This window comes from Microtus pennsylvanicus, chromosome 2 (genome assembly GCF_037038515.1).
Source record: "Microtus pennsylvanicus isolate mMicPen1 chromosome 2, mMicPen1.hap1, whole genome shotgun sequence".
Classification (NCBI taxonomy): domain Eukaryota; kingdom Metazoa; phylum Chordata; class Mammalia; order Rodentia; family Cricetidae; genus Microtus; species Microtus pennsylvanicus.
In genome coordinates, this window is record NC_134580.1 from 101,029,675 (window position 1) to 101,101,763 (window position 72,089).

At 43.2% G+C, this 72,089-nt stretch overlaps 1 protein-coding gene across 1 annotated transcript; it reads left to right on the forward strand.

The window, feature by feature from the left end:
* The first annotated feature begins 207 nt into the window (after window positions 1-207).
* Window positions 208-38,575, forward strand: Sqor (sulfide quinone oxidoreductase). The gene is made up of 10 exons (XM_075961995.1): window positions 208-333; window positions 16,103-16,353; window positions 18,593-18,763; window positions 23,135-23,188; window positions 26,182-26,376; window positions 27,427-27,636; window positions 33,381-33,564; window positions 36,646-36,713; window positions 36,997-37,175; window positions 38,275-38,575. The coding sequence occupies exons 2-10, from the start codon at window positions 16,120-16,122 to the stop codon at window positions 38,330-38,332; spliced, it is 1,353 nt and encodes a 450-aa protein (XP_075818110.1). The 5' UTR covers window positions 208-333; window positions 16,103-16,119; the 3' UTR covers window positions 38,333-38,575.
* Window positions 38,576-72,089: the final 33,514 nt, after the last annotated feature.

Here is a 72,089-nt window from a genome sequence, read left to right on the forward strand (position 1 = left end):
CACCACCGGTGGGAAAAGCGTCTGGGCTGCACCGGAACAGTCGCGAGGCGCGGGGTGAAACTGTGGCCAGGGAGCAAGAGCCACCCATGCCTCAGGTGACCTTGCCTGCTCCCCGGAGCGCGCTCCGGGTTCTGGACTGGGCAACGCCCGGGGCGGCCTTTCCTGGGCGTGAGTGCTTGTTCTGGGGGTGGCGGCCGGGTTCCTGGCCTCCGCCCCCGCCCCGCCCCCCGGCCACCCCTTTGTAGCCGGGCGGGGCCCCAGCGAGGCCCGAGCTCCAGAGCCACTGAAGTTTCTGCTGCGCCAGCGCTGGGGCCCACGGTGTCGCTCAGCCCGGTAAGATGCACCCCACAGAGCTCCGGCCCTGGACCCTGGGACGCTGTCACCCCTTATGTGCCGCTTGCTGTCTCCGCTCAATCCCAGCGCTTGGGGGGCCGCCTCTCTTCCTTTCCAAGTCCTGACTTCCACCGCTTGAATCGCCCTGGTCTTGGGACTCAGTTTGTGGACTCTAGAGCTTTCTGGGCAGTGGCCGAGCCTCAGCAATCTGGAGAGGATGGCCATGGCACCCTCCCCAGCACAAAGCCCAGACCTATGGTCTCAGTGCGTGGGAATTTCAGGAGCGTTAGTCCCACTTGTTGCCTGTCACTCAACCCTCAGTACCGAGAGCAGCTTGCCTGCCCGGGTTGAGAGGGGCAGAGAGGCAGGGGACGTGCCCCAGCGCTGGGGGTCAGAGGAGGAGCACAGGTCAGGGTGATTGGCAACTCGTGTAAAGTGGGGAAAGACTCTTTGGGAGAATCTTTTCATCTTTCTTTTACTTACCCGAGTTCCATCCCAGCTTCTAGGACTCAGACTCAAGCAGAGCCGGCGACTTCGTACAGGGTTTTGTAAACCCAGGGTTCTGACTCATTATTGTGTCAGCGTACCTTGGGCAGTTTTGAGTCTGGGGAAAAACGAAGGGCTCTTTCTCATAAAATTTTCCTTTTTTCCTTTAACTTTATTATTTTATTTCATGTCTATGGTTGTTTCGCTCGCATGTATGGGTGTGTGCCTAATACCCATCAGACTCCTGGAACTGGAGCCTGGATGGTTGCGAGCAGTCATCCGGCTGCTGGGAACAGAGCCCCAATCATTTGCAAGTAAGTTCTCTCTGTAAGAGCTCATAACCACTGTCCCGCCTCTCCAGCCCCCTTCAAAAGACTTTAAAAGCACAAAATTAAAAGTAGACCATGATGAAAGAAAACAGCTGCTAAAGAATGAAAAGAATATCATGTAATGTATGTTTTTTAAAAGGCAATAGCCACTTCAAGTTTGAAATACTAGAGAATATAGAATGCAAGATAATCACACCTCCTCTAATGTAAGAAAATACTTTTTAAAAGGTCACAAATACTGCTAATATTGCTGTAGCTGGCTGTCTACACAATACTGGAAAAATGTTCAAGTTCAAGTAGATGGCAGTGAAGGTAGAGATTTTTCTTTCATTCAAATGAATGGGCCCCAATTTAGATACCCTGTTAGTAGAGAGGCAACTTGGCTTCTGGGGCTTAACGCTTCCTTAAACCTACCATTGTGCCCTCGAATCTGGGTTTCTTTGGGCCTCTGCTTCACATAAGGAGGAGAAAAAGAAAAGACCACCCGCCCCAACAAAACAAGCCAGACACCTCCCTGTACCCGAGAAGCACCCCAACTGAACTTGATGCAGAGGGATGGCGTCTCACCATTCCAGACCTCCTCTGTTTCTCTTCCCGGCATTGGCCATGGCCCCTGTGTCCCCTACTCTGGTACATCAAGGTTTGCTGGATGACTTGGAGAGGGTAGCTTGTTATGTTGGAGGCTTGGGAAATGACTGTTTAAAACGAACAGCTTCTTTTGAACCTGGCAGAGCAACTCCATAAACACACTAGGAGTTGGGAGAGCCAAATGCAAGTGAGGGCTCTTGGGTCTGTTGTGGGTCAGTGCCCTCTTGGCAGGAAAGTGGGATTCCAGGAGTTTCTTTTGCCCATGTGTAGGCTTGTTAATCAGATGTGTTGTCATATAGGAAATGTCTTGTAAAGAATGGAGACAGAACCCATGACAAAGCATTTCTAGATACACATCTCTTCCCTCTTTGGTTTTTTTTTTTTTCATCCTGCTCCTCACCCATCACACGACTCTTTGGAGATTTGGTAACTAGGAGAAAGAATGGTAATTTACTAAAATTACCAAGACTAAGCCTACTGATGCCAATTGAACCTCTGTTATAGACCCTGAGAACTTTCCATAGAAGTGTTGGCTCTGTAATTGGTCTGTGTGTCTGTGCGCATGCGTATGACGCTCGAGGTGGATGAAGGGCACTCCATTCTTCAAGCTGTCTAAGTTTGGGTGATTATCATGTGATTTCTCCCAGGCCCTCAAATCTAAGCTTGCATTAAATAATAAAGGTCTTTAAGTTCAAGAGAATTCACCTTCTCTTATATTCAAACAAACTTCTGAGCTCAAAGTTACCTACCTCTGGTCCTATAGCCTCCATTTTCATACTCATAAAATGGGGTCAATAATTCCTTCTTCAGCGATTGTTATGAGAAATACATCAATACTTTACACTATCCCACACTTATCAGACTTTCCACGAATGATCCCCCCATGCATTTCTTATGCCTTGGACCCTTCACTTAGCCATAGCTGCTTCCCAGAGAATCAGGGTGCTTATTGGTGTAGAAAACGGGATGTCTGGCTTCCACCCTGATTATATTGCAGGCCAAGTATTTAACCTAGACATTCTTTGCCACAGAAATTCAATCTGAGGATTCAGTAGACAAATATCCACACCCACCTCTTTCTCTTCCTCATTGAGACGTGAATGCAGTTTAGGAAGTAAAGGGGCCTTTAACCCGTCTATCCCAGCCCTTTGTCCCAGTGTAAGGGAAGCATGAGCTCTATCTGGTACCATCTGAAATGTGGACCTGGGTGTTCTGACTCAGGATATGCCCGCAGAGAAAGCTTCCTAGTGCATGGGTAACTGTGCCATCAGGTCCAGCTTAGGAGAGATGTGAGCTGTTGGGGAATCTGACAACCTGTGCCTGTGTGTATCTCATTGTGTCCTGACTACCAAAGGATCGATTTCAGCATCTAGGGTCAAATGACAGATATATAACTTGTAATTAAAGAGTTTTTTCTCATCAAGACTCTACAAACTCGATTCCAGGTAATGGTAAGTCAACGTCATTGGCCAGTCTGTTTACAGTGACACTCCACCCTTCTTCACTTTCTTGCGTGTACGTTTGAATTCCAGTGTACTTTGGCTTGATGAGTAATTTTATTGTGATCATTTTAATGATTCAGGAAGCCAGGTGTGGTGGCTTAAACACCTATAAAACCTCAACATTTGGGAGATGGAGGCAGAAGGATTAGGAGTCCAAGGTTATCCTTCTTTTGGAGGCTTTCCTGGACTACATGACAGCCTGACTCCTCAACCACCCATTCATTCGTTTGTTCGTTCGTCCGTTCGTCCATCCATCCATCCATCCATCCATCCATCCATCCATCCATCATCCATCCACCATCCCTCCCTCTCTCCATCCATTCATCCATCCATCCATTCACCCATACAAAGAAACAAATATCAGGTTCAGGAAGTCTGGTCCTCTGCTGACCCTTGCTGTGTGACCCAGTTAATTGACTGGAGACCTTCCTTTGCAGAGTGTCTGTGGCTCGGCCCACATGGGTTTGCACAGACCTTGGATAGGAAACCTGACTAGAGGCCTGCTGTGAACCATGCTGTAGAGGAGTAGGGAGTCATTTGTTTTTATTTAGCGTGCGTTAGACTGTGAGGACTCAAGCCCCCCTGGCAATTAGGAAATGTAAGCAAACAGAAAACAAGGCTTATTTATTTTTCGTATGCTCCAGTCAAAACCCTTAACTTTCAGTTAAAGCAATGCAGTTCATTGATGCACAGTTTCCCTTTTTGAAGGCAAAATCTTTCCTTTATGCAAGTATTATCTTTGTGTTTTTGCTTTTTCCTTTATGAAATAGTCAGCTCTATCATTATAATGCTTGTTGTGATTATAAAATTATAAAAACACACAAAAATATAACAAAGTACTTAAGCTTAGAGGGAATTTCTCAGCAGCAAAAGGAATCACTTTTTCATTATGAAATCTTCATCAAGAATTTTTTCATTTCCCTTTTTATATTAGAGATTATAGTTACATTATTCTCTCCTTCCTTTTCATCCCTCGAGCCCTTCCATATATCCCCAGGACTCTATCGTTACGTGTGTGTGTGTGTGTATATATACTCAGTATGTACAATGTATGTATGTTTTCAGGGCTGACCATTTAGTGTTGGATACAAGTTGGATAGGCAACTTGTATGATCTTCCCTGGGAAACACTGTTTCTTCCACCCATAGTGTTCCTTAGCTGCCTAAAGTCCTTTGTGTAGGGTTGAGGCTTTGTGGGCTTTCCCCCACCCACTTACGTCTATTGTTGTTGTCTTGTTCAGTTCATGTTTAGGCAGTCAGGTTGGTGAGACTTTATAGGGGCAGCTTCTGCCATTCCTAGGAGATGCAATCTCACAGCAAACTCCTTGATCCTCTGGATTTTACAGTCTTTTCACCCCCTCTTCTGATATGTTTTCTGAGCCTTATGTGCAGGAGTGTTTTGTAGATGTAGTCATTGGGACTGGGCCCCATAACTCTGCATTTTGATTGGTCTCCATCTGTTGCAAAGAAAAGATTCTTTGATGAGGGCTGCAGACTACACTTATCTGTGGGTATAAGGACACATGCTTAGATTATTAGGGAGTATGTTGGTTTAGTAAAGTAGTGGTTGTAGGTTCTCCATGGAGCTCCATGACTTCACCACCCAGGGTAGCTGACTAAGTTTCCAGTACCAGGTACAGTATCCTTCTTCTTGTGTGGATCTTCAATCCATTTAGAGAGCTGATGATTATCACACACCAAGCTATGTGTGCTGCTACTGCACCCGTATGGACATGGTTCCATGTGGCTGGTTGTTGTTCTGGTTCATAGCTGGGTAGGACTGTTGCTAGCTCTTAAAAGACAGCTCTAACAGTGCTCCTTGGAGATGGCTACAGGCCTTACGAAGTGTTGCATGCAACTGTTTCTTTTTCTTGGACAAGTTAGTTCTGGTCCATAACTGGAGCTCTTGCTTCACAGCTAAATAGTTAAGCAAATGCCCGTATTGACTGGAGCCCACATAGAGTCCTAGCATGCAGGGCTTAGTGGAGATTGCTTCATTTCCTTTATTTGTTAACAATACAGTAATCCAGTTCCTGTACATGCAGGCAGGGCCAGCCCAGCATTACTCAAGAGGAGGCGAGCCAAAAGCAGGGGCGAGGCCCATGTGATCCCTTCTGTCTCCAAGGAGCATAGTTTCCACCTCACATCATGCTTCGGACCTTTGCTTCTCTCTGAGTAATCCCATAGGGTTACTTTTGTCTTTTTTCATCACACCCAACCCAACAAGTAGGTCTAATGTCGTGGTTCAAATCCTTCCTCCTTTAACCCCCATAACTAGCTGTTTTCCTCCATCATGTCTCACGTTCACTTTAATTCTTTCCTGCTGCTGAGACTCAACCTTTGCTGGTGCCCAGAGTCCTGAAACAGGCACTCAGTGGGTCATTACATGCCTGGGCTTTGCTGTGAAAGTAGACAGACTCTCACCGCTTCTTGTCTGTGCCTAGCACAGCGCCTGGCAGCGAGTAAACCCCTGGGAATGTGACGTTAACTAAAGTTCTCTAATTCATTCTCCCAGTTCCTCCGTCTAAATTCCATTCCATTAAGAACTTCCAAGGCTCTCACTGCCATTAGCAGGGCACAGAAGCTGAAATCCAAGCTAGGCAGAGCAGGTAACTTTCATGACTCACTCAGGCTGGGTGGGGCAGTAAACTGGAACCCTTTGTAGGGTGGAGATGGCCCCACTGACCATGTAGCTCCAACTAAGTGTTTCCCTGTGTGAATGTGGGTTTCTTGTTGTCAGTAAAACCATAGGGTCATGTTTTAGGAGATATTTCTAAACATTTTCACATTGGCAAGTAATTCAGAATTTAGGAAAACATAAGCTGAATGAACAGCCTAGTCTACAGGCATGGACTTTGGTTGCTGCTTTATCAGTGCTGGCTGGTCGACAGTGGTTGGTTCTAGATTAAGCTTTTGTTTTAGTCAGGGTTCTCTAGAGTAGCAGAACTATTCTATCTATCTATCTATCTATCTATCTATCTATCTATCTATCTATCTATCTATCTATCATCATCTATCTATCTATCACCTATCTATCTATGATGTATATGGAAAGGGGATTTATTAGAATCACTTACACTCTATGGTCCAGCTAGTCTAAAAATGAATAGAAAGTCTAAGAATCCAGAAGTTGTTCAGTCTATGAGGCTGGATGTCTCGGCTGGTCTTCAGTATCTGCTAGAGTCCCAAAGATGTAAGCTCTAATGCCAGTGAAGGAATGGACTTGCCAGCAAGACATGAGAAAACAGGCAAATAGCAAAAGCTTCCTTCTTCTATGTCCAGCAGAAGGTATGACCCAGATTCAAGGATGTCTTCTGGCTTCAAGGTCAGGATCAAAGGTATGGGTCTTCCTATCTCAAAGGTCCAGAATGGAAGTGGATTCACCCATTACAAACCAAGCAAAAAAACTCCCACAGGTGTGTTCTCCATTTCTAGGCTGAAGTTCATTCCAGATGTTGATAACCAAGAACAGCCATCACGGCTTTCAATCCTAATTGTCAGGAACATAGACTCGTCCAGTTCCCCTCTCTTCCCAGCGCACATCTCCTTTTCATCCACAGCTAGGTGGTTTCCATTCCAAGTGAGTCTCCTTTGTGAGCCTCAACCTCAGCTGTGCAAAACTAGCTCAGCAGGCCCTTGACATAACCTCCCTGTTCTGCTTACATGATTCCTTTCTTCTTGGTTTCCTCATTTACTCTCAGAGGCCCTTTCCATTTCTCATCTACTCATTTTGTTTTATCTGATTATTTATTTGATTTCAGGCCCTTATCACGTACACTCATTAAATGCAGTAGACTAGCAACAGACTTACAGGACTGTAGCTAGGTTTATTGTTTCCTCTGATTAATTTATCCCCTTATTGTCGGATATAGAAATTTATTTCGTAAAAGTACTCACCAATGAACTTATTCCTTTTAGCAAATATTTCTGAGCTTGTTCATTGTAACAAGTGTGTTAGTTCCAGGGACTAAAAGCATCGGTATTCCACAGCAGGCCCAACAGAGCTGAAGTGGAACATAGTATGTGTAAGCTTTCTGCTCTCTGCCCAAGACTGTGTCCTCCTGAAAAATGCGTGGTCCCTGTCTCACCTTCCTTCCCCTGGAGTCTTATTATCTACCCTATCCTTCTTGGGTCTTGCTTGTGGGCAAGCTTCATTTCTTTTGACATTTTGATGCATCTCTTCTCTCCAGAGAGAGTGAACCTTCTTTGTGGTTCCAGACTCCAGCTTTATGGACCACTCTGTCACTCCTGAAATTATGGAGTATCTGGGCTCTTCTTGCCATTCTCTGGGGCGCTCTGGATGGTTAGGTAGACAGGCAGAAAATCTGTGCTTCCTACCAAGAGAGTAACATCAAGCTTTTCAGCTATGTCCTTAGGAATAGTTGTCAGGAAATGCTTGTATCTTTACTTTCCAGTACATCTGCTCTAGACTAGAGGAAAGAGTAATGAGATTAGCTTCCCCCCAAAAATCTAGGTTCATATACATCTTAGTCTTAACTGGAGTGCTATTTAACTTCTTTTGAAGGATAGCATCAATGTCTGTAATTGGAAATAATAGTACCCACCTCTTGTTGATTTGTTGTGGAGATGAGATGACATCTGTGTTAGTTTTCTGAAGCTGCTATAGCAAACCCCAGACTTTGCAGCTTAATGCTACATACCCGCTTGCCCCCTGCCCCCATTCTGTGGCACTGGCAGTGGAACTCCAGCATGTATATGCTGGGCAGTTGTTGTACCAATCAGCTGCAGCTCAAACTCCAACAGCAGATTTTATTATCTTACAATAGTTTACTTCAAAGTTCCAGTACAGACCTCCGTAGGCTAACACCAAGTTTCTGGCAGGGCCTTGAACTTTCTGGAAATTCTGAAGGAGATTCTGTTTTCTTCTTCTTCTTTTTTTTTTCTGGCTTCTTTAAGTTGTCCACATCCTTGGTTCATTATCTTCACCCTCTGTTTTCAAAGCCAGTGGCCTTTTATCTTTACGGCCCATGATGATAGCTCCCTCACTGCTGGGAAAGTCTCTCCGTTTTGAAAGGATTTAGAGGGTTAAAGTGTGCTCACCTGGCTAATTCAAGGTAGTCTCTTGGTGGAGATTTAGAAGCTTTTCCAAGGTGAACTGTGTTTTCCTCTGCCGCTTTCTGAGTCCTCACTAAATGGATTTTCAACACAGTGTATGACATTTCACGCTTTCAACAGTGCAATGGCTATTCTCGGTTGTCAGTTTGACTATATCTGTAATGAACTATAATCCAGAACTGGAGGACACACTTGTGATCTGGATCTTGAGGCAAAAAGAAAACATGCCTTTGATTCAGACCTTGAGGCTGGAGGGTACACCTTTAATCTGGGCCACGTGTTCCTCTGGGAGCTTATATAAGGACAAGGAAGGAGGAAGGGTTTGCTCTTCGCCTGCTTGCCCTCATCTTGCCAGCACATCCATTCCCGTTGTGGGGTCCCAGCATATACAGAAGATGAGCTGAGACACCCGGCTTCCTGGGACTAAGCAGCTGCTGCTAGATTCTGGGACGTTCCATTCACAACTAGCCATTGTTGCACTGAATCCTGTAAGTCATTTCAATAAATTCCCATTTATTTTCTTTAATATCCTTTTAAAATCTCCCTTTAGCTGGACCCAACCAGAAGTCAGAGAACAAGAGAGACTGACGGACAGGGCTTGGGATGGGAGGGTAAGAGGTGAGTGCTTGGGAGGGGGTGTGGGTCTAAAGAAAAATGAACAAAAAGGTAAAAATGTTCTAGAATCATTGATATTTGATTTGACTCATGTTTATGGCATCCTTTCAATACTTAGAAATTAAATCAAACTGTCTAACATTAACAAAAGAAAACCTTTCCCTAGGGATAGGTCCACCTTCTACCTGGCTTATATTACCAGCAGCTGCCAAGCTCTTCTGTTCCCTCCGCATCTGAGGCTGACAAACTGGGAGTGGGGCCAGGAAACATCTTTTTTTCCATCAGCCCAGATCCTTCCTAGGTGCTCAGTGAGTCCTCTGGGAACATTCTTGAACAGCAGAGTGAGCGTGACTGTGCATATTTCATGCAATTCTATTTTTCATGAAGATCATCATAGGCAATTAGCCAAGCAACACGTTACTTAACACATCTACTTTTATGCAGGGAATGGATCCTGTCAGTTAAAATATTGATTATATTTCCTGTTTCCCACTTTTGAAAATTCAGCCCCCCGCATGATTGCAATGAGCCAAGGATAGGTCAGAGGCTGAATTTGCCCATCGATCTTACACCTTGCAGAGACCTCAGTCCTTAACCACTTTAAGGAACACACCTGGCTGGCGTGCCAAGGTCAAATGGCTCAAAGAGCTGTGAAGGTTTCCCTTGGTGGAGAAGACACGCCAGATTAAGTTCCCTGGAGTAGATGGTGGAGTGTGACAGGGGAAAGCAGCACCAGGTGGCAGAGCCTTCTAGATTAATTATTGCATTACAAAGTCAAACTGTAGCTATGTTATGGAGCTGCAAAAATTTGGCCCAATCACCCATGTAATTACAACATTTTTCAGTAGCATGTAATTAAATTGCTTTTTAAATGCCACCTGACAGCTCCACGCACATCTAAGGAGGAGAAGCCTAACAAAATTCTGTTCAACATGTAAAGTCTTCCATCTGACTGAGCCGTTGGCGCGCACATCTTAATGGAGGTGTATTAAAATGCACCCAGAATTTGTTTTTATCGAGTGTGGCAAGCACCACAGATCATGAGGTGGCCGCCCTGAAGGAAGGCATTCTTGCCCGCGGTTCTCAGGAGACCAGAGGCACAGCAGCCTGTTCAGGAACCTGTGGGCAAGCAGCTTTGTCAGATGATAGACATGGGCGAGGAGGAACGTGAGCAAAAGCTGATGTCACGAGGCGAGGCAGGTAGAAAGGCTGAGCGGATCAGGACCGACAGCTGTGATCATGTCCCTGCACCCTGGCTGCAGAGGCTGCTTCTGAATGCCCGGTTTCTAGTGCCAATGTGATGATATGAGTAGTGTTGCCTCATGGGATGTAAAAGCCAGGCAGACAAGGTGGCTCGGACTCTGTGTTCTTGATTAATGTCCTACAAGTTATGCTGACAGGCCAGACCGTCTCTGTCTCCAGAAGTTAGCTGGGCCTAGGACAGACAGTCTTTCTAGGAACTAGCCTGGTCTCAAAATGTCAAATGATCACAACCACAGAAAAAAATACTGTAGCTAATACAGTAGGACTCAGAATATCGTCAGGAAGGGGAAGCAGTCAGCTGCCTTGTTCGTACCATGTCTTTCACGGTATGCGTTACCTGCAGTACTTCAGATAAGATGGGATTGGATGAGGGGAGCCATCTGTGAGGCAATTCTGGGCATTTCCTTACAGGAAATACAAATACTGCTATTCAATAGACAGGTACTATTTTTTTTTAATAAGCATTTCTCTGTGTTTCCTGTTTAATTCTGTCTTGAAGTTATTTTTGTGGAGAGATGTCAATAGGTGATGGCAGCTTTAGGACTGATGTGATTATGGTCCAGGTCCTCCACACCTGGACACGACATCGAGCCTGGTTGCGTTGTGCAGTTGAGGACTGTGTGTCTCATGCGTCTTAGAACCTGGAACTCATGGGGATCTCAGCGGCAAAGCGGTACAAGGTAGTTTAGTACAGGTCTGTGTGGGTAGTAAGAGCTGCCAGCTCTTGTTTTCATGTTCCATTTGGAAGTGTTCAGCCATGGTGGTCAGCTAAGGTTGGCCATGTACTTTTTGAAGCTCCAGGAAGTGTGGGCCAGCCTGGGAAGGCTTGAGAAATTATCCCAAGCCACACAATGAATCATGTATTTTTTTTTTTCTCAAAGGCTGAAAGAGCCAAGGGTTGACTCCAAGCTTGAAGAGTTGATGGATCTTACATCAAGAATTCTGTAGGTAATTCTTGCTGAGATGCTAGCTCTGTCTGAACTCAGTTAGGTGTTCTGGCTGCTCACAGCCCAGTGAGAGGCATGTCAAGTGACATGAGACTCAGGACCTTTGGACACAGGCAGTCGGTCCTGCTGATTTAGGAAGGGCCAACTGTGAGAAGGTTGCCAGTAAGTGATGTAAGTAGAGATGTCCAGGAAGCTGCTAACCCCTCAGCCAGCAGGGGTTTTTACTGTGTCCGTGTGTCTATTTCCATCTTTTGAAGGAGGCACTCAATTGATTTAGGACCAACTGGGGAATTTTTATCTAGCTTAAAAGCATGGTATCATTTAATTGTAAACGATATTGAATGTGCCACTTGCAAATGAAGGCACAGTTGGCCGTGTTTATTGATTTGTTAAAGTGTGCGTTTCACTTAATAAGAATGCAGAGGAAAAGTGGCTGCTTCATTCTGAAACCCTGAGAGTTGAGACACTTATTAGACTAACAAGTGCATAGGTTCCAGACTGTTTTGTGGGGAGCCTGCGAAGTTGTGTTAGGTTTATGCTCCCTTCTTGCTTTGTTATCAAGGGCTTCCCATTTCTTCTCTGTTGACTTCAGGGACGAGTTTGGCCTTCCTTTCTCTTCTCTGTCTTCTGGTTAAAACTGTGTGGCTGTCACTCCCGTGACTTGTCTGATGTTCTAGTTCTTGCTTTAGATTTGATTTAAGTCAATGTCAGACATGTGTGTTGGCTTCTTAGTGTTTCCTGACCTGGCTTCTAACACCAAATATCTTTTGTGCTCATCAATACCATTCCATTCTTTGATACCAATAGAGTATTTAAAATATTTAATTAAATATTTATATTAACAGTAAGAGTTCCGTGCTCAGCCACACGGACCATCTTCACTTTGGATTCCCGCAACAAAAGATGGCCCAGGTGACTCACATGTTTGTCCAGTTGACACAAATTCAGAACTTCCTGTGATCACCCTGAAGGTTTGATAATTACCCAAAACTTCTCATGAAACTCAGGAAACCACTCACCTGGCATTTACTAGTTTATTATAAAGGATATAACACAAGAATTCCCGATTAGAAGGTATTGGGAACACAGCACTTCTATGCCTTCTCTGGATACAGCACTGTCCCAGAGCCTCTGAGTTTGTAACCCTGAGGAAGTTCTTAGAAGCTTATTCAGGATTTTTACCAGAACACACTCGCCAGCCCCACTGCTACTTCTTCCTTTTTGTGGCTCAAAATCTCAACCCTGTAATTGTAATCATGTTTGACTTTTCTGGTAACAAGTCCCATGCTGAGTATAGAGGTTTTACCCTGAATCACCCCAATAGCACAAAGGCAGAAGTTATTAAGGTTACAGGAGCTTTGAGCTAAATGTCACACATGCATGCATGCATTCACGCACACACACATACGTGCATGCCTGCATGTGCACACATATTAGTGAACTATAGTTCTAAAGCGAGATCTTAAATATTATGCTTATGAATATTTCCGCTGGTTCAGGCTTTCTCTTCTTCACTCACAGAGCTGGGGGATGGCTCTGGATTCCCTGATCTGATGTTACATGGCTAGAATAAAAAGGATGTGAAGATTTCAAGTATGTTAGGGCATGAGCCATGCCCTTAGTAGATGTGTGGTTTTGGAACTGCGTGTTTGAAAGGAGACTATGGCTTTAACAGCTGGGGCACCCTGCTGTTCATTAATGAAGTTGAAACAGTGAGCTTGGAAGGCGTTTCCCTAGCTGTGCTGAGCCAGAAACAGACTCTGGGTAAACACTGAAATTTAAGCAGAAATGGCTCTCTTGGCTGAGTGAGGGAAATGTTTGTGCATGTTTCAAAAGAATTGAGGTCAGATAAGTCAGACTGGAGTGGCTGCGAACCAGACACTTAGCTCTGCCTTCTTTTGGGTTGCCTGAAAAAAATGAAACAAATGAAATGAAACAAAACTCTTCCCACGGAGCTAGCTGCAGGGTGAGAACAATGGGAAACCTTTCCCCTCGCTGGGAATTCACGGACAGTAATCTTTTCTTCCCATTTAACATTAGCATGCAGACACTGCTTTGTTGTTTCTGACTGTCAGTTTTCCATTCCTGTGACAAAAATCTGAGGTCATCTAATGGAGGAATGGTTCCCTTTGGCACTTGTTTCTAGGGATCTCTGTCCATTGTCACTTGGCCTCACTGCATTAGGCCCTTGCTGAGGCAGAGCACCAGTGTGTTGTGCAGGACTGTTCACCTCATAGTGGCTAGGAAGCAGAGAGACAGGGGTCTGTGTGGAGGACTTAGAGATCAGGGTTCCAAGGTCTTCTTTGGGGCCGTGCCTTCTGTTACCCAACTTCCTCCAAACTAGGTTTCACTTCCTGGGCTACCACCACTTGCCAATAGTGCCAATAAGTTGAAGACCAAACTTTAACACCTGGGACTTGGGGGATAGTAAAGACCTAACAGGAACGTGCAACATGCATCCCAGAGGCCACACGTGTCCCAGGATACCTATGAATGGGGCCCAACACATTTGTAGATGACAACCACACATCACAATGTCAAAAGGTTGGATACTCCTGAGTAGCCACGGTTGGTCAGTGTTGATATATGCTTGTCCTGAAGATCATAGATATAGAATAACGGAAGGATTTGAAGTAGAAGTCCTGGCGCTAGACCAGCCTGCCACCTTCGGGCTGTGTGACTGGAGAGATTCACAGATATGCTGTCTGCCTCAATCTGGTCACCTAGAAGTTAGGGCGATAATGGTAATCGATTCGCAAGTTCAATGCAGGCAGAAAGATGTCACCAGTGTCGCTTATTATCATCAAAATGGATATTTTATTGCCAAATATGTATTTAGTAGAACATACAGAAAACCAGAAAAAATCATAATCACCCAGTATTATAAAACCCGGAGAAAGAACTTATTCAATATAACCTTTTGGCTATTTTTTCCTTTTAAAATATATTTTCTCTTACTTTGTTGGGGTAACATATATATTTAATATGATATGATATAGTATGTTTATTTGTTTTCCAACCTTAAGCACTTGATATATTATTTGTACACATTAATATTTTAAAAGATCTCAGGACTCATTGTTGTAATTATGTAAACCCAACCTTTCCTCCATAGTTGTCATTTAGAACACTCTCTGTCTCCATATAAAACCGGGGAGTTCAGAAATTAACTCAGTAGAAACAGTTGAGGGCGAGGACTGGCTCTGGACAGAGTGGAGTCTGCTGTTGTTTGTCCCAGGGTGTCATCAGTAGCCATCCACAGACTGTTCGAAGAGGGCTGGCTACGTTATGAAAAGTATGCTAGAGATGTCTTTGTAACACTTTTTTTTCTTCCGTATTAGAAGCTACTTCCTTATGCTTGATCCCAAGAAACAGAAGGCAGGGTGGAGAGGTAGTTGCATTGCTTTTACCCTGGAGGCCATGGTGTGTGGGCCAGCTCTTCTTTCTGTGGGTCTCAAGTTTGGAAGTTTGAGGAATATTTAGCTTCACCAAAGCTCTTCAACTGAGTTAACACCAATTAAAACTGGCATCTGCTTCCACCCCATCCTTTTTTTCTCCAGGGTTTTCCTTTCTTTCCATCTCTTGATTCAGTGTTCTATAGCCCCCCAACCTCTATGCCCCATTCAACCTCCCTCGTTTTCAGTCTGTGGATGTGGTATAATAGGTCATCTCCATTCAGATGTTGGTGGCTAGGAATCTTACTCTTCAGGGAGTGTTTGGGTTTGAGTAAAGGCTTCTTGGACCCTGGGTTGAACTCACAGGGCTGAAACCAATAGGGACATTTGGGACACAATGGTGACTCAAAGCCTAGACCTTTAACTCATACAAGTCATTGATGTCCTCCATGTGAGGCCAGTGCTTTGCACGGAGGGCATAAGGCCAGCTCTCTAGAAGCTTCACTGTTCTCTCTGCTGAGGAACTGACTGCCCAGGCTGGATGCTCATTTTCCTAACGGGAGGAGCGTCTCTGAGAGAATCTTAAGGAGGAGTTGTTTGTGAAGTTGATACAACAAAAGACCATTCAGCAGCAGGCTCAGATTCTTTACATAAATTACAGCTTTATGATCTTTATGATACCCAATAGGGCTCCTTTTATGGCTTGTATTAATCATCTGCTTGAAATTGCTCCAAATATTGAAGGGCTTTGCTTGTACAGCTAATGGGTTTGATTTGACTTTGTTTCCCTGGGTAAGCAGAGCCTGGGGACTGAAGCCCTGATTTTCATGATCAGAATGAACTCTGAGTGTCAGAAAGTCAGACTTTACTGTTGCTCTTCAGGAAGGTCACACGTACCCTTGTGGCAAGGACCATGACAGGTCTCTAGTTGCAGACCACTTTCGTGGGCTTAAAAGCCAAAGAGACATTTGAGTGTGCTGAGAGAATGGAAGAGAGCTGGAGAGAAACATACGGTGGCCTAGATGGACAAGGAGGCAGAGACAAATGATTAGTGAGATTCTAAAGGGGGAGCCAGACTGGAGAGATGGCTCAGCGCTTAAGCGCACTTCGGGCTTTTGTAGAGGAGAGAGTTCATTTCCCATCGTTCGTATGAATAGCTTGTATCCACCCATAAAAGACTGACAAGATGGCTCAATAGGTAAAAGTGCTTGCTACTAAGACTGAGGACGGAGTCAATCCCCAGGACCCATGTGGCAGAAGGAGAGAACTGACCCCCACAAGTTGTTCTCTGCCTCCGCATGGGCACACATATGAGCACAAATAAAATATGAAAGGGCAGGGGTCCATCTCTCAAACAGTCCTAGATGGCCCAATCGGCAGAAAGGGAAGGGAATGCTGAGCCAATAGGTAGCCATCAACCCATAGTTTGCAAGAAGCCGGCTTCCCAGAAGGAAGGCAGACTTCAGCAAAGACAGGAGGTACCAGAACTGATCCGATGCCAGCCTCCCCTTCCTCAGGCCATAGAGTGATCTTTCCTTGGTGCTCATAGTCTCCTCTGCTTCCGTTTAGCCTGACCTAACCTGGTGATGGCCCCACTGGTTGCTGTTGTATCCAGTCCACGTGCCCGGCTCTTTGGCTGTTTCCTCAGGCTGGGCACTCAGCAGGCTGCACCCCTCCAGCTGCATACAGGAGCCTGCTGCACAGCCAAGAACCACTATGAAGTGCTGGTGCTGGGCGGGGGCAGCGGGGGAATCACCATGGCCACTCGTATGAAGAGGAAAGTGGGAGCAGAGAATGTGGCCATTGTTGAACCCAGCGAGGTAAGTGTCCCTTGGCATGCGTGACAGTGTGAATGTGTTAGTCTGTGTGGGTGCATGGTTTTTACATTTTATGGTTAATGCTTTTCCTGGGCATAAAAAACAAAAATCAAAAACAAAAACAAAAAACAAAAACAACCCAAACCAGGAGGTAGTGGGGATCTGGGAGGAGTTTGGGGAGGGGAAAGAATATGTTCACAATATAGTGTATGAAAAAATCTTTTAAAATAATAACAAAATAGCACTGGGAGAGAGTGGAGGGTACCTGAGAATGAGGCAAGATGGCTAAGCCTTCTGGGTCCTTCAGTTCCAGCCCATTAGGGCCGCCACAACAGATTACTACAGCATGCGTGGTTCAAACAGCAAACACGTGTGCTATCACGTTTTTTGAGGATAGTAGTCCCAAACTATTGACAGGGTCACACTCGCTCTGAAGGTTGGATATGAGAGAGCAAAGGTTTCGCTCCGCCTCCCCTCCTAGATTCTAACAATTAGGAGCAATCAGTGTCAACCCAGGTTTGCATCAACACTTGCATTCTTGGTACTTGTCTTGGTAGCCTCTGGGTGTTCTGTGCTGTGGGAATTTTCACCTTGGAGTAGGCCAAGGTTAAGAAAAGTATACCCTGTCCCCATAGGATAGTGGAGAGCAAGTTTAACGCTGTTCCCTGGAAATGGTTTAAGATTACAGAAGCTTCAGAAAAAGTAGTCAAGACTGTTGGTGGTTTGCCTGATGTTTCCCCAAGGAGAAGCTAGGTGTGAGCCAGCTGGGATCTGTACCTGTGGTAGAAGAAAGCCACGTGGGCCCAGTGCCTGTTTTGAGATAGGTGGGTAGGACAAGAAAGACATATTCCTGTTTTGTCAGGGAATGAGACTCCCCTAGGACATGCTACAGTCATTTCAACCCCGGAAGACCACCTCAAATGGCAGTGGTCTGAGAGCCGTATCAGGTGGCTGTCTTTTCTGGTGCTTACTGTATTGTGGCTGACACACAGTGGGTTTCCCATGGGTGCCTTTCTTTACAATGTGTATAGCTCTTCTGGGAACTGAGCGGTCATTTCTCCCACTAAAATTCTCACTGGGCTGACCCTGCTTAGCTTCGAAGATGAGAAGGATTAGGCACCTTGGGGGTGGACTGGCTGTAGGTTTGGGCAGTCATCTCTGTCCTGCCCTGTGAGAAAGCACTCGTGGGACCTTTCTTGGCAGAGCCTGACATGCTCAGGCTCCGGATGCCTGCTGGGCCTGATTGCTGGCGCTGATGTTTGTAGACTGGGAAACCCTTGAGCTGCTGTTTTTCTTCCACTTTCTGCTCAAGATGGACTTGAAATTGATGAGCTCTCACAGCTGGAGAGCTCTGCCCTCCTCTTTCGGGATCACAACCACTGTTGACCTTAGGGAGATTTCAAACTAGTCTTCTGTCTCCTTTACCACCCTTTGAGTTCCAGGCTGCTCTGGCCAGCCAGACTGGCCAAAATGCCGAAAGCTTTGTCACAATATGGAGAGTTTTTGGTTTCTTAATCCACCCAAATGAATGAACTCATTAAATTAACCTGCCCTTTTCCCCGAGACTAGGACTCTTATGATTAATGAAGTTTAAGAATAGGTGACCAGAAGCAAGAGTACTTCAGAAGACCATGAGAACTTATTTATGTTTTGCTTTATGGATAAGAGTATGGTACCTATTGGATTTGTGTGTAGAACCCTAGAGAAAGGAAAAGACAAATGGACCAGAAGCATCTATAGTCCTTTGTGGGAACATAGTTTGAAGTTAGCGAGGTTTTGATGACCCTCCAGAAATGCCAGTGAGCTTTCTAGACTTGTTATAATCTCCACATTCTTTGAAGGAATCATGCATTGCTTCTGGACCTAATTTTTCTTTCCATCTGTACACATAAGTTATGTGCATAGATAGATAAATATGATCTATATATATTTTATATATGTAACACATACATAATAAACACCAAGTCAGTTTTTAGCAGTGAGAAATTGTGACTAACCCAGTGGTCATTAAAGACAATTTATCATTTTTTTTGTTGGTCTTGGAAGTATTCTTGGTTGGTGATCTTTTAGAGTTAATATATGAGAAAACGCAACAGTAGGAATTAACCCTTTATGGACTTCTCTGTGTGATGCTCTAAGGGTCAGGAGGGACTAATTGGGAATCTAGTTGAGATAATTTAAGCTAAGACTCTTTAGATGAGGCTCAAATGGAAACAAATCTCCTCAACACTTTGTTTCTCAGAGACATTTCTATCAGCCAATATGGACATTAGTGGGTGCTGGTGCCAAACAGTTGTCCTTGTCCGGCCGTTCCACAGCAAGTGTGATTCCATCTGGTGTGGAGTGGATTCAAGACAGAGTGGCCGAGCTGAACCCAGACAAGAACTGTATCCGCACAGACAATGGCAAGGAGGTAACCGTCATGGCTGTTGGGCTTTCTTGTCACCAAGGTGGGCATGATCATTCTCAAGCTGCAGCACTCTCATGGTAGAAGATGGCATAGGTACCCATGTGTGTATTTATATCTGTGTTAAAGATGCAGAAAATGACAGTGTGCAGAAACTGGAAGATAGACAGAAAGCTGAGTGGCTTTGAATTAATAAACTGAAAGAAGTATTTGTTGAACACGTACTATGTGATATGGCGGGCCTAGAGTCTTGTGACTGAAGTTTTGTTGAATAAATGCTATTTCTACACATTAAAATAGCAGGTTCATTTCCCCCCTTTCCTTTGAAGTAAGCTAGTATTTCTGACTGACATCCGGTTTTCCACGGGAGTTGAGTATTGCAAAATACCCACACCAGCACGGTAGGGGCACAGTTAGGGGAGTCCTGTGACTAAGGTTTATCTCAGCCCTCAGGGGGAAGTGATTTCGCCAAAGATGAGGTCCAGAAGTGCTTAACACTATTTAGATATTACTTCCTACACTAGACCTACAGGTTTTTCAATAACCATTTCCTTCATATTTGATGGAGCAGTTGGGAGTACAATGGTGAGACCAGAGGTCCACTACCCAGTATCCAGCTGCAGTTTGGTGTTCTCTATCTGCTTCTGAGCCCAGAACAGCAGCTGCCAGTCACTTCTCCAGGAAACTTACTCTTGCCACAGGCCCCTGCCAGAGTTTCCTTAGCACAGAACCCATGATGCTTTATGGCAGTGGGCATGTTATACAGAAGACATGCCCTCCTCCACTTAACAGAATACCTCTAGAGGATAAAGGTTGCATCTTCTCCTTGTAGTCCTAGAACTAGTAAGGAATTCACCAATGCTTGTTGGATGAGTAGACATACAAACAAACATTGTTGGTTGCTTGAGAAAAATAGACTCTTATCCAAGTAGACAGATAATAACATCCATCCTTATCTGTATTCTGTGCCATTCAGAGAGTCAACACCTTGCCATTCTGGTTCGGTAGGAAATTCAGCCACTGAAAGACATGAGAAGTGACAGGAAGCCTCAGGTCTCAGATGATGCCCTGAAGGGAAAACACAGGAACACTGTAATGGAAAGATATATTGCTCTACGCATACCTTGGTGGTTTTATCAAAGTGTAGTATTGATTATTTGTAAGGACTGTCCACAGACAAGCTTATGGGAGGGAGGTCATTAAGGAAGAATAAAGCCTAACTAGAAAGAAAACAAAAAGCAAGCCTTGGCCTTTAGAACGAGTTTCCAAGTGAGCTGACCCAAACCCCAAGGAGCTGTAAAGCTTGTAAACATGACTTTTGAGCAATGGCAAAGAATAGCATAGACCTTGCCAGAAGGCCTAATATGGACAAGTATCCTCATTTCATACATGGGATTGGGGTGTGGACAGGGTGAGAGATCCTGACACTAAGAACCTAGTAAATCAGCAGCTAAACCCTTGCAAAACTCCAGGCCTACCTACTAAATAAATGTCACACAGTAATGTAGAAACAGAAGTGTGCCAACATGGTTCAAAGATGACAAACCTGCCTTCAGCCAGTGACTAAGCTGTCCTGGCTCGTGGGGAACATGCTGCTCATGTTTCCTTTCCCTTTTTAAAACAGCAGCAACACTTCTTGAGCGTGCACCTGGCAAAACACTGCTCTAAGTACTTTACAGTTTCCTGCTCATTGAGTGCTCAGAGCAGCTCAGCGAGGTAGGCACTGTTCTCATTTCACAAATGGAGAAACCGAGACATGGCTTCCTTACAAGTATTGACAGCATATCTTCTCTGCCCTAGATGTCATTCTGGAGCCTGAACATCCAAGGATGAGCAGGACGGAGACTTTATCTCCTCCAGGAACTCTGTCTGCTGGGAACGATAAGGGTTTCATATAACCATACAAGAAATTAGTGAGCCACAGCATGGCAAGAGGGAACCAATCAGGGTTGTCAGATCAAGAGAGGCTTGCCTAAAGTGAGCCTTTCTAAGTTAAGGGCCAGAAGGCATCAGTCAGGGTGAGAGGTGGGCACTACAGGCAAATGCCTTGGGGAAAGAAGGAAGCAGAGACACTGGAGGAAACAGAAGCCAGTATGGCTGGAGAAAGAGGGGTAAGAAGGAAAACACTTAAGTTCAGAGAAGAATTAAGGCTTGTGGTCTAGGAAACAGACTGCTGAGGCAGGAGTATCAGGGACACAGTCTAGGTCATAGCAGTGACCACAAGTCCACTTCCATCTAGTGTCTATGGCAGGAGAAGGTAAACTAAGAATAGACTGATTTGGTAAATTGAATCAAGTTTGCTAAAGAACTCTGATTAATTTATGCAATCTAAAGAAAGCTTTCTGAGGACATGTACGGAATTAAAACTTGAACTTAAATGAGGCCATCTGTGGTGAAAATTGCTAACTGGTTGGTGACAAGAATCATAAATCCAAGACTCAGACATAGTGGGAGGATAAACTGAAGCCAACAAGATATATCCTGGGAGACCTTCTGTATGCTATCAGCGTATGCTGTACTCTGCTCAATAAAGTCCTAGAAGAACACCCTACCAGATTCACCAACTTCTTCAATAGCCTCGAAACAAGACCCTATAATTTTCCCAAGTTTCTGAGCCTTAGAAGTCACAAATGGTGCATGGCCACAACACTTACTAAGACACTTGTTCTCAAGAGATGTAAGACACTGATAATCTTCAAGATAATGAACCCCACTATAGAGACTGGGGAATTCCTGGACCACCAAGGGGTCTACTGAATGAGGCTGGCTTGGTTGTACCAAGGAGACATGTGTGGTATCATGGAGAAGCCTCTTGACCTATGAGCAAAGATTTCTAAGTAAACAAGCCATGCACATATGTGCACAAATATTTACTTATATGTGCTTATATATATGCTTTTTTTGTTAGGTAAAATTAAGACCAGTGTTTCTCTCTTCCAGGGCAGGGTAGGTCATGTAGGAAGGAAGGATGGAGAGTTGTGAATTGACCTTGAACTCAACTTGCATCTGCACTGGGCTAAGTGTCACTGGAAAAGGCACACACCACACCTAGCTGCAGAAGAGAACAGTCCTGCTGGTTCTAGGCCATTCTGTAGAGCTCCTCTCCTTTCTCCTGGGCACTTTACTATAACATTAATAACATTAATAACTCAAATGATATTCCAAGTAGGCATCATCCCATACTACAGACCTCTTGTCATTTCCTGTGCCCTTCAATAGTCAGCTTCCCTATGGAACCCAGAGTGTCAAGATGTTGACTTCCTGTGTGCCCAGAGCACACAGACATGGATGTTTTTTTTATTGTCTGTTAACTTTGATAAATTTAATTTTTTAAAAATGAAGCTAAAACTGTTCCTCCATATATTTATTCATCCAATAAGCATTGTTGATTCCTCACTAGGTCCTAGGACTACAGGCTTTATCCTCTAGGAGTGATCTGTGAAGTGGAGGAGGGCGTGGCTTCTGTATAACATACCCACTGCCATAAAGCTTCATGGGCTCTGGGCTAAGGAAGCTTTGGCACCTGTGGCAAGGGTGAGAGGCACAGTGAAGCTTGGGTACTCTGGAGCCAAGTCTCCTTTGTGACAAAGTGGGTCCTCTTTGACAACCGCTAGACTCCCCAGATAGAGTGGAACACTTTCAAGTCTTGACGTCCATTCTTTTCAGCTGGGGTTTCAGCTTGCTGCTGGTGGCATCTTCATTTAATCTGAGATCATGGGGATTCCCACCCATGTCTCTTTGCTCTGCTCCTGGTTCTTATTTAAGTGTTTTCTGGTTTAAATATTTTTGATTGATGTTCTTATACTTTGCATCCCTTCTACAGTTTCTCATCCCAATGTGTCTTCCCCATGATTCTAAACATGTATGTCCATTACCATATTCATGGATATCTTTGTCTTCAGCATGTACAATCACAATACTTATTTGAATCATTAAACATAAAAAAATTATGCAACATCCTTTTCAGTAACCTTCGAAGGAAGTTTCCCAATTATGATATTGGTTCAGTTCATAGTATAGATCAGATTCATAAATTGTTCATTGATCTAAAAAGAATTGGCTGTCTTTTGAGATTATAAAGCTGTTCTTGCCCTTTACAATATGAGAAAGCACAAGCTTTGCACAAGGATTATGACCTCTTTGTCATTCTCCAGTGCATAAACTTATGGGTGCCCCAAGCTTTCAGAGGCCGGGCACAGGAGTTTTGGGGCAGTGAGATATGAGGCTATGGAAAGGAAGAAGGATGGCTAACTGCAGTGTGTACTCCCCACCTGCCCACCACCATCCACCTGGAGATACTCACTCTGACAAATGGAGGAACGGTGCTGATTTCTGAGCACTGGTCTAAAACGATATATTTTTTGATGTGTGTTGTAGATCTCCTACAAGTATCTTATCATCGCTCTTGGAATCCAGCTGGACTATGAGAAGGTACCTTCTTCAATTGTTGCTGTGTTACATTTTCTGATTTATGCTAAGACAAAACTAAAACACTGTATTCTTTCCTTGTATTCATTTGTAATAGGGGAATGAGAGGGAAACGGTTCTAAGACACTAACCCCTGCACACCAAGCCTAACTTGTTTCCTAGAGACCTTTTCATGATGCCAAAAAGTCTTCTCTAAGATTTTGTCAGTGATAGCAATGTGCTTTAGCTTTACAGTTTAATCACAGTTCAGTATGTCTGTGCCCTAATTGTGTTCCTTGAAGAAAGAAGCTTTTGCTGCACACCCAGGCAGCTGCCTTATTACACAGGGCTAGGCTGGCTTTATGGCTTTCCTTTGCAAATCGGATCGAGTTTGAATTCTTAAGCAGACTGCAATAGCAGAACACAGCAGTTAGTTCATCAGACTCTGGAGGCATATTTAGGGGTTATTGTATAGAGACTTGAGCGTTGCGTGTATGAAATGACCAGCACCATATACATGCCACCTAGAAGCTTTTGAGATGTGTTTTCAGCAAGCAGGGGCACTGCATGTTCACTGACATTGTGAGATTTGAGTAGATATTCCTAAAATACACTAGAACAATCCATTCATTGTTATGATTCCCAGGAGCTTGTCGGGGGTTTTTGAGGCAGTGAGACAAACAGTCACGGTACATAAAGCCTGGTGGTGACACGGGCTGCAGACATGTGCTCCCACCTAGGTAGAGGTGGCCCAGGAAGGGTCTTTGGGGTGTGTTCAGGTGGGAAGAATCATTTCATACCTGGGGAAAGGTAGTGGAACCCCATTGAGATATGCTATATGGAAGTTCTCTAGTGGCCTCCTTGCCTTCTGAGGAGGGTAGAAGAGGGCAGGAGTGAGCGTTTGTAAAGCCCTCTTGTAGCAAGCTAAGAAGCAGCAGTATTTAAAGGCGGCCATTGCCATGGAGTTCCTACTCCTTATCAAGAGAGATGCTGGGGACTGAGAGTGAGCCTTTACAGCCTCCTCCTTTTCATAGATGGGGAAACTGAGGCTAAGGGAATGGAACTTAACTGTGACTGGCATACTACCAGGCAATCTTTGACAGAAAATTCTAGAAGACATCTCAAGTGAATGTAAAGTGAAAAAGAAGGCAACCATTTGCAGATATGAGATCCCCGTGGAGCACTAGGCAGGAATATGATGGTCTCTGGCAGGCTGGTTCTCTACTCCATCTGTTGGATGTATGGGGCTCTCATGCCCGACATGGACCATCTGTCTCCGCTCTTTCTCATGCCAGCTTACACTTCAGCATGGTGTCCTGCAGATTTGTTGGTCCGTCATGTGACATACAGGCTCATCATCAGCTCCCTAGCTCAAGCCTATCTTTGTACTACTGAAGGGCAATTCCATTTCTTCTCTTTCCTGATGCTCATGTGTTTCTCTCTGTTCCTATCTCTCTGCCTCAGCATTTCCTGAAAGCAAATCTGATTGATGAGGGAGCATAAGACACACCTCATCACACAGAACTTCCTGGAGGGAATTTGGTTGCCAAGTTATGGCACCCTTTCTCTTAACAGTGACTTTTAAATACAAGGTAACTTATTCAGAGTTACAACACTACCTAGTAGGAAAGGGGACAGAACCTGGATCTTTAGTATTTCAAAGGCCATGTGTTTAATGCCTTGTTTTACTGCTTCGCCAAGAGTCTTAGCTGCACAACCCGGGAGGCAGTTTCAGTCTTATTGACGTCAGGATGAATGACTCTTGGTCCTGCCTATCTTCCCAGGAAGCTATGTGGTTCTCCTGAAGGCAGTTGTGGCTGGTGTCTTGTCCTCACTCTAAAGGTGGGAAAAGCTGTATCTCAACTGCAGCCTCATGCCCAGGGAGGCAGATTAGGGTTTGCCAAGGCTGAGCCCATTCTTCAGCCTGACAGGTGACTTTAGGGGCCATGGCCGTGGTCGGAACCTCTCATTTACCCATCTGTTTCTTGTGTGAGTACAGGGGGCTGATGCCACTGTAATGTCTGAAGGTTGTAGGCAAAGAACAAGGGCTCCAAAGCACTGTGACAAATTTTTCTGTTTTTAGTATGTAAATTTGCTTTTATCTCTGGTAAATGGTAAGTTTATACGTATACCAAAAAGTGCTTTAAAGTAAGCTTCTTTATTTTTTGCTCATATACTTATTTCTTAATTTTGTTAATTAGCATGCATGAAAATGGGTTTCATGAAGACATCTTCATGTGTCTTTTCACATCCTCCCACATTAGTTAGTAGGCTCCTTTCTCCCTTAAATATTCCTTCCTTAGTTTTCATGGTCTATGTATCCATCACTTCCTTCCCCTCCCCTCTCTTATGGTCTCTTCCTTTTCTCTATGGTTCCTTTTCTAATTCCTTCATGTACACACACACACATCACACCACACACACACACTACACACATACACTGCACATACACACACACCATATGCCACACACCACACACCACACACTACACACATATACCACACACACATACACACATACCACACAATGCACACATCTCTCTCACACACACATCACACACACAGACCACACACATAGACCAAATACACACACACTATATACCACACACACATACACACATACCACACAATGCACACATCTCTCTCTCACACACACATCACACACACAGACCACACACATAGACCAAATACACACACACTATATACCACACACACATACACACATGCTACTCACACAGACACATACACACACACACACACACACACACACACACACACACACACCATACACACATACATGTAAACGAAAATCTAGAACATGCATATGAAAAAATATGGTATTTGCTTTTCCGAGTTTGGTGTATTTTGCTCAATATAATGATCGTCAGTTATATGCATTTTCTATAAATGTCATGATTTAATTTGTCTTCATGGTGGAGTAAAATTTCATCTATTTATCTATCTCACACTTTTTAACCTATCTTTTTAAAAGACAAATTTCTGTGTGTTTGGTTGCAGATTAAAGGACTCCCTGAAGGTTTTGCTTATCCCAAGATAGGGTCCAATTATTCGGTCGAGACGGTGGAGAAGACGTGGAAGGCCCTGCAGGACTTCAAGGAGGGCAATGCGGTTTTTACCTTCCCTAACACTCCAGTGAAGTGTGCGGGCGCCCCTCAGAAGATCATGTACCTGTCAGAAGCCTACTTCAGGAAGGTGTGTCTCCTCTTCAGGACGGAGACAAAGGGCAGGTGCCACCACCCAGCCCCTGCCACAAGTCCGCTGTTATCCCCGTCGTCTGACCTTTGTATTTCTAGAAGTTTTGTTCCACGTGTGCACAGTGACATTGCTGGAAGTGGAAGAGACCACTCATCATGGATGTTTGCTTATAAAACTCTTCTCTTCAATTAGACGAGGTTTTTCTATAGACTTAAAAAATATTACGACAATCATACTGTACATACAGAGTATTCCATGTGACATGCTTTGAGACTGAGTCTAAAAGTTCACTGGCCAGCTATGTTAGAGATTGTCTAAATACTTTAGTATCTGTTGTTAGGAAATTTAAAAATTATGTACACACACACACACACACACACACACACACACACACACAGACTCTCACTTGCTTTTACTCAGTCTCAAGGTTATGAGTATTTTCTGACTTTTGATACATGTATTTGCAAATAGGCAACATGCCAATTTTAAAGCTCAAGAAACATTCTCATGGAATTTCTGAGCTTTTGAAAAGAGGCTTTGTTTTTTGTTTTTTTGTAATGAGGGTCAGGGAGGTTTGCCAAAACACCTTCTGTGTGAGAGCCGTGGAGTATACTGGTATCACGTAGTGTGGTCTTTCTGCCGTCTGTGGCCTTTACTGAGACATGGGCTCACTGAGGCATGGTTTGACTGGAGCCATGGTAGGACCCAAAGTGACTTGTGCTTCTGTAAAAGGGCAGACAGGGACAAAGGGAAGGGGTGACTTGAGGATCTCTGTTCTTGGAGCCTGGCAGTGACTCTGTAAACTACAGTCATCTTGTAAGTGGGGAGTTCAGAGACAGCTCCAGCAATGACTCCCAATGCTGAGGAAGTTCATTCTAGATAATAAGGGTTGGTACAAGCATTTGAAGTTCTACCAACTTAACTTCTGGTCAAAACTGGCAAGGTCTCTACTGAGGGCTTGAATTCTGGTCTGGATGAAAAGAAGAAATGAAAAACAAAATGGTGGCTGGCCTAATCGTCTGACTTTTCTCTTCCCGTTTTTCTTAGACTGGAAAGCGACCCAAGGCTAATATCATCTTCAACACTGCTCTTGGAGCAATCTTTGGGGTGAAGAAGTATGCAGCTGCCTTGCAGGAGATCATCCAGGAGAGGGACCTCACCGTAAATTATAAACACAATCTTATTGAAGTCCGAGCTGATAAACAGGAGGCTGTTTTTGAGAACCTGGACAAGCCTGGGGAGACACAAGTAATTCAGGTGAGTGGCAGGCCGGTTAAGCTGACTGCCTGGGCTGTATCTGCTGCTCTGAGCAGCTGCTGCAGGGGACACAGTGGCACCTCCTCTCTGACTGCCTTCACAGCTTTCTGGGGAAGGCTGGTGAGCTAGGGCGAGAAGGGGAACTGAAACGGCAAGAGAGGAGAGACTGTGTCAGTAGGGAGTGGGGAGGGCTTATCTGCAGGGCCAAGTGTTTTTTTGTCTTCCTTCCTTCCTTCCTTCCTTCCTTCCTTCCTTCCTTCCTTCCTTCCTTCCTTCCTTCCTTCCTTCCTTCCTTTCTTTCTTTCTTATTTATTTATTTGGTTTTGTTTCCTGAGACAGCTTTTGAACATGCGCTAAAATGCACTCTGTAGAGCAGGCTGGCCTCAAATTCAGAGATCTGCCGGCCTCTGCCTCCCGAGTGCTACCACCACCACCCGGCTACCTTTTCTGACACTCGAACTATGTTGCTTGAGTTTTTATTGCAGTTTAGGGAGGGCTTCCTCAAATGCAAGGCCCTGTGATGGTCTCAACCGTTGGTGTGTGAGAAACAGCCTTGTTTATGAATGGGAAGGAAGTTGTGGGTCTTTCAAGAAAGACAGAGGTGTTTTTCATCTGTGGAAAAAGGTGTCTTTACACATCTTTCATCCGTGCAAACACTTGGCCCTTAAATTTTCTCAAGGGACTTGGCAGAGCCACCAGCCTCCTTTGGACGATTCTAGCCTGTGTTGTGTGCTCTTGGCCTTGGGCATCTGTTTCCTCTCCCACAGAGTGGGAATACTACTTCTATAGAGGAATTATGAAGATTAGGACAAGATGCGCTGGTGCTGGAGAATGTTTGGTCACAGCATCCTGGCGGGAGCCACCAGCAGTGAGAAAGCGTGACACACGAACACTGTTCTCTGTGACACATGAACACTGTTCTCTGTACTTAATGACGAAGGAATCCATCAAAAAGAATTTTGAATGAACCAGCGATTAGTCTTCTAAACATCAAAAAGCTAAATTTGAGTCTTTTTTTTTTTTAGCTTAATCTCTTTTAAAAATACATGGCACCCACTTTTCTTTCTTAAACAGAATACATTAAATATCATTCAAAATGTTACTGATGGCTCAGGGGCACACTTAAAAAAACCCTTTATTTGGAAATATCCTCAAACCTCGGAGGAGATGTAAAAACAAAAAACGACAGAAATGAAATTGTATTTGGCTTTTTAGCTAGAGTCACACGCAGGATCTTGCAGCAGTTGCTTTAGCTCGATTATTTAGTTTCCCCTCAATCTCTGTTTCTGTCAATTTTCCTAAATATTGGTTGTGTTCATCAAGCATTGTTTTCCTTATTTATAGATTTTTTCTGATAAACTTCCTAAGATAAGGGTACTTTTTAAAAACTGTGGTCACAGTAATTAATCAGCTTAGTCAATTTGGCACATCTATGACGTTTTATCTTCTACCTGTATCCAGTTTTGTTGATTGACCCAATGGCTTCTACAGCCTTCATCCATCTCCAGTCCAGTTAGTTTGATGTCTCTTTAGTCTCCTTTCATCTGGGACATTTCCACAGCTTTCCTTTATTTCCTGTGTTGTAGAACAATATAACCTCTGAACTTTCTCAGAAGCCTTTCTCATGTCCACGATAAGTTTTGCTTTGTGAGCATTGCACAGGTAACCGTGTGGTCCAGGGAATTGCACTTGCAAGCATACAGGCTCCTCATTGGAGGTGTGCTCTGGTCTCCTGTTCAGATACGGTCTAGTTTCTCCACTGAGTTATTGTTCTTTTCCTCCTACGCTAACAAGAAAGCCTTTAGAGAGACGTTTTCAGGTCATGCGTACACTCTGCTCTCTGAAGTCTCACCTGACTTAGTAATCACTGTTGATGCTCATCTACTTCACTTTCACTCTGGTGACTACAATATGCGTTGTTTTTTGTTTTGTTTTGCTTTTTTGGAGCGTTCTTCCCTTTTTTAAACACATTTTTATTGATATTTATTGAGCTCTACATTTTTCTCTGCTCACCCCGCCCCCTTCAATCCTCTCCCAAGGTCCCCATGCTCCCAATTTACTCAGGAGATCTTGTCTTTTTCTATTTTCTATTTCCCATTTAGATTATAACTAGGTAAGTCTCTCTTAATGTCTACATTGTTGTCTAAGTTCTCTGGGATTGTGGTTTGTAGGAAAGCTTTCTTTGCTTTATGTTTAAAAACCACCTATGAGTGAGTACATGTGATAATTGTCTTTCTGGGTCTGGGTTACCTCATTCAAAATAATGTTTTCTAGCTCCATCCATTTTCCTGCAAAATTCAAGATGTCGTTATTTTTTTCTGCTGTGTAGTACTCCATTATGTAAATGTACCACATTTTCCTTATCCATTCTTTGGTCGAGGGGCATTTAGGTTGTTTCCAGGTACTGTCTATGCTGTGAACATAGTTGAACACATGTCCTTGTGACACGATTGAGTATCCTTTGGATATATACCCAAGAGTGGTATTACTGGGTATTGAGGAAGGTTGTTTTCTAATTTTCTGAGATATCGCTACACTGACATCCAAAGGGGTTGTACCACCCTTCATTCCCACCAACAATGCAGAAGTGTTCCCTTTTCCCCACAACCTCTCCAGCATAAGTTGTCATCAGTGTTTTTGATCTTGTCTATTCTTACAGGTGTAAGACGGAATCTCAGAGTTGTTTTGATTTACATTTCTCTGATGACTAAGGATGTTGAACATTTCCTTAAGTGTCTTTCAGCCATTTTAGATTCTTCTGTTGAGAGTTCTCTGTTTAGGTCTGTACTCCATTTTTTTTATTGGATTATGTGATCTTTTGGTTCCAATTTCTTGAGTTCTTTGCATATTTTGGAGATCAAACCTCTGTCTGTTGTGAAATTAGTGAAGATCTTTTTCCATTCTGTAGGCTGTCGTTTTGTCTTGTTGACCATGTCCTTTGCTTTACAGAAGCTTTTCAGTTTTAGGTGGTCCCATTTATTAGTTGTTTCTCTCAGTGTCTGTGCTGCTGGGGTTATATTTAGGAAGTGGTTCTCTGTGCCAATGTGTTCAAGTGTACTTCCCACTTCTATGAGGTTCAGTGTGACTGGCTTTATGTTGAGGTCTTTGATCCATTTGGGCTTGAGTTTTGTGCATGGTGATAGATATGGGTCTATTTTCATTCTTTACATGTTGATATCCAGTTATGCCAGGACCACTTGTTAAATATGCTTTCTTTTTTTCATTTGGTATATTTTTGTTTCTTTATCAAAGATTAGGTGTTCGAAGATGTGTGGATTGATATCCGGGTCTTCTAATTGGTTCCATTGGTCCTCCTGTCTGCTCTTATGCCAATACCAGGCTGTTTTCAGTACTGTAGCTCTGTAGTAGAGTTTGAAGTCAGGGATTGTGATGCTTCCAAAAGTTCTTTTATTGTACAGGATTGTTTTGGCTATACTGGGTTGTTTGCTTTTCCATATGAAGTTGAGTACCATTCTTTTGAGGTCTTTGAAGAATTTTGCTGGGATTTTGATGAGCATTGCATTGAATCTGTACAACATGAATTTTTAGACCCCAGAATTTTATTCACATTTACTTGTAAGTGCTTGCCATTTTATCAGCAAGTTTTCAATTACTTTCTGGCATGAATTCACAGATGCTCATTTTCTCCAATGCTTTAGTACTAATTAACACTTTTATAATTATTTTCATGGTCAAGTTGTCCCAGATTTGGTCCGAAGCCTCTTCAAACTGGCTTCTGTGTCCTGGTGACACGTTTCTTTCTTTTCCCAGCACTTCCGTGCTGTCTGCTGTGATACTTCATCCCTGCTCATCTGGTTCGGTCTCCTCCAGATCGGGATCCCTCGCTGAACATCTCTCACGCAGCCCTGTGCCCAGAGCCCACTGGTGGCCGTATGGCTGCTAGCTGTCGTTTTACACCAGGATCTCCACTCTTCTTTGTGGTTGTTGTTGTTGGTTTTGCTTTCCAGTTTTCCAGGCTGTCAGGAAGTTGTGAGTGGTAGAAGGTCCTCCCACCTTTAGACTTTTTAAACTTGCTGCTCCCGGTTATTTTTTTTCCTTCTGGAAAGCAAGTGAGCCACAACTGCGACTTTTATGCAAGTGGAAGTGAATGAGCCATGAGTGTCTGTCCAGAGCGCGCACACGCGCGCACACACACACACACACACACACACACACACACACACACACACATATTTATGTGGTTTCCAGCTGTGGTCTGGGAGTTGAGGCTGCAGGTAGAGACCTGGATGAATGAGCAGATGTTACCTTTTACCAAGTTTGTAAAGTAGGGAGATATTTGTGTCACCTTTGAGTGATAAGATTTCAGCCCAGTTATTTCAGTTATGCTCTTAGCCTTAGGAATATCAAAAAGGCCACCGGAAGTTTCAAGTAACTGCTCTCAGCACAGGAATCATCTAGGAAGCGTTTCAGATGTGCTGATTCCTGGGTCCCCATGGCACAGATTTTGATTAATTGGCCTGGAGAGTGGATGGCTGAAGACTGGGTTTCAAACATTTCTCCCTGATTCTCATGTTCAACTAAGGCTGAGAACAGCGTGTAAGAAATAGTGTTCCCTAAAGCCGAGTGGTCTTGGACACTTTATAAACAGTGTGCTAAGTGGTCCAGGTTTCTCCATGCTCACTGACAAACAGACCTGGTGTCAGGGACTCGTGCCCGCAAAAGGTCCCTCAAGGGTATAGTGGTAAAGAGTACCAACCATTTGCAACACTTTCCTGAGCTTAAGTAGTCATCTAACAGACAGACAGTTTGAATAAATATAATTTAGCTTTTCGATTTCTGGCTTCTCGGTGATTGCTGAGTCCAGTGAAGGGCACTGGACACCAGGGGCTCCTGACTGTCACAAGGTTGAAATGATCTTAATGTGTTGACATTTTTACCCTGATGAGACTTGAATATTGCAGTAAATGTGTCCTGAAGAAGACCTGACCATACATTGAAGTTGTGACATGTAATTGTAAAATAAAAGGAATAAGACATGACCTACAAAAAGTGGAAGAACATTCCATAAATACAAAGTTGATGAATGAATGAAAGCTTCAGCAAAGGCTCTTCAAGGGTAGCCTCCATTTATATGCCTGGGAAAAGAAAACCTATCCCTGTATTTGACACTACTTAATAAACCTAAAGGTAGACAAGATCCCTCTTCTCCAAGTTGTCAGGGCCTTTTATCACTCAGTTTGTCCTCCTATGCTGGTGACTGGCACTTTTCTTTATGTTGAGAGTTGAGGCCTATTTGGGAATGATGCTCACACAGTTCTTAACACGATATTTACAGGTTTCAGAGACTAAATATCTCCTTTCAGAATATAACAGAAGAATCAAACCAGACAGTACTAAGTCTGGGTCAGTACTAAGTTGAGGGTCAAAGAAAGATGGGCAATAATGGCACTTCTCAATTTTTATAAAAAATGGGAGTATCAGCAAATTATTTTAGAAAATTAGTGAATTCCATTTCAAAATACTGGCTTCCCCCATCTCTTCTGTTGAAGGGACATGGGCTCAGTAGAGGCAGATTGTATCAGCCTTTGAGGACAGCTGTTTAGTTTCTCATCATCCTCCACAGTAGCACAGAAGGTCTTGGAGAACATATGGATCATTATAATCCCTAATGCACAATGTTCCCTGCAGCCATGATGATGTACAAAATGAAGGGGACAGAGAAGAGCTTGTGGGCCATAGAGACATTGAATAGATGATAATTGGGATGTTTTTGTTTTGTATAGTATGAAATGCTTCACGTCACACCACCTATGAGCCCACCAGATGTCCTCAAGACGAGTCCTGTGGCAGATTCTGCTGGCTGGGTGGACGTGGACAAAGAGACTCTGCAGCATAAGAAATACCCAAATGTGTTCGGCATTGGGGACTGCACCAACCTTCCCACCTCCAAGACGGCTGCTGCAGTAGGTAGGAAAACCAGCTCTGCTTCCCCTCTCAAACTGATGTCTCCCCAAGGTTTCCATCCAAGCAAGAACAGAAGTGTAGCTCAAGCTTTCCTCATGCAATAATTTTAACAATATTATATTCAGTAATAGAAAAAACTGTTTTGTGGTTTAAAAATGACTTTGTCTTCTCCAAGGCAGAATCAGGTCATCGATGTTGTGTGGAGAAGAAAGCAGCTTTTAAGGGCTTTGCCAAATTACCAAATTGTCCTCACCTGTCACAGAGACGGTTTTCAGGGCAAGGATGACCTGAAAGGGGTGACCCTTTCCTGGCTCTCTAAATTCTATTCCTTTTCTGAGTGCTATGCTTGCATCTCTGCTACTCTTGGTCCTTGATACTGGGCAGGTTGGCTATTTTTCTTCTGCCTAAACCACTGGAGAGCCAGGGATGCATTTGTTTCTCTAGGAAATGCATGCAAGTCAATGAAAGCTTGCAGACCAGAAAATTGTTCTGTATAGACAAGCATAGCGGAGCATGCCCTGATTGGTACACGATTAAGGCCTCAGCCTGGAAAACTAAATTTCTCTACCTAGATGTTCTGCACTAGCAGTGATGGGAAGAATTGACTTTTAGATTCTGTCCTCCACAGAGAGGAGCTGTCTTCTGTGGATGCCGTAAAACATGGACCTCCCTGACGGTGGAGCGATAGTGTTTTGTGTGAATTACACACCTGTGGAGCATGTTGTGTTACTTCCTTTTTCTAAACATTAAGAAAGACTTTCTAGCTGAGCAGTGGTGGCGCACGCCTTTAATCTCAACACTTGGGAGACAGAGGCTGGCGGATCTCTGTGAGTTTGAGGCCAGCCTGATCTACAGAGCAAGTTCTAAATAGCAAGCTACACAGAGAAACTCTGTCTTGAAAAACTAAGAAAAAAAAAAACCCAAAACAAAACAAAACAAAAAACCCAAGAAAGACTATGAGATCTATTGAATGTCTTTTTCATTATCAATGATATTTATCTTCTATCTCTTTAATTTCAAATATCTGAAAAAATACATATTTGACTTACTATTCTTTATACTTTTGTATGTTTTTTTAATGAGTCATTTGGAAGTAGTTGAGGCATCATGATATTTTGCCTTAAATATTTTAACCTGTTTCTCTTAGAAAGGACATATTCTTCCATAGGTATAGGACAGTTATTATGTCCAGGAAATTTAACATTGTATAATAAAACCATCTCATATGCAATCCAACCATATTTTGTCAAAACATCCATTGTAGCCTGTGAAATTAATTTGTCTAGTCTTAGATAAGGTTGGAGTTCATCACTTAGTTGCAGTAGCGGTGCTTGCTGTTTTTTTTTTAATCACAAAAAGATCTTTTAAAAAATGTAGTTACATTTGTTTGTTCGTTTATTCATTTATTTATTATTTAGGGGAGTGCACTCATGGGGGTTTAGACAGCTTGGAGTTGGTTATTCCCATCTAGCATGTGGGTTCTGGGGATTAAACCTAGCAACTCATGCTTGGTGACAAGCACCTTTGCCTGCTCAGTCATTAGCATGTTTTTCTCTTGGTAACTATAGATAGTGCGTCAGACAATGCTTTTAATGTATGTCCACATTACATGCATCTCTGGGGTGGGAATACCTGTTATGAGAGGCTCAGATTGCCTGGCTTTTAGCCTATGCCAGGGCTTCTGAGCGACAGATTGAACCCCAGTTATCAAGTGAAGCCTGCCTTCCAGCCTCACCATCCCTCTAGATGGTGTCTGAATTGCTCAGCTGTGTAAACAGCATCCCCATTGCTTTTACATCTGCTTTTTTACAAACGATGTTTTATTGTGTGATTGCTCCTGAGCTTACTGGAACGTCCTGCTTATACTTGGGTTGTTTCCGCTCCTCTGTTTTACAGAACTGCAGCGAATGCTCATCTTTGTCACTGCACATGAATACTTGCTTGTGTCTTTCGTGTCTCAGTTAGGGTTTTTATCGCTCTGAAAAGACACCATGACCACAGCAACTCTGTAAAGGAAAATATTTTATTGGGGTTTGCTTACAGTTTCAGAGGTTTAGTCCAAAGTATCATCACACACACACACACACACACACACACACACACACACACACACACGCATGCACACATCTATAGACACATCTATCTATCTACCTATCATCTATCTATCTGTCTATCTATCATATATCTATTTATCTACCTACCTATCTCTCATCTATCTGTCTGTCTGTCTGTCTATCTATCTATCTATCTATCTATCTATCTATCTATCTATCTATCTATCTATCTATCTACCTACCTACCCACCAACCAAACCAACCTATCTACCTACTTACTTACCTACCTACCTACCTACCTAGGTTTCAGTCAGTCAATACTTAGAGAGGAAAGCCCGGTATTTGCTTTAGCAAGTATGCCTGAGGCTACCAATCTAGGCTGTTTATTAACAGGGCTATAAGGTGACATAGAATATGGCACCAGACCAAACTGATAGCCACCAACCCCTAGGAGTAGGGGGAATACAGTTTGGGTAGGGTTACTCTTATTATCCTGTTGGAGAGGAAGAGGTCCTTAATAGTGACAGCTTTGTGGCCTTTGATGAACTGAGGGGTACTTTCTGATGGTCAGAACTTCAAGTAAAGGAAGAACAATGCTCTATTCACCATCTTCACAAAGCAAGCCTTGCTAATGGGAGCTACTCTACGGTGCCATTTCTCAAGAATTGTCAGTAGCCGTTAAAGGACTCCCAAGCCTCAACCACACTTGCAGAATCTGTGACTCTTGATCCCCTTGGGGGAGTCAAATGACCCCTTCACAGGGGTCACCTGATACCATAGGGAAATACAGATATTTACATTATGACTTGAAACAGTAGTGACATTACAGTTATGAAGTAGCAACAAAAATAATTTTATGGTTGAGGGCCACAGCACGAGGAACTGTATCAAAGGGTCACAGCATTAGGAAGGCTGAGAACCACTGCTCTAAAAGGTTGGGGCAGAATCACCATTAACTTGTTAATATTAATGTTATATGCAAACAAGTTTTCATGGAAACCTGAGGCTCTTCCTTCCCATTCTCTTGTAGCTGCCCAGTCAGGAATCCTTGACAGAACAATTTCTCTGATTTTGAAGAATCAAAAACCCACAAAAAAGGTTTGTATGCCTGTAAGAATTACTGCTTCATTTATCCCTTTCCCTTCTGTGTGAAGCTAGTGTTCTTCCACAATTCTGGCACTTTCTTATCAGTTTATCCCATGTTTGGGCTTTAATTTTTGTCTTTAGTATTGTATTTCATTGCATAATTTGTATTTTCCATGGTACAAAAAAACTAGAAATATACACCAAAAGAAAAAAAAATGCAGTTGCCCAGTAAATAATAAAGTCTCCATGTATTACCATAATGGAAAGAGCTTCTCACTCATTCTCATGATTTCAGTATGACGGCTACACCTCATGTCCACTGGTGACCGGCTACAACCGGGTGATTCTTGCCGAGTTTGACTACAGAGGCGAGCCTCTGGAAACCTTCCCCTTTGATCAGAGTAAAGAACGACTTTCTATGTACCTCATGAAGGCTGACCTGATGCCGTTCCTGTATTGGAATATGATGCTGAGGTAGGTGTCTCATCTGGTACCTGTGCAGAGGGATGTTTCTGGGGTCCTTCCAGCTTCTACGCAAAGCAGGCCTTGCTAATGGGACCTGCTCCACGATGTCATTTCTCAAGAATTGTCAGTAACTCTTAACGAGAGGCTAGAGGAATGTTTGCGGTATCTCCCGCTTGTAATGGGGTGCCTGCCCTTCACTTCATCCACGGGAGGAACCAAATCTTCTGTCTTCCCTTCTCAGTTCCCTTTTTGTTCCTAACTAAATTAGATAGATAAAAGTGCTAACGACAGCGGTATAATGAAAATCATTTTCACACGCCAAATACTTTCTAATCCACTCCCTTCCTTTGGTTTTTTATTATGTTTGAGAAAAATTAAAAGTAATTAAGAGAACAGAGACAGACTCCAGTTCTGATTTACTTTTGAATAATGTTTCTACCATTTACTAGCTGAGCAACTTGATTAGACTATGTTTGGTTTCTTATCTGAGGAATGAAAATAACATTAAGGAGATAATCACGCAGAGGCTGAGAATGGGAGGTGCTCAATGAGAAGACTACCACAAATTAATAACCCTTCCTCTTCGCTCAAAGTAAATACTCTTTGACTTCTCCAGACACACATGAGATTGGTAAGGCAGGATATCTACACCAGTGATCCTCAGTCTAGGATGATTTTGGAAACATTTCACAGTATTTGGAGACAGTTTTGGTTGTCATAACTAGAAGGATGCTGTTGGCAGCTAGTGAGAAGAGGTGTGCTGGGCCAACCCCTGTGATAAGGAGCCACCAGGTCTTAAGTGTCAGTGAGGTTGAGAGACTCTGCCCTGCTTTGAAGTCATGAGGTAAAGCAAGGAGACAGTAGAGTTTGGGGCAGCAGCTGCTTAATGGGGGTCTGCCAAGTGGGGTCAGCATGCTGGGCTCACACAGCAAGGAGCAAAGCTGGGACTCAAGGCAGATTGTTCCAGTCATGAGATTCCTTTCACCTTAGTAGACACGTCTTGCCTTATGTGCTGAAAGCATCCCTTGTAACCTCTCGTAAACATGGTGTTGGCTGAGGCCACCCTACCTCTTTTGTCTCCATGGTCTCTCTGTGTTGTTTCTTCCAGAGGCTACTGGGGAGGTCCAGCCTTTCTGCGGAAACTCTTCCATCTGGGCATGAGTTAAGGATGGCTCAGGGCTTGCTCTCCTTGGATGGCTTCTGGACCAGAATCGCAGTTACTGATCGACTATGAAGGACACGAAGGACTCAGAACCTCGCCCTGTAAGGAGTTTTTCTTACTGGATGTGGTGACCTCTCTCCACCTCTGAGTAGCTATCACGTGGACGGCCCAGAATGGGCTTGATTTTTTTGGAGATGGTCAAATGAAATAACAGACTTCTATTTTCTGAATAAAACTTTGTCATTGATTGACTTGTATGAGAAAATATCTTGCCTAGAAGGAATGGGAAGCTGCGGCACTTGGGAGAAGAAGCTGGTATTGGTGGGATGGCTTTCTTGTTGTCCACCTTGTACAGCTGGCATTACTTTACAGAGCCCGAGCCACTGAGCAGAACGATCCCATGACAGCCTTGCAAAGATTGTCACAGCCCTACACACTGCTGCTTAGAACTCATGCTGCAGGAGCCAACGTGGAGATCTGAGAGTCCACATGCCTCCCCTTGGGTGCTCAACTGTTTGAGCTGAGTCTGTGCTTTTCCAGCCAGTGGCAGGCACTGTGCTTGCTAATCTCTGCTAATCCTTTGGATATAGGGTCCTATGCTGGGCAGTTTTGGCTCGGGAAGCCCTATCAGCTTGGCCGAACCTAAGGTTTTTCTTTCTTCTCTCTTTCATTGGGGGTACGAACCACACCATAGTCTGAAGGTCAGCCTTACCCCTTCACTTTCCTTCTCCTTTATCCTGCAGGGCATTTCCTCTACTAAATTTCCTCTTAACCTAATTCTCTCATGGCACCCAGGTTTCCCAGAGAACTTACACATGCTTAATGATGTTGAATTTGAAGACTGCCAGTGGGTGTGGCTTAGCTCAGCTGCAGTTTGCCCGATAAAGTGTGGTGAGTTTTCACTGGGGACAGCTCCAGTTTCTTTGGAGCCCAGCAGTAGCTCCAAATGATTTGCTCCCAACCAATTGATTATAGAAGTTTAGTTTCAGTCAGTCTAGAATTTTAAGGGCATGTGTATTTCATATTCATAAATGTGTTAGATTTTTATAACACTTTAGAAATGAAACCCTTTTTATTTGTTACTAAGTCTCTCTGGGTGCCTGGAGTTCTCCTTATGACTCTAGAAACCCCATTCAGACATTTATTCATTCAACAAATATTCATTCAACACCTACTAACGGCTAAGGACTAGTTCAGCTTGGGGTATGCAGTGAGGAACCAGAGTGATAAGGAGTCTGCTCTCATTTTTGTAGCCTTGGTGACAGCATCTTTCCTGGGATGCCAGAGAGCTGGCTGAATTAGACATGGCTTGATTTGGGAGAACAGTTTCCTTTTGATTCTGGGGGAGAGTGGAACCCCACGCTAGCAGGAAGCTAAGCTAAGCTGATGGAAGTGGAAGGCTTTCCCTGGAGCTGACCATGCCAGTCACTTTCCTGCTGAACACCCGTGCTGGTTCAGACATCAGTGGCAGTCCTTTCGTTCTCCAGGATATCCCTGGTTGGACAGTAGCCTAGAACTACTTCCTCATTCTGCTGCCAGGATGGCCAAGCCTTGCTGCCCATGGTGCTCATATCGGGCTGGCCAATAGCCTTCATGTGGTGCGCAGAAAACAATCAGAGAAGACATTGTCCTTTAAGGTCTCTAGCTGAGAAGACCTGTGCTCCCCTGGAATCCCTGTGCCATATCTTGCACAGGATTTGGGTTGTGTGTTCACTCTGTAACATTCTCACGACAGGCTCCAGGAAGACCTGGGAATAATTCAGAAGGGATTGACTCTCTGGATGTGGGAAGAAATGCTAGTAAGAATGGGGCATGATTCCTCGTACGGGCTAAGCCTCTTGGTGGAGGAAATGTGAAATCTTTTGCAGACTTCACACAACCTTCTGGGTCTGCTTATGCTACTGCCTTCTGAACAAATCCTCCAAGCAGGGAACTGCTTCAGAGATCATGTATACAAGAGTAATTTACTGCCGCTGCTGCAGGAACCACGACCTACTTGGTCCACACTTTTGTCTCCAGCTTTAAGTTTTCCAAGCTGGAGGAGAGCAGCTGTGCTCAATTCTAGACAAGCTTAGCATTTGAAACCTTTCCACTTCATTTACAAGTCTGGGGCTGGTCAAAGGAGAGGGCATGTTTGGAATTGTCTTTAAATTAGGAGCAGGGGTCAGGAAGAGGAGAGTGAGGCTTGCCATGTGGTAGGGGTGCAGGTTTCTGGAAGAGCAGTGTCTTTGTGTGGGATGAAGTTACAGGTTCTGCTGGTAGACATAAGCCTTATACACATTTCCTCAGAACCCAGAAGTGACAGGCTTGGGACTACTGAGCTAGGGAATCTTTTTACCTCTTGTTACCTTTGCCTTCAGAGATTCTTCCTTATGATTCCTTTATCTGGAGTTACAGATGATTATGAGCCATGGTATAGGTTCTGGAAATAGAATCTGGCTCCTCTCAGCCTTGGGAAAGTGGTACATGAAGTTGTTGACAGAGGTTTCTGTCCCACCAGGTCCCACAGTCATTAAGTTCCAAAGAAATACACAGATGTCTACATTAATCATAAACTGAATGGCCTGTTATCTCAGGCATTACATTAACTCTTATAGCTTATATTGGCCTATAATTCTTGTCTGTGTTAGCCATGTGACTTGGCACCTTTTTTGGCGAGGCAGTTCACATCTTGCTTCCTCTGAGTCTGGGTGATGGCTGCAGATTGAAACTTCCCTCTTCCCAGAATTCTCATTGCCCTGCCTCTATTTCATGCCTGGTCACCCTGCCTATACTCCCTGCCTGGCTACTGGCCAATCAGTGTTTATTTAAAATACAAGTGACAGGGTACAGACCATTGTCCTACAGTATGAAGGTATTGATGGAACTAGGTCATCGTTTAGAGATATAGGGAGGAGACTGGACTTAAGTTTCAGGCCAAGGTTTGAGGTTTAGATTTCTTTCTTTTGTATAATTCATGTGAAAGTTTCCCTCATATTTAGATTTTGTAGAAAATATAAAGAACAGAGACAAAAGGAATAAAAGTGATCAGTTTATCCAACATCAAGTAATGGCAGCAAACAGCAGGCAGGTGTCTCTTCTTAAGCTCAATATTACAAATTTGGTTCAGACTAAACAGGTTATATTTATGAGTATGTATGTGTAAACATGTACATCTGTGCATGCAATAACAATTCCTGAGAAAAGCGGCCATGAATTTGAAGGAGAGTGGCGAGGGGTGTATGGGAGGCTTTGGAAAGAGCAAAGGGAAGGGAGAAATGATGTGATTGAATTATAATCTTAAAATAAATGTCAAAACAAATTATTGTTCTTTTTGAGGAAGGTGGCTTTTGTAATTCAATATGTAAAAGCAGTTCATGTTATTAAAAATGTATTGGAGAAAAAAAATGTATTGGAGAGCTCTGAACTGATTTAATTAATTTTTTTCCCCCTGTAGTTCTGGGAATTGAATCCAGGGCCTTGTGCATGTCAGGTAAACACTCTGCCAATCTGAGCTGCATTCCCAACTCTCTGATCTGATTTTCTCCTTTATGCCCAGAGACCATAGGGCTCTAACTCAACATAGACTTATTCTGATTATCTCCAGGCAGGAAGATATAAGAGAAATTGTTTGGGTGAGATGAGGCTTTCTGATTAGGTTAATAAACGTTAGTTCTGTCTGTTTGCTTGACTGCCAAGTAGCTAAGGAAAGCGCCTGTCCACACGATGGAGCAATTTAAGGCCAGTGCTAGGCAGTAGATGGAAAGATCCCACGAGGCTGAGAGAAGAGGAGATGGAGACACAATTTTCTATTCCAATATTGACTACACTTATGTTTACTTCCATGTTTCTCTGTGTGTGGGTGCGAGTGCCGCAGCACACATATGGGGGTCAGAGGACAGTTTGCATACATCAGCTTTCTCTGTCTGCCATGTGGGTCCTGGAGCTCAAACTCAGGTGAGCAAGCTTGTCAGCAAGCACCTTCACCCTCTGAGTCACCTCGGCGTATTCCTTCAACTTCTCTTCTGACATGCATGTGCATGCTGTGGCACACATGCGCTTGCTTTCATATGTACTGTCACTCATGCACACATGCTTGTTTCCGTATGTGCTCTTATTCATGCATACTGTGGCACACATGCTTGTTCCCGTATGTGCTCTTATTCATGCATACTGTGGCTCACATGCTTGTTCCCGTATGTGCTCTTATTCATGCATACTGTGGCTCACATGCTTGTTCCCGTATGTGCTCTTATTCATGCATACTGTGGCTCACATGCTTGTTCCCGTATGTGCTCTTATTCATGCATGCTGTGGCACACATGCACACATGCTTGCTCCCATGTGTACTTTCCCTCGAGCATACTGTGGCTCACATCTACATCTGCTTGCTCCCATATGTATGCTCACACATACGGTGGCAACATGCTTGTTCCATATGTACTCCTATTCATGCATGCTTTGACACACAGGCACACATGTTTGCTCTCATGTGCACTTCTCTAGTGCTTACTGTGGTACACATTCACGTCTGCTTGCTCCCACACACACTCTCCCTTGTGCATGCTGTGGTGCACATGCACACATGCTTGCTTCCATGTGTACTCTCATGCATGCAATCTGTGCACACATGCTTGCTCCCATGTGTATTCTCACTCATACAATCTGTGCACACATGCTTGCTTCCATGTGTATTCTCACTCATACAATCTGTGCACACATGCTTGCTTCCATGTGTGCTCTTATTCATGCATGCTGTGGCACACATGCTTGCTCCCATGTGTGCTCTTATTCATGCATGCTGTGACCCACATGCACACATGCTTGCTCCCATGTGTGCCCTCACTCTCTCTCTCCCCTCTGCCCCAGGAGCCCATCAAATGTGATCTATATCCATTGTCTCTCCTTGTGTCTATTTTCTGGTAGAGTTTGACCACTGGCTGATGACAAAAGGAGATGGTGGGATGGGGGAGAGGGAGAGTAAGTTGTCCCTTTATTCCCTTGCAGGCTGTCTTGACTTCACAATGAGATAAAAATAAAAATTAAGACTATAAATTTATGAGGTTTTATAGAAGGTTTATAAAGATTTTTTACCTGTTGAATCTAATTATTTCAGGAGCATTATTTAGTGTGTTTTCCAATATCACATTTCTAATCATTTTTATTATATTTTATAAGAAGTCATAATCTAAGAAAGAAACAAATGGAAAATGTACAAACCAGGTCCTTCAGCTTCAGTTGTTGACAAAGCCCTGCTGTGGGTTCTGGTACCTGCTTCCTGGCTTCTGCTGGGCTGGATGTCAGAAACAGTACGTAACTCCAAACCCTGAGTAGCAGAATTGTGCCTTTGCCTGGGCCTCACCTACATCTGACTCTGCCATGGTGCCTTGGCCCATCTTGAACTGATCCACAAGACTCCTTATTTGCTCCTTACTGGGACCTAACTGACACTAGGGAAACCCAAAGCAAGGCGGTGATGCTGAGAGAATGTAGGAGTGACAAGAGATGGTAAAGCACAAGTGAGTGTTGGCTAGAGGGAAGTTGAGTGTGTGTGTGTGTGTGTGTGTGTGAGAGAGAGAGAGAGAGAGAGAGAGAGAGAGAGAGAGAGAGAGAGAGAGAGGGAGGGAGGGAGGGAGGGAGGGAGGGAGAGAGAGAGAGAGAGAGAGAGAGAGAGAGAGAGAGAGAGAGAGGCAGTCATAGTCATAGCAAGGGCCAAGTAACTTCAAGATGAATAGGGCTTGAGCTAAGGTCGTGGCACCAGGAGTAGGTGTTCACAGATATTCGGGCTAGGTGTCATAGCACCAGGACTGCAGAAACCACTGTGTAGATAGCTTCAGCACAAGAATTCAATACTGTGGTGGTTGTGAAATTATGATCTGTGGGCAAACACAGCCTACTATCCGTTCTTTAAATAAAAGTATCTTAGAACATGGTCTTACTTATGCGATGACTCAGGTGTACTTCCTCTATGAGGACACAGCCAGGGAAGGATAAGAAAGCCCATGTGTGGTCTGAAAAGCCAGAGATATGTACAGTTTAGCTCTGGAGAGAAAGTTTGAGGGCTCTGGAAACTGTTGTTTTTTAGAAAGTTGTGGAGCTGCAGAAACTCCGGTCCCAGTGGTTCTGGCTATTTTAAGGCCTAGGAGATGGCCTGGACCTTCCACTGTCTAGCCTGATGTGGATGCCCTAGCATTCTGAATGAAGCTGGGTATATTTGTGTAGCGTTCCAGGTGATGAAGAGAAGGTTGGGGGAGTGGGTGGGAAAGCTGTTTTCCTCCTGACTTCTCTCTCCTGTATGTTCTCTTCATGTGCCGATCAGAGTTGGCTGTAGCTCAGATGATCTGTCATTTCCTTAAGCCATTGTGGATCTGTTCCTGGGAGAGGGTTCTGAGTTGGCTTTGAATGAGGTTGTAAGACTCGAGAATGGTCCTCGTCTTCAATGAGAGCTGGTGTTACGAGGATAGGAGGCTGTGATGGCCTGCCTGCTCAGTTAGCTGTGCTCATTCCTCCACACATTCTGCAGTTATGGACTGTATGGGTCCTGTCAGCTTCTGGAGCTTCTCAGGTAACTCAGACGGAAGCCAGTGATGTAATGCTATATGGAGGAGGACGAAAGGTGAGCACCCTCTTGGCTTTTTCCTGTTGTCCAACAGTGAGTGTTACCTGCCAGAAACTGGAGGGCCTGCTTCAGAAATCTGCTTGGCCATTTTTCTTCCTGATCTGCCTTCATGAAATCTTCCTAGAAATGCTTGATTGACTAGATACAAGGTGTGCCAAGCTGTATCTTACCTGCTTGATTGACGGACATTACTGTGAGTGTTGCACACAGGAACCTAACCTTTAGTCACCGGAGACTCCAGCCCATCTCCCCAGTCCTCCCTCCCTATAACTCTAGAGGACCCATCTCTCTAGATTTGCAGAATGCTTTTATTTCTTTACCTTCTTCTGTCAGGATGCTCCATCCCTTCTGTGCAGCAAGCTCCCATTTATTGATTAGGACTCCCTCCAAGAGCTAATCATAGGCAAGAAAGATGTCCTTGTCTCCATCCTCAGGGCATCATCCTCAAAGTACTGCTCATCGTGATTCCTGTTCAGAGAACTCAGGAAACAGTCCTTACACAAAGGAGTGTGTACGTGAGGTGATGCAGAGGCTAGCGGTTACCACCATACAGATGTGCAGGGCCATCTTCGCTCACTGCAGCCTCATCCACCATACAGATGTGCAGGGCCGTCTTTGCTCACAGCAGCCTCATCCACCATACAGATGTGCAGGGCCGTCTTTGCTCACAGCAGCCTCATCCACCATACAGATGTGCAGGGCCGTCTTTGCTCACAGCAGCCTCATCCACCACACAGATGTGCAGGGTCTTCACTCACTGCAGCCTCATCCACCACACAGATGTGCAGGGCCATCTTCGCTCACTGCAGCCTCATCCACCACACAGATGTGCAGGGCCGTCTTTGCTCACAGCAGCCTCATCCACCATACAGATGTGCAGGGCTGTCTTCTCTCACTGCAGCCTCATCCACCATACAGATGTGCAGGGCCGTCTTTGCTCACAGCAGCCTCATCCACCATACAGATGTGCAGGGCCGTCTTTGCTCACAGCAGCCTCATCCACCATACAGATGTGCAGGGCTGTCTTCTCTCACTGCAGCCTCATCCACCACACAGATGTGCAGGGCTGTCTTCTCTCACTGCAGCCTCATCCACCACACAGATGTGCAGGGCTGTCTTCTCTCACTGCAGCCTCATCCACCACACAGATGTGCAGGGCCGTCTTTGCTCACAGCAGCCTCATCCACCATACAGATGTGCAGGGCTGTCTTCTCTCACTGCAGCCTCATCCACCACACAGATGTGCAGGGCCGTCTTTGCTCACAGCAGCCTCATCCACCATACAGATGTGCAGGGCTGTCTTCTCTCACTGCAGCCTCATCCACCATACAGATGTGCAGGGCTGTCTTCTCTCACTGCAGCCTCATCCACCATACAGATGTGCAGGGCTGTCTTCTCTCACTGCAGCCTCATCCACCATACAGATGTGCAGGGCTGTCTTCTCTCACTGCAGCCTCATCCACCATACAGATGTGCAGGGTCTTCACTCACTGCAGCCTCATCCACCACACAGATGTGCAGGGCCGTCTTCTCTCACTGCAGCCTCATCCACCATACAGATGTGCAGGGCTGTCTTCTCTCACTGCAGCCTCATCCACCATACAGATGTGCAGGGTCTTCACTCACTGCAGCCTCATCCACCATACAGATGTGCAGGGCTGTCTTCTCTCACTGCAGCCTCATCCACCACACAGATGTGCAGGGTCTTCACTCTCTGCAGCCTCATCCACCACACAGATGTGCAGGGTCTTCACTCACTGCAGCCTCATCCACCACACAGATGTGCAGGGTCTTCTCTCACTGCAGCCTCATCCACCACACAGATGTGCAGGGTCTTCACTCTCTGCAGCCTCATCCACCATATGTATAAGGCATTGATGGCAACCTGACTAACACCGATGTCTAATTTTCTTCTATGAGATATGATGTTTGGGAAACAAGATGCTAAATCAGTAGGCTAGGGTTGTATGTAGGACAATAGAGAGAACAACACTAATTTGTTAATAGGACTGCTTTGGTTGAGTGCTGTTGGTGCTAGGAAGAAGGTAATGCTATTTCTTCTGAAGCAGTGCTTGCTTAGTCTTGATCCCATGATGGATGGTCAAGTGCTCTGGAGCACACAGCTGGTCAGGAGCTTTGCATCCAATTTCTTATCATATCCTCAGGACTTCAGTAAGGGAGAGCCTGTGTTTTAGGGAGGATCCTGGGCTGAAAGCAAATAACTTGCCCAGGTCATGTAACTAGGAAGTGACAAGGGCAGGTCAGAGCCAAGTGAGCATTCTCCACTCTTCTCTGTGTGCCAAAGGCGCTGTCTTTCCTCTGGGATGACTTTGACAGGCGTAAAGTACACACAAGTACCTTCCTTGTTAGCTCGTTTATTTCAGAGGGCAGGCAGTAGTGAGAATGTGAGGCTAGAGGGAGACATTTCTAGAACTGGAAATTATGCCACTTCCAGTCTAACAGAGAACAAACCTTTAATTTCGTTCAGTTTAAGAATCTTGCAGAAATCTGTGCTGTTTACTGTCATATTAAACAGAAGGAAGCTAAGGCTGAGGGGCCTTTGTAAGCTGTGGTTGTCAGTTCATGTGTGTGTGTGTACACACGTGTGTATATGTATGCACAAGCTCACATAGTTAACTAGAGCATCCCCCAGGCCTATTCTCAGTTCTCCTTGGGTTTGATAACATTTCGCCCTGAAGCCTCATTCAACATGTGTTTGCTGCCTGTGTGAATGTCCCCAGAACTGCCTGTCCAAGTTTATCCATTCTCCACAGAGCATCAGCTTTGGCCTCGTCTTGTGATTTTATCTGTGAGGAGCCGCTCTCAATGCTGATGAGCAATTCATCAAAAGTGATGGCTTTAAAGCTTTCTTTCCAAAAAATATTAATTTTATTTCATATAATATATTTTGATCATATTCTTTTCCCTTTCCAAACTCCTCCAAGATCCACCCTACCCATCTAACTTTATTCTTTCTCCTTATTCAAAACAAAACAAAACCAAATACCAAAATCAAAATCAAAAACCAAAAGACCAATAAGACAATAAAATACCAAACCAAAAAAATTAGAATAAAAGGCTCGCAAAAACAAAACAATGCATGGAATCCATTTTGTGTTTTCTTAAGCCACATTGATTGTCTCCACCATATTTTAGGCATTTGGAGGACAAAGCCCCCCTAATGCCCCCATTCCCCTCCAGTGGTAAAGCCTTCTCTGCCACCGTTGGGTGCGAAAGCTGGGTGACTCCATAGCATGGTTCTAAACTTGGTAGTACATCCAATCAAGCTTCTCAAAACCCAGCTTCCCAGACATTCACCAGGAGGGTCTGTCTAGCTTGACTCGATCAAACCTGTGTAATGTGAGCAGGCTGCTGCCTTCCACATGGCTTGGGTCTGCTGGTAGGGCCAGCACCTCCTTGCTCTTGAGTGTCTTTGAAAGATGCTGATGAGGAAACCGTCCGCTGTGAGGAGAGCTATGAGCTGCACTTTTCCATGTCAGTTCTGTATGCAGGAGGTAGGGCTTGGGGACCTGTGCTTCTAAAAGCTCTTATGGTGAGCTGGTGCTCTCCCAGGCTTGGAAGTCACCTGGGGTGGAAGGAGGATGCAACACAAAGCAGAAGGAGCCAGCAGTGAGTCTTAGAGCCATGACACCCCATCACAGCTGGGTGAGGCCCTTTGCTATTGACTTACTCATATACTATCTTCTCATCATAAACCCGAGGTCAAGATATCAAATGGGATAAGTGTACGAACTATTACTGAATTATGTTAATACATGTAAGGCATGTAAAATAGTGTATGAATTTCATGAGACATTGTAAAACATTAGATGTTTATGCAAATGATATTGTCGTTGTTAACAGCATTGCAAAGCAGTGGCAGAAGCAACGTGAGATCCAAGGACGTATCTGATGCTTTTGTATCCATTGGCCTTTCCAGACCTCTGGTGGAGACGTGACTCCCTTCCCTTCCTCCTCTTCCAGCATCTGAAAGTCACAGAAAACTGTAAACATGAAATAGCACAATGATCGACTAGACAGACTTTACTCGGATTCACCTATTAGAACATTTCATTTAATGTTGTGTACAGTACGGCTCCAGAGACTTGGACCAGCCTGGGTTGGTGAGGGATGAAGAAAAGACAAACACAGATAAATCCAAGGACACAAAGCCTGGATTGGGTGGTTGTGGGCTCACCACTGGAGAAAACTAAGCATTCAGGTAGCGCAGAGTGTTCATTTTATAGTGCTGAACAGAGAGGCGGGGTTATTGAACGCAGCTCAACAAGGAGCAGGGTTATTGAACACAGCTGAACTAGGAGCAGGGCTCATGGTACACAGCTGTATCGAGGAGGCTGGTTCAGCTGATCTTAGTACGAGCAGTCTTCAGGCTGTAAACATCCAGGAAGGAGAAAGTCATGGCGGGCATTTTTTGCACACATTGTCAGCATCCACACACTGAACAGGTCAGGCTAAGCATCCACTGGGGAGAATGGTACGGCGAGCAGTGTTTGTATAGACTGCCAACAGCCACACATGAAACAGAAGGGACGGATTTGCCATTTCCCCCTGAGTTCTTGACGTGACTGTACCAATGTTGACAGCACACATTGACTTAGGACTTAACGCACTTAGGGATCCCTCCACTCCCTGTAAGTTGTCTTTCTTCCTATTTCTCTATAAACTTATAGTTATGTATGTTTATATACATTGTTTTGCATAATTAAACTTTAACACCAGGACTCCTAAAATACTAATTAGGGATGTTCTTTTGTATGAACACAATGTGGTTATCAACCTCACAGATTAGCAACTTATTTGATCTATTGTCCATATTCTGATTTATAAGCTGATTAAGGATGTCCTTCATAGCCCTACTGTAGTTCAGACTCCAGTTACACACTTACATGTCCAGGTTACACACTTACATGTCCAAGAGCTATTGCTTCATCATTTCATCTGCAACTTTTCCATAGCCTTTCTCTGATGGAGGAGGGTCATCTGTCTATGTGTTACTTTCATTGGTTAATAAAGAAACTGCCTTGGCTTTTGATAGGGCAGAATTTAGATAGGCGGAGTAGACCGAACAGAATGCTGGGAGAAAGAAGGCAATGAGGCAGATGCTATAGCTCTCCTCTCCAAGATGGGCGCAGGTTAAGATCCTTTCTGGTAAGCCACCATCTTGTGGTGCTACACTCATTATTAGAAATGGGTTAATTAAGATGTGAGAATTAGCAAGTAAGAGGCTAGAGCTAATGGGCCAAGCAGTGTTTAAAAGAATACAGTTTGTGTGTTGTTACTTCGGGTGTAAAGCTAGCCGGGTGGCAGGACGCAGCCTGCACTCCATCTACATTTCTCTGTCTTTTATAACATTGACTCTTTGACTGTTTGCATTTATTTATTGTTTGATTGTGCATGCGCGTGTGTGTGTATGTGTGTGTGTATGCACAAGTGGAGACCGGAAGAAAGACTTCCAGAGTTGATTCTTTCCTTCCACCATCTGGGTCCCAGAGAATAGACTCGGGTCATCAAACTTGGTAGCAAGTGGCTTTACCTGCTGAGCATTCTGACTGGTCCCATAGTGGCATCTCTGAAGGATAAATAATATTCCCCTCTTTATAATTTGTTGTTATAAAAGCATTCATTTTTTTAAAGGCAGGATGTCTCTACTTACCCTGAGCTGACTTCAAACTTGCAATCCTCATGCTTCATAACTTGGGGTGGTGTAATTACAGGCATGTGTGACCATGTCTAGTGCATATGCCACCATGTCTGGCTGTCCTCCTAAGTTTTAATAGGTATTTGGTGTTTCTGATAGGTTGTTACTGTGCCCTTGGTCACTACATACTGTAGTCTGGGGTTCACAGGACAGGTATGTCATTTCTGATCAGACATGATGATGAATCCATAGCTGTGTTTGCTCACTCCCTGGCCTGGCACCAGAGGGGAAGTCAGAGAACCCCAGTAGGAACAAAGCTACAACCATCAGGAAATCTTGAGTACTGTTTTGTAAGAACCATCTAATTGCATAAACAGGAACACAATGAAAAATTAAGTCCCTAACACCAATCTGATCATTGCCGTCCCCGGGTTAAAACCAGCTGTGCACTTTGGTTTGTGAGCAATAGCTTTCCCTGACTATAAAATAGATGGGGTTGGCTTCTGCATATGTCAGCCCAGAGCTGCTATCATTATATGCAGTTTAAAAGGAGAGAGCAAGGTTAGAGGGGCAGTGAATTTTGAGTAAGATCCCATAGTGATCATCAGAGCAGGAGTTAAGAGTCCAAGCCTGTCTGAATGCCTGTGGCGCTCCGCAGGGGAGAAATTCTTTACACAGAAAATCCAACTGTTAGTTTGAGTTCTGTAACTAGATCAGGGAAGCCCTGGATAGGATAAATACCAACTGTTCAGAGTTACTAAATCCTTTGTCTCTTTTTGATGCTCACTCTTGATAAACCACTGTGAAATGTCTTGGGTTCAGAGACTTGTTACTTCTAGAAAGAACTGTTTAAATCCACTTAATGGTCTACATTCCTGTTTGTGACCTTTCTGGTTGCCGTAACTGTATTTGCCGACAGCAGCTCAAGAAGTTGTCCTTGGACAGCCGTACTGTATTGAAAGAGAATCCCAGAGAAAGGGTAGCATGGGTGAACAAACAGAGGTGGAAACTAGAAAAATGATCTCTCGAAGGTCACATAGCCTACGCTTTGGAATGAGGGTCTGGATGGTCTCCTTCTGAACTGTGTATGTGTACAGAATGCGAGGGTTTTCCTTTGATCACGAGAGAGGCTTCTGTGGTCCAGAGAACAGCAGGGTGTGTGGTTTGTATGTGTGTAAATACACTTTTGCTTCTCTGACTGCAAAGGTAAACCATCACCTTAATTATTATTTATTTAGTGCTTCGCTGAGGTCTCGGGACTGTCATTTCATCATGATGACAACCATAACAATAATGTACAAATACCAGCAATAATAATGGTAATTGCCTGTTTTGTTGGAGTGCTATGGGGGCAAATGTGACAGATTATGGTTCCCGAAGTGCTTTGGAATTCAGAAAGAGCTATCATTACAGTGGCGTGTGGCTGAGTATGTGCTGTGCGCACTGCTAACCAGACACTGGGACTTGGTCACCATGTAGGCTTCACCTCCGATGTTGGAAGGAGGAGCAGACCCAGCCTTAGCATTTTCTTCTTTTCCTTGGAAGAGACAACTAGCTGATGATGCAGACTGGCCATGTGCAAGGTAATTTCAAACATGGCCTTATGTAATTAAAATAAGACCTTGTTATTATACATAGTCATTACTATTATTACTCTTTTTAAATAAGGTATTTTAGGGCAGACTGCAGACATGATACCGCAATCCTTTTAAACATATCAGTTAGGCATTCCTGAGAAGAACAATTTTCTAAACAACTACCACACTGTCTTCCAAATCAAACAATAAACAACATTGGCATGCTTCTGCATGTTGTATGATACCATTCCTGGGAAGACATGAACAAGGGTCTTCTTATTCCAGATAGAACCTAAAGACAGACCAAAGTAAGGCTATCACTGATCTAGCCAGCGAATTTTATTCGGGCTACTTTCAGGAGCAGAAACAACTCTGGTGGCTGTATCACCAAAAGCCGACCCCAGCATGGGTGAAGACAACTCAAGGCTCAGTGCACAGCCTGAAGGCAGCTCAGCAGGTTGGGGAATGTCCTGGAAGCTCCATCGCTCTCTGCTCCTTTTCTTCCAAGCAGCTCAGCTTGTCTGAGATTATCTCCCATCAGCACTTAGTGCTTATATAATCTTGGTGAGGGAGGGCACCAGGGAGTCTGCTTGGTACCAAAGGCTTCCTGAAGCTTTTGTTTTGCTTATTTCCTTTAACTAGCAGGATAGAATATTTTAGAATACTCCACTTCTTGATGATCTCTGCTTTAAGACAACCACCCACAAGTCTCCAGATCCATAGACCCAACTGTTCCATTGATGTCGTGTTTGCCATTCTGGTATAAGATCTGGCCAAGCCACACTCTGCTGCTTAGTGGTCGTGTCTCCTTAGCTTCCTGCCACCAGGAATGTCTCACCGTTTCCCTGTCTTGCATAGTTTAGAAAAGCTTAGAACACTGTCTTTCATTCTGAAGGCCAACCTGGCTAGATGCTGGCTGTGTATTCTTAGAAGTCACAGAGATGACTCTGTGCTCACACTGGGAGGCAGGTGATGCCAACTCCTCCCTTGATTTTCACCCTGACATTTAGTCAAAGTGGCTTCTGTCATATTTCTTCACTGTAGCAACTATTTTTCACTATCATTAATATTTTGTTGGGAGCTATTAGAGTTCCTCAGTCACGACTCTGTTCACCAGTCTTTTCGGTTCTTGGTGACTTCTTTATGATGGCTTCCCAGTGATGGTCCCCTGTTCCCATCTTGTTAGTTGGCTCTCACCCTCTCAGCTATTAATTAATCTGTTTCTTTAATGTCTCATGGCTCTTCACTCTATCCAATAGGTTGTAAGCAATCACTATCATTGTTTTATTTAAAATTCAATATTTCAAAGTTTAGTTAGTGGTGCGCCCTCCAAGTTAGCTTTTGGGTCCTTTTGGCAGGTCTCCATTAATTTGTGGGTACCTCCATACCTTCAGACACAGGATATTCTAGACTGACACATTAATTTGTCTATCTCTTTAACCTTAGATTTGCATGTTATTCAGTGGTGTAACCCATCACTATCATCAGCACGTGACATAGAGTAACTGATTCACGTCCAGTCATCTTTCCCCTCAAAATCCATCCCATTCAATTAAGCTTTGACGACTTTGGCATAGCCACCATCGCTATCTTTCGAACAGCTTTGGAGAAACAGGAATGAGCCCAGTCTTCTGGTCCAGCATCAGGGATCCCTTCATCCTTCTAGGCCATCTACTGGCACAACTCTCGTTGTTTTTTTTTTTTTTTCTTGAGGATGTACTGAGCACTTTGTTTCCTCCCATTTCCCCCTTCTTTCCCTGCCTATTTCCTTCTTTTTTTTTTTTTAATCAATGCTCCTGAACTGGGCATTGATAAGAGCAGCGAGAATAATGTAGATCCTGCATTGTTTAGCTTTTTGAGGGGAGAGAGAAAGAGAACGTACAGATACACGTAGACCAGGTGATGATAACGGCTATGAGGAAGACGAAATCACACTAAGGGAACAGCACAGAACTGAGTGGCAGTGACTGCGTCTCTGGTGCATGTGCGGCTCTGTACGTGCTGTTTTGCATAGTACACAGCTAGTCATCCCTTATTAGCTGTGTGATTATTCTCCGTCGACGTTTGAACTTGAACTTGAAGTCCGTTTTCCCCGTCTTTAGGAAGTCTTCTTTGACTGAGTCAGAGTCAGTGATCTTCCCCTTCTCCGAGCAAATAAAGCTAGGTAGAACTCATGAGTCTGTGCGAGAGTTTGGTTGCAGTGAAGGGACAGGATAAAAAGCCTAGCAGTACATGTTCTGAAAAGCTGGAGTTCTCTCTTCGTGTCCCTTTCTTTCTTTTGATCTTCCCTCGTCCTCTGTACCTAGTATTAGACGCTCAATCAGATGACAAGACAGAGGGAGAGGGTGACCTCGAGGAACTGGAGAAAAGGTAAGTCCTTTTGCGAGCCCACCCACAGCTGTGACCACACCCAATTCCACTTTCTGTAAGGTTGAGGATTCTATGTGCTAGGGCTTGTTTGGTAACTTCAGCGAGGGCAGATGAGGGATTACTCATTACACATCGTATTTCAATATCAATTGCTCTTGAAGATTCTGTCTGATTGATTGTACACCCCGGCGACTTCCTGAAATAGGTCTTGGAGGAAATATAAACATGTTTTTAGAAGCTCTTAACTGAAAACAAACACCCCAAACTATATAATCAATCAGGCATATAACCAATCAACGACGAAGCCTCTTTCTTGCCGTGTTCTCCTCCCCCACACATCCCCAAATAAACATAATAACCACTAACTAACTTAAAAAAGTCTGCTCTCGGGGGCGGCCTTTGAACAGGGCGGTGATGAGTTGCGCCTAGAGAGCTGTAGGTGGCGCTGTGGGCTCGGTGCATGGTGTTCTGAGCATCTTTTAAGATTTCCATTGCAAGACATGGAGTCTGGCATCTTTTCAGTTAAATTTCATCCTATCTGCTCAGCTTCTGCGGAACAAGTCTGAGAAACAGATTAGCCGATTTCTGACCCTAAACGGAAGGTCAGCCGTTCTGTGCTCAAATATAGCATTTCACCGCAGCCTGGATCATGTCCTGGGCTGGGCTTTGGAATTCTGACCATAGGCTGTGAAAATGACCCCAAGGTGTTTCTTAGCACCTTTCTTTGCCTGGGTGTCCTTTCTAGGTTTTGTACTTTAAAGCAGAAGCCACATTAGCGTCGTATTCCTGGCCTCTGTGCGTGTGCATGCGTGATTGGGTTTCATTGGCTGCAAGGCTGCTTGATGTTTTAGATCACTTTCTGAACCCAGTATTACGGTTACTGAGGGCACCTGCTTGAACGAGGCTCTTATTACCCCCACCTGGTCCCCAAGTCTCTGGGACTCTTTGTTAGAAATCACGACCGCCATTCGGGAGGATAGGCCTCACCACGTTGCTGAAGCTCCGTGGCTGTAGCGCAGAGTCACTTAATAGCAGAAAATTGGGCGCCAACTGTACCATTTGTCAGCCACGCTGAGGGATTTCAGATTCCTTAATTAAACTTGCCCGTTTCAGATTTCATAAAACGAGTCTGTGTTTTATGTGCGTAGAATGTGAGCATGCAGAATGGAGAGAACTGAACCTTGGTGGCCTCCTAGACTGATACAATTCAAATTCCCTAAACACATTTGCTAAAGACATGCCTGGCTTTCAGTGTCTCTTAGATTTTCGCATATCGCAGGGAATGAGATGACACTTCCCATCACATTCCTATAATGAAGTTATTAGGGTTGATTTATTTTTGCGCTCCCCACATTCGCCGTTTTCGGATGAGTACGTTTGTTTGCTTACTGATGGCCAGTAGGTGGCTCTGTGGCATTTCTAGAGTTAACACGTGTTAGATTGGTGCCTCTTAATATATGAGAGTAATTTACTTTCCCTCTGGCCTGTGGGGAAATCTTGAGCTGTTCCATTCAGCCACATGGATGAGGAGAACGGCTGATGAGGGTTCTTTTTCTCCCTGAGTTGTTGGGAAAGTGTGTGTGTCACCTGCTGGAGTAGACAGATAATGACCTACTGTGGACATAACACCTTTGGGATGGACAGTGTGCATGTGGTGGTTACTGCTGGCCATAGATCCTACCCGGATGCCAACAGGAAGCATTGACTAAGCATGGCTCCTAACACCAGCTGTTGGATCTCCCACTCCAGTGGAGAGGGATGTGGACTTGCATAGCTGACTCAGTTTCTATTTATCTCCCTGGGGCTGGGGTCTGTCGCCCAAATGTGGTAAAGCAGGTGGGTACACCCCTGGATGCTGTGCCTCTCTCTACACAGTGACTCCAGATGAATGCTGTTCGCTGTTTTTCCCATTATCTTCCTTTGTTCTGCCTTCCTGTCACTCACTGTAGGATCGGGGTGCGGGGAGCCTGTGTGTGCTCGATTACCTACTATTCTCAGTCTTCTTATCTTTTGAGGCTGAGATGGCAAGTGGCTGCCCATGCCTGATTCTTCTCTCCTTCCAGGTACACATGGAGATGAAGAGTTTTAGATCCTCTTATAAGTTAGGTGGTTTGTTGTAGTCAGTAAAATTTCAACAGGATGTCAAGATGTTATGGACTGAATTGCATCCTCTGAAGTTGAAGTCTTAGCTCTTAATAGAACCATATTTGGAGATTAGTCCTTTGAAGAGGAGATTAAGGTTAAATGAGGTTGTAATGGTGGGGTTCTAGTCCAATATTTCTGATGCCATTATACGAAGAGGGAGAAACACTGAGGTATATACACACAGAGAAAGGACCAATGAGAACAGGAGACAGGACGGCCATCTGCAAGCCAAAGAGAGAGGGAGGCCTCAGCAGAAACTGAATCTGCGAACACACTGATCTGGACTGTCCAGCTTCTAGAACCATGTGCATTCCGTCTCTACTGTTTGAGTCAACGAGCCTTCGGTACTTGCTGAGACAGCTCTAACAGTCTGAAGCATAAGCTGAGAATTTAAAAGTGTCAGTTACTCATCCTTTCTTCTACCTTGTTGACCTTTGGTGATATGTTCTTGATGATGTTGCTAGAAGATGGAGAGGCCAAGCCCAAACAAGTTGTCTTATACAAAGCCACTGATGGTTCTGATTGTGTGTTGCTGCAGTATAGTCTGACACTAATCAGGCAGACCAAACCAACCTGAACCCTTTTGAAGGCACAAGCCAGGTGTGGGATGAATCCTTTTATAAGCGATGGATGCCTACTACCCAGATAAGGGAACTTGGTTGGTTCGTAAGATAACTGGGATCATGGAGATGAATAAAGTTGGCTAATTCATCACAATATTATACTGCTATATAGTGAAGCTTTCTGTTTGGTTTCAGACTGAGCCCTCCCAGTCTCAGAGAGCTGCTGGATGGCTCAGGTGGAGGTGGGGAGGAAGGTGAACCGATCACTTTTCTCCCTTTAATAAGAGCAACTATTTTTATGTGTGAGGGGTTTTGTATGTAATTTAATTAGATGAATGATTGTGTTGCTAACATTTTTTAAACTCACACTTGTGATTTCACTGGTAAAATTATAGATTTTTTAAAAATTACTTATCTATATATGTGTATAGATTTTTTATGATTATATATACGAAACTTTTGGAGCTTGAACTTTAGTCTGATTCAGTCACATCTTCTTTATTGGTGTGTGTATCGTCATAATTCTCACTTCAAATCAATTTCTTTATTTTCTAACTGGTCCGTGAAATATCTGTGAGGGCTGGAGAGATAGATGGCTTAGTGATTAAAAAAAACAGTCAACTTGTTATGCTTGCTGAAGACCTAGGCTTGATTCTCAGCACAAACCTAGTGGTTCACAACCATCTGTAACTCCAGTTCCAAAACCCCTTATGACCTCATGGTCAGCAGACATACATGCAGTGCACATATGTACATGCAGGCAAAATCCTCATTGCCGAGAAAGCAATCAGAGAAACATCTCCCTTTACAATAGCCATAAATATACAACATCTTGGGGTAACTCTAACCAAATAAGTGAAAGACCTGTATGACAAGAACTTTAACTTTATAAAGAAAGAAATTGAAGAAAATATCAGAAAATGAAAAGATCTCCCATGCTCTTGGAGAGGTAGGATCAACATAATAAAAATGGCATTCTTACCAAAAGCAATCTACAGATTCAATTCAACCCCCACCAAAATCCCAACACAATTCTACACAGATCTTTGACGAACAATACTCAACTTCATATGATAAAACAGAAAACCCAGAGTAGCCAAAACAATCCTGTACAATAAAGGAACTCCCAGAAGTATCACCATTCCTGACTTCAAACTCTACTATAGAGCTATAGTAATAAAACAAGCTTAGTATTGGCATAAAAAAGACATGTGAACCAATGGAATCAAATTGAACACCCTGACATTAATCCACACGCATATGAACATCTGATTTTTGACAAAGAAGCCAAAATGGTACAATGGAAAAAGGAAAGCATCTTTAATAAATGGTGCTGGCATAACTGGATGTCAATATGTAGAAGATTGCAAGGAGATTCATATTCATCACCATGCACAAAACTCAAGTCCAGATGGATCAATGACCTCAACATAAATCCAGTTATATTGAACCTGATATAAGAGAAAATGGGAAATAGTTTTAAATGTTTTCCACAGGAAACCACTTCCTAAATATAATACCAGTAGCATAGACACTGAGAGCAACAATTAATAAATGAGACCTCCTGAAACTAAAAGTTTCTTTAAGGCAAAGGTCAGAGTAAATAAGTCAAAACAACAGCCTACAGAATGGGAAAAGTTCTTTACCAACACCACATTGGACAGAGGACTGATCTCCAAAATATATAAAGAACTCAAGAAAAAGACATCAAAATACAAAATAATCCAATTAAAAATGGGGTACAGAGCTAAACAGGAAATTCTCAGCAGAAGAATCTCAAATGTCCAAAAGATATTTAAGGAATTGCTCAACATCCTTAATCATCAGGGAAATGCAAATCAAAACACCTCTGAGATGAGATCTTACATCTGTCAAAATGGCTAAGATAAAAAATACTGAGGACAGCTTATGTTGGAGAGAATGTGAGGCGAAGCGAGCACTACTTCACTGCTGGTGGGAGTGAAAACTTGTACAGTCACTTTGGAAATCATTATGGTGGTTTCTCAGAAAGTTGGGAATCAATCTTCATCAAGACCCAGCGATACACAAAGGATACTCAATCATACCACAAGGACCACTTCCTCAACAATGTTCATAGCAGCATTATCCATAATAACCAGAACCTAGAAACAGTCTATATGCCCCTCAACTGAAGAATGGATAAAGAAAATATGGTACATTTACACAATGGATTATACTCAGCTGTAAAAAACAATGACATCATGAAATTTGCAGGCAAATGGATGGAACTAGAAAAAGCCATCCTGAGTGGGGTAACCCAGACTCAGAAAGACAAGAATGGCATGTACTTACCCATAAATTGATATTAGATGTAAAGCAAAGGATAATAAGACTACAGTCCACTGCTCTAGAGAAGTTAGGTAGCAAGGAAGACCATAAGAGAGACACATGGATCAACCTTGGAAGGAGAATTAGATGAGATTTCCTGGGTAAACTGGAGGCAAAGGGGAACAGCAAAGTGGAGGTGATGGGAGATGAGAATCTGAGGGAACAGGATGGTTGAGGGGAGAGAGGGATGGAGTGGGAGAGCGTTGAAAGACAGATCTTGATAGAGAAAGCCACTATGGGGAGAGGGAGAAACCTGGTTCTCAGGAAATTCCCAAGAATCCACAAGAATGATCTGAGTTAAGACTTCTAGCAATAGTGGAGAAGGTGCCTGAACTGATCTCCTGTAATCAGATTGGTAAATGCCCCAAATATTATCATAGAGCTTTAATTCAGTAACCAATGGAAGCAGATGCAGATATCCACAGCCAAGCACCAGGCTGAGCTCTGGGAATCTTATTGAAGAGAGGGAGAGGTAATAGGTGAGCAAGGGAGGTCAAGATCATGGTAGAGAAAAAATATGGAGACAACTGAACCAAGCTCAAGGAAACTGATGAACTCTAGACTAATAGCTGTGGAGCCTCCATGGGATCTAACTAGGTCCTCCATATGCAGGAGACAGTGGTAAGCTTAGACTATCTGAGAGGTACCTGGCAGTAAGACCAGGATCTATCCCTGGTACATGAGCTAGCTTGTTGGAGCCCATTCCTTATGGTGGAATGCCATGCTCAGTCTCAATGCAATAGGGAGGGGCTTGGTCCTGCTCCAACTTAATATGCCAGACTTTGTTGATTCCCCATGGGAGCTCTTACCTGTTTGGAGAAGTGGATGGAGGGTGGACTGTGGGGGTGGGGGAAGCAAAGGGAGGAAGGAGGGAGGAGGGGTGGAGGGAGAACTGTGGTTAGAATGTAAAATTAAATAAAAATATAAATTCAAAAAGAAAATAATGATAGGACTCAATTTTGCAATAGTAAATCAGAAACCATGGATTGAAGTAGCACATATTTTTCTTTCTTTTTAAATTAAATAATTTGTTTATTTACATCCTGGCCACATCCTCCCCCCCTCTCCACTGTACCCCTTAATCCACCCTCCACTGTTTTTGTTCAGCAGAGCAGCAGCAGAGCAGCACGTATGTATTTCCAATGCCTATCAGGAGTGTTTCAATTCCTGTCCTATGCAGACATTGCTAATCAATTACAGAACTCATTTCCACAAAGCATAGAGATCTTCTATTTAATTCTCAGAGTTATAAGAACACCTTTATCATCATTATTTATAATCAGTAGCCATCTGAGATTCATTTATCCATAATTATGGACATCTTTTCGAGTTGTGGTGAATTTGGTAAACAAATTGCCGGGTGCCAGAGAGCTGAGTGGCAGAGGTGCTGAATGGGTCCTTCTTCAAGATGGCTTCATCACACACATGTACCTTTGGGGCATTTTGTTTTTCTTCCTGTAAATGGTTTCTCATTCTCCAGGCCCTCTCCACATGCCTTGAGATCGCCTAGTGTGTTGATCTCAAGGTAGTAGTGCTTTTAAAATGATGACTGGCTCCTTACAGACAAGGAGTGGAAGTTCTCAGGAAACTTCAGGGCTGCGTCTGGAATGTGTACAGTCATTTTTGCTATATATTATTGATCAAGAAATCACAGGACTGGGCTAGATTTGAAAAGGTGGGGGCACAGACTCTGTCTCTTGGTGGTAGCATAGCAGGTCACTTTGCAGAAGAGCAGGTGGGATAGAAGATGTTATTGCTCCCAACTTTGGAAATATTCTCCATGCATTCTATCATCCTTGCTTCACTTATTAGATGGTTTTCATTCTTTCACACAGTCTCTTACTTGATTTTAATTTCAGTTATTATGCTTGTCTTGTATGCCCCATGTGGTACTAAGCAGTGGACCAGCAGGCTGTCACTGGCTCCTTGAGTCATTCATCAGATAGATAATGTCTTCTCCATTCCAAAGGTGAGGAAGATGAAGTAGCAAGAGGATGATTATCTTGCCTACGGTCAACAATAGCCACACAATGCAGTGCTTCAGAGGGATTTTTTGATGAGTAAGAACATATAAAATACCACAAAGTGGTACCAAATTAGCAGGCAAAGAAGTTGTTGTTGTGAGAAATACAGGATTTAGAGAGGTGAGAGGGTAGTGTGAGTGCTGCCTGCTGTCAGATCTAGCCTGGGGAACTTGCTTGGAATTGAGCTACCTGTCTGACTTTGAGATCTCTAGTAGTTGATGCGTGTGGGGATATGAGCAGTGTGTGCAAGAAGTGGAACTGGGATCAGTACTTCTTCCTGATCCACATGGCAAACTCAGGCATGTTCCTTTCCTTAACATTCTCATCCTTAAGCTGATTGCTGTTTTATTTAATTGGGATTACAAAAACAAAACAAAAAACATTTCAATGTTGACTGAAGCTTGAGGGGCATCCCCAAAACTAAAATGGGTTCCCCAAGGTGAATTTAAAAACATATCCATGGAATAACTAAAGATGTTGGAAAACAATGTCCTTTATTAAACTTAGGATCCTCCCCATACCTCTTCAACTCCACTCAGAGGATGCCAGACTGGAGGTAGAGAGCTTTAAAATCTCATTGGAAGGAGTGAGGACACCAGCCCATGATTGGTGGTTGGGCCACCATCGGGGATGTTTGGGAGAAATGGGAGATTTTCTGTCTTTATACTAGCCCTGATAGCAACTTCTAAATCAAATAGTAAAAAATAAATATGTAGAAGAAGACAGGAAAAAAAACTTAAGCAAAATAAGAAAATCAACGAATGCTAAGGTCATATTAAAGGTAGAACATTGAGATGTGTTCAAAAGTTAAAAGACAAAGAACAGACTAGAAAAGAGAGTAGAGGCTCAGTTCAGAAAATGTAAAAGAATAGTGATAGATAAATAAAATTCAGGATGCAGGACTTAGAAAAAGAGTGGGGTTTCTAAAGGAAAGTGGGAAGCATGGAAAAGCTAAGACTAAAATCAGTTAGAACGATGTCAGGAAGCTGTCAATAAAATTTAAGATAAAAATAATAATCAAGAATTAAAAGTCATGATAATTTAACAAACAAGACTTAATTAAGATCAAAGACAAAAACATGTAAACCAATGATGCACCAGGTTAAGTCCATCAAAGTGAAAGAGAGAACAGATCAAGAGGCTAAAGGACCAAACCACAGGGGAAAAATGCTAAAAACACACAAGATGATTTGAAGCTGAAGTGCAAGATTAAGGCATTACGAATGCTCTTTTGAGTGTTAATACTTTGAAAAAGAGGATTACAAAAATACTTTAAAAGGAATATAAAAGAAGTTTGAATTCATAGAAACAGCTAATAAAAGAAGAATAAAGGGAAGTTTGAAGCACAAACCAAAACAACAAAATTCCCAGTAGCAACAGAAACAAAAATTCTATGTAGATCCCCCTGAATGTTTCCCTGGCAAACAAATATTCAATAAAAAACTGCCTACCTTCCTGGGTCCCTCCCTGGAGAATTCTGTTATAACAGCATAGATAACTACATCAGGATAGAGAAAACAGGTGGCTTGGATTCTTGGCACCCAGTACTTTTTTTTTCTGTAAAGAAATGACAGGTACTTTGTAATCCAGCCAGTCTGGATTTGAGGTGGGCAGAAACAGTGGCAAGTCCCTGCTATGAAAACATCTCAGGCAAAAACCCCATGGGAAAGTAATTTGCCACCCAGAGAAAGAGGGGAAAGAGGCTCGGGGAGAGGGATAGGTCAGGGGTAGTGGTAAATGAAGGTAAAGGTATAGGAGGGCAGGAATTAAGGATAGCTCTTTCCAGTGACTGATGCAAGGGATGAAGTCTTCTGAGAACCAGAGGGCACTAACAAGAATGAGCACAGCCAACGACACAGTCTTGTGTAGCACAACCAAGTAGCAAAGAATCCCTGAGGTAGCGCTGCATGCTAGCTGGTCCGGCCGGCCTGTCTTTGCCTAAAGCTGCCAGACTACCACACTTAGTACTGACTCTGTGAAATGGATGTCAGTGGGTGCAAAGTCAAGGGTAGTCAGAATCCTGGGACCTTAGTGGAGTAGTGTTAAACAGGGAAGGATCTACATGGTATATCCAGGGCCTACTCAACCAGAGACACTGACTGAGTAGAGAAGGGGGCAGAGGTTTACATGAAGTCAAGGTAAGGGTTGTTTCCCTGACACTCCCTTTCGATTATATAGAACCTCTTCTTTAGTCCTTATCTTGACGTTCTGGAGGTGAAACAAGCTAGCACTCACAGAACGTGGTGCTGTTTGGATAGAGGATGTTAAGAAGCATAGATGGTTCACATCTCTCAGGATGTTGGGAGCAGATACTGGAGAAGTAGATGTGAACAGAGCTGGTCAGGCCCTGAAGAAGGCCTGTCTAACAGCGGCAATGGGGGAGGGAAGGCAGAACATCCAATTCAGAGGTTTTGAGTGGAGGCGATAGGGCCACTTGCTCAGCCGTGCTCATTGCTGCTATATTCATAATAGTCAGAAATCAGAAACAACTTAGATGCCCCTCAGCCGAATAATGGGCAAAGAAAATGTGGTACATTTACACAATGCAGTATCACTTAGCTCTTAACAAAAAATGGCATCATATATGCAGGCAAATGGAAGGAATTAGAAAAAAAATTATCCTGAATGAGGAAATAATCCTGAGTGAGGTAACCCAGACTCAAAAAGATAAATAAGATTGGTATTTTATTCAGCCATCATCAGAGAGTCTCCTCCTGCAGTAGATGGGAACAAATACAGAGACCTACAGCCAGACATGCAGGAAGAGGGAGATAATACATACACACAACTCTAAATAATATGCTGCCATCAAATCTCCTCTCTCAGAGTCCAGGGAACCCGATGAAAGATGAGGCAAAAGGAGTCAGGGAGACAGAGGGGACAGAGGACACCAGGAGAACAAAGCCCTTTGAAACAACCAAGCAAAATTCATGTGATCGCACAGAAACTGAAGCAGTATGTAAGGAGCCTTCACAGGTCTGTACCAGGTCCTCTGCATATATACCATCATCTTTCAGCTTAGTACTTTATTGGAATCCTGAATGTGTGAACATCTGGGTCTCTGATTCTTGTTTCTTCTCTTGGGGTTCTTTTATTTTTCTGCAGGCTTGTTTTGTCCAACTTAGATATGGTTTTTTGTTTTATCTATTATATTTTATTTTGTAATGTTTTGTTGTTATCTCTTAGAAGACTATTCTTTTCTAATGAGGGACAGAAAGGGAGTGGATCTGGGTGAGAGAGGAGGAAGGGAAGAGCTGGGAGGAGTAGAGTGAGGGGAACAGTATTCAGATTTTATTGTATGAGAAAAGAACCTATGTTTAATAAAAGGGGAAATAAGTGGGGGTGGCGAGCTTGATGGGATAAGTTAGAATATCTGATTGTTTTCATGTGGGTCCTGGAATTGTAGGAAGAGACTTCAAAGTGAAGGAAAGTGGCTTTCAGTAAAGATCAAAGCAGAAGGAAAGAGGAGGTTGGGGAAGGAGGTGGAAGGACTCAAGGTTCTTTTAAGATGAGTGTGGTGGGCACTAGAGAGATGACTCAGTGCTTAATAACATTGACAGCTCTTCCAGAGGTCCTGAGTTCAATTTAGAGCAACCACATAATGGCTCTAATGCCCTCTTCTGGCATGCAGATGTACATGCAGATAAAGCACCATATACATAAAATAAATAAATCTTAAAAATTATTTTAAAAGATAAAAGTATGGTGTCCGAGAAAACAGAAGAGAGGATTTATCCAGCCAGGGCAGGTGGAAGTATGGAGGATGCCAATTTATCCATCTCTAGGACAATATGTGGGTCACAGAGTATGTTGGGAGACGGACAGATGTGTGGGCAGTATTGAGGAGGTTTGTTAACTTGCAGTTTGTGGGGAAACATGACTACAGCCATCTTGTTGGTAGCTGCCATCCTGCCTGTCTCGGATGCATTCCAAATCCCAGAAGTTAAGTTCATCTGAAACGCCCACTGAGCAATTTGTACCAGTCATTGATGTTGGGACTTAACTAATATCAGCATGCCAACATGAACAGTTCTTTATAATTAGAACCCTCAGGTACATTCTGATCATCTGTGGGACATCTTAGCCCCACCCTCCTGCCTCTAGGTGTGGAGCGCCTCCTGTTCTGTTGCTTCTGAGACACTTCTGTGGTTAAGTCTCTAATTATCCTTGTGTTCATTGTTTTCTTTGACTCTGTGGCATCTTCTGCCTTCAGTAGTGGTTCTCATGTGCTAGATTTTCTGAAACATCATTGGACAGTTGAATGTAGCTTATCTTATTCCATGGTTTTGATATAGACATGAAGGATTCTACATATTTATTTGTAACCAAGGACAGGGCTGTATTGTTGTGTATTTTTTAAGGGGTGTAGGTGTGCTATCATGAGAGACTGGGAGGAAGGCCGTTCAATACTCACTCTCCAGTTTTGACTATTTACAGATACTAATGGAACCAAAATTGAATGGTGAAAATTTAGGATGCAAGAGTAATTACAAAGATTACAGATGTGAGTCTCAGAATGCCCCATAGTATTAGAGAAAGTTGAATTGTGAACGCCTCTGCCAAATGCACATTGTCCTGGCATATTAGACAATAGGTATAAAATGTTCCTATGTGTCTGAAAAACCATTCTGAGGCAATAGCTGCTGGCAACTCTTCTGCAGGTAATGACAACACCAATCCTCACAATCTGCTAAGTGGATGGCCTATCAGTGGTGCTTAATGATGATGATTTGTTTCTGGGAGGAGGTGTTCGCTAGTCAGCAACCACACATCTTATGTGTGAGACTGCTGGGAGAGATGTGATTGCAAGGGCTTTCTCAGAGCGTGTCCTTCTCAGGAACAGCTCAACATCCAGTGCATGATCAGGCATCCATTTCCGTGAGGGAGAGAGAATCAGGATCCTCACTTTGAATATCAATTAAATGGCTTAAAGTGACCCGGTAAATGCACTGATTCTAGACAATCTGGCTCCGGGAGGAAGAAAAAAAGCCTTTGATTACTATGGAAACTTAAATGCCATGATAGAAGACTGGCTGGAGAGGGGGCCAGGGTTCTTTAGAGAATGACCTCTTTTGACTTTGGGCTCCTAGGGAGAAACTTCTCTCCTTAGGAAGGAGCTGGTGAGGGTCCTTCAGAGAAAAAAAGGGGTGGTTTAGACTGACAGTTTAAGTAATAGAACAAGAGTCATGTAAGTAGTCCTTGCTTTAGGCAACACTTGGATACTTTGGACTTGCTTCCTACTCCCTTTCCTTGTCCTTCCTTTCTTTCCCTCCCTTCCTCCTTTGTTTCCTTCATCTGAGACAGGCTGGTCTCAAACTTACCCTGTATCCTATAGGCTGGCATTAAACTTAAGATACTCCTGCCTCTACCTCCCAAGTGTCACAGTTATGTGCCCTATGCAGGACTTTGATCTGATTTTATTTTTCATTGCTGGAGACTGAACCCAAGATTTTGCCAGGCAAGTGTTTTGTCATAGAACTCTATCTCCAGTCCCTTTTAGCTTTTCTTTCAACATAGGGTATTGATATGTTGCTCAGACTGGCCTCAAACTTGTGATCCTTTAGTCTCATCTCCTGAATATATAAGATCACAGGCATGTCTGTCAGTATGTATGTATGTATGTATGTATGTATGTATGTATATATGTATGCAGTGTATATATGTATCTATATCATAACTCTTATTAGGATGAATCAGATATAATTAAGGAATATTGAGAAGAGGCATCAACCCCACAGAAACAGAAGACTACCTCTTCTGGAATAGACCTCTGAGTGCAACATCACCTAAGAAGGTTGCTACTATTTCTGGAGAGATAGTGGAAAGAGGGCATTAAGGTCCAGTGCTGCTGGTGACATCCATTGTGGGTTTCCTCTAAGGTGACTCCTGGAATTTGTACCATTGTGTGGTCCTTTCATTCCAATGTGGGCTGCACCTAATGTCTTCCTTCAGATTAATAGACTATGGAAGAATGGTGAGGTTCCAGTTTTGAGACTGGGTGGCAGAATAATCATAGATTTCTTTCTTAATTGATTTTTTTTTGCTCTTTTATTCCAAGAAAAACTACTATAGGAATTCCTACTGCCAGTAGCCTTTAAGTTATCTGCCCACTTGGGTGTGGCCTCTTATACTATATATGCCTATGTAAAGTGCATGCCCGGCCTCTTTTCTGGCTGCTGGATTTGGTTGCTCTTCCTCGTTCCAGCAAAGGATTGTGATCTGTGAGTCTACCCTTAAATAAATAATCTTTTATTATTATATTCAGTTCTGAGCTATTATGGGATTTCTGTTTTAGCGTCCTTCTTCATCTGGCACCCCACGTGAATCTGAACTTCACAGCTACCAGGTGGATCGGCTTAAAGGCCTAAATGGTCCACAGCCCAGAAAGTCTCTCACCCTCACCAGTTTGACTTGCTTTTGTTTTTTTGTAAAACCCCACCACAGTGGAGCTAACTGTGTGTGGCAGCTTGGAAATTTCCCAAGCACCAACACGCCCCTGCCCCCACTGCCATGTTCTATGCTACATGGTGACTTTCACAACTTCTGGTTTATACTTCTGGCTCCTGAGTTCTGGGTTTCTTGCTCTGTTACGGAATTGATTTAATTGCTTTTAATTTGTCAAGCAAAGCATATTTCTCAGTATTTAATCAGCACCAAGGTGGGGAAACCTAAGTAGCTCAGGACTGTTTGTGGTACCAGGTTGCACCTCTAGTCACGACTCTGCAACGACACCTGCTGAACAATAAAGATTATTACACCTAAAACAATCTACCGGATTCATAATAGGTAATTAATAAATCAATAAACTTGAAAGTTGTATAATTGCAGACAACATTACCGTTGAAACTTTTCTATATTCTGCAAGTCTTATGTGGTTATGGTGATATTTCCATTTATTGTATATTGGGACTCAGTTTTTTTCTTCATATTATATCCTTAAGAAAATGGTTTGATAACAGAGTCAAGAATGAGGCACTTTTAGAAACGATACAGTCTTTATAGACTAATAATGAACAGCTAGCTGACAGGACTAATACCATTGAAAATCAAACTTTACCTGAAAAATTAATACTATTGAAAAAAGTAACATTAATTTGACAGACAAAATTCATGTCAAAGGATACTGAGAAATCTGAAAGAATTCATACTGTTGAATTTGACAATAAAATTTGTTAAAAAGTTATTATGGGTTAGCAGATAGAGTATATTTCCAGGATGACATTCTGCACACTATTCAAATAATGGCCAAGGATGAGGTGTCATCTTTAAAGGGAAAACTTTAGATCTTGGAATCACATGTGCAGAATGAGGACCAAAGGCTAGGTGCCTCAATGAAATCACTAGAAATATATACAGGCCAGGAGATCCAGGTTTTACAAAAGACAGTAGTAAAAAGATTTGAAATGACTGAGGAAATTATTGGAGCTGATGAGCAAGGAAAGAAGGTACAAGGACAGGGTGTAACATCACCAGTAGCTGTCAGAGATGATTTACCCAAGGTTTTAGCTTCCTACCCTGCAATCTACTCTTATAAAGCATCAAGTTTTAAAGGCCCAAAAGGATGCAAAGAAAGTAGATGGATATCTATAGGAATGAATGATCTAAAAGAAAATTAAGCAAGCTGTCATAACTTAGGGATTGCATTCTGCATTTGTTAGTGGGATGGTAAAGACATGGACTTCTAGTATTAAAGTGATGCCATATAACTGGCTTCAGTTAGTTTCAGCAGTCCTGGATGACTGGCCTCAACTGATGTTGAAATGTTATTTCAGAGAAGAGGCTAAAATTTTAGAACAACAGGGAAAAGCAAAAGAACTTGAAAGTTTCCCAAATCAAATTCTTGGTGAGGGCACTTTGCTGACCCACAGGCTCAAGCTGTTTATGATGAACAAATCTTGTCCCTGTGCCACAAAGCAGCCTTAAATGCTTGGGACAGGATTCAAGAACAGGAAAAAGAATTGAACTATATACCATGGTTACAGGGCCAGAGAGAACCCTTTAGAGACTTTTTACAAAGATTAACTAAGGCTGTACAAATAGGAGTAACAGACCCAGATGCTAGACGAGTACTTATTGAATCTCTGGCTTTTGAAAATGCCAACTTAAAATGCAAAAATATATTTCAGGCTTTAAAGGTTAGATCAGCACCAATGGATGAATGGATCCTGCATACAATGAACACTGTGACATTTGACTGAAATGCTCAATCTTTTGTAGGAGAAGCAATTTCCAAAGGAATGAGGAGACATCAAAATGCCAAATGTTTTAATTGTGGTAGAATAGGACATCTGAGAAGGTAGTATAGAAAAAGAATTTCTAGGAATAATATCTCCTTTGGGAATGGCAAGAATAGGAGGACTCAGCCTTCAGGTATATATAGAAGGTGTGGCAAATGCCAACATTGAACCAATAAATGCAGATCAACAAAAGACAGACTAGGTAAACTGATACCATTGGGAAACTCATTGGGGGTTCTCTCACAGACCCCAAGTCAAAAGTGGTCCAGACATTCCCAGTCATTGTGGAGGACAAGTCTCACCAGGTAAATTAAATATCTAGAGCCTTCTGTAAAAAAAAAAAAACAAACAAACCATGCTGTTCTAGATGATGGAATAAACATGGAGGATAAATAAAAAATTCTAATAGGAAATTAGGAATCATATATTCTGGCAGACTTCTATAAATGATCAAAGATCAAAGCTAAGAGTGTATATAAGTAGCCTTGTAATTGTGGGTTTGATAGACATGGGTGTGGACGTGAGTATCATTACTCCAGAATCTTGGCATTCAAATTGGCCTCTTCAAAAGGCAGATGTTCAATTATTAGGAATTGGAACCATATCTCAAGTGAAACAAAGCATGAGATGGGTTGAATGCATAGGACTAGAAGGACAAAGAGGAAAGTTGAGGCCATTTGTGGCTAATATTGCAGTGAAAATGGGGTCATGACCTGCTGCAGCAATGGAATACCCAGAATAACATTCTTGCAGTCCCAGAAACTCATAATTCTGGGAAGGATATTATAAGGTACAATACACAAAGGTCACCAGCCATTCAGGCTATACAAGAACACAAAGCAACAAGCAAAACTTTAGAGGAACCAAAAATCTTACCATTAGATGGTTAACTGAGAAACCAGCTTGGGTTAAACAGTGGCTGTTAACAGAAGGCAAATTGCAGGCTTTAGAACAGCTGGTACAGGAGCAACTAGATGCTCACCATATTGAAGAATCAACCAACCCTTGGAATTCTGCTGTATTTGTTGTTAAAAAGAAATCTGGTAAATGGAGAATGGTGACAGATCTAAGAGCTATCAACAAGGTAATTCATCCTATTGTCCCTCTACAATATGGAATTCCCCAACCTTCTCTATTACCAAAAGGATGGCCTCTTATAGTTATTGATTTAAAAGATTGTTTCTTCACTACAACTTTACAAGAAAAGGATAGAGAAAAATTTGCCTTCCCAGTGCCTACTTATAATAATTTTCAGTCTACTAGTAGATACCAGTGGACCGTCCTTCCACAGTGAATGCTCAGTAGCCTCATCTATGCCAATACTTTGTAAGTCAGCCATTGGAAAAAATTTCCAATATGTAAAAAATTTCCTAAATCTACAATTTACCATTACATGGATAACATTTTGCTATCTGATTCAAACACAGATACTTTGAAAGAATTCTTGAAGAAGTAAAGAAAGTTTTGCCAAAGTGGGGATTATAAACTGTTCCTGAAAAGATACAGAGAGGAGATTCTGTTAGTTACCTAGGTTATAGAGTAGGTTTACAGAAAATTAGAACACAAAAGGCACAAATTATTGGGGAAGAAGTTTTGCTCTTGTTTCCACAGGAGAAGAAAAACTATGGATACCATCAAAATTAATAAAGATTTCCTCTGAAAAAGAGAAATCTCTTGAGAAAGAGAAACAACAGCTCATCCACAACAGTGACAACCATATAGGTGGATATAGGTGGTAAGGAAATCACATAGGTTTGGGGCAGGGTTCTGCTCTTGTTTTTACAGGAAAATATATATTTTCAAAAATTCAAAAGACACTGGATGTTTGGATGCTGACAGAAGGAAAAATAACTATCTAATAAGGATCATCAAGAAAAAAGAATATGACTTATAAGGACAGGTGATAAAAGCATATACATTTAAATATATATATATATATATATATATATATTTATGAATATGTAGAGCTGTCTTTGGAGTTGGACAATGGCTCTGTCCTTCTCCAAATCCAAGCATGTTGTTAAAAAAAAATTTCAGCGTTTCTGTCTCATGTCAAGAGCTATCTGTGTGGGACATGAAGAAGATAGAATTTAGAAAAAAATTTACTTTTCTTCCTACCTATTTTGTCTCTATCATACCTTTAATTGAATATATATGTCTGTATATGTCTATATGTTTAAGTTTTCTACAATGAACAATGAATTTTCCTTTAGTAATCTTTGAAGTTCCCAGGAAAAAA

Bases quoted from the DNA above. Each gene is read 5' to 3' on its own strand.
- Sqor (XM_075961995.1), top strand. From the start codon at position 16,120: ATGGCCCCACTGGTTGCTGTTGTATCCAGTCCACGTGCCCGGCTCTTT. The intron at 18,764-23,134 runs GTAACCGTCATG...TGTGTGTTGTAG, and splicing joins GCACAGACAATGGCAAGGAG to ATCTCCTACAAGTATCTTAT. The intron at 37,176-38,274 runs GTAGGTGTCTCA...TGTTTCTTCCAG, and splicing joins TATTGGAATATGATGCTGAG to AGGCTACTGGGGAGGTCCAG.